The sequence below is a fragment of the Helianthus annuus genome, chromosome 3 (assembly GCF_002127325.2).
Source record: "Helianthus annuus cultivar XRQ/B chromosome 3, HanXRQr2.0-SUNRISE, whole genome shotgun sequence".
Classification (NCBI taxonomy): Eukaryota; Viridiplantae; Streptophyta; class Magnoliopsida; order Asterales; family Asteraceae; genus Helianthus; species Helianthus annuus.
In genome coordinates, this window is record NC_035435.2 from 82,580,911 (window position 1) to 82,652,999 (window position 72,089).

The window sequence follows — 72,089 nt, forward strand, 5'->3', positions numbered from 1 at the left end:
CGAAGGAAATGACTGAAGAAACTCTAAAGGAGATTGCAGATAAAGCACTGATGAGCAAATTAAAAGAGGTAGATTCAGAAATTCAGGAGTCAGTCGATAAAGTGTCAGGTCTAGGAGAGGAATCTGGAGTCTTAGAAGTCAACATGGTCAAGTCGTCTGAGTTGGAGTCAAATCCTGTTGGTAAAATTGTTTGTGAGAATGAGATTATAGTAGAAAAAGTTTCAATCTCTGATACACCGTGTCAACGTTGTTCACAATCATGCACGGAGTGTCTTGAAAAAGACACCATGTATCAGGAACTGAAACGACATGCAGATCTGATGAAGTTTGACTTAGGGCAAGTAAAAGAGGCGTACGATACATTGTCTAGGTCAATAAAAATGATCCAAAAAGAAAGTCTTGAAAACGATAAAGCAACCAAGCTGGCACAATCAACTTTATTTGACAAACAAAGAGAAGTAAACTTTCATTTAGACACAATCGCATCTTTAAGAAAAGAGCTTGAGTTGACTAAAATTGAAAATGATAGAATTGATCAGAAATTGATGAGTTATGTGGCGTCATCATATGTGTTAGAGCAAATAGAACCACAACAACCACATGCTTCACCTGCCTTTAACAGTGTTCCACCCCCAATGGGGAATCATTATACACAGAAATATCCACATGGGGTGGAAGCTGCATTAAACATCAAACTGAAAACACTTGAGAATGATTTACCTGATAACATTGATATCACATTTACTGCGTCTGACACTGACAACGAATCCCAGGTAATCAAAAATGTTATTGATCAGGTGTTGGACGATGATAGTGAGAAATCTGAGAAGGCAAAATCAGTGAAGTCCGGTAGTGATTCTGAGGAGGACGGAAACTTTTTAGATCGTTATTTGACAAAAACGGATAAAAGTGTGGATGATGATTCAATTATGGTGGCTTACACTATGATTGGATCTGACAAACTTTACTCCAACACCGAGTTTCCGCTTCAGAATGTTAAATTTGAGAATGTTCAGAAAGTGTTTAAGCTGATTGAGCTGAGCGTAAATGAGTTAAAGAAAAATGATTTCTTTTCAAAACTAAATAAATCAGTTGGTTCGTCACGTCCTACTAGTCCAGAAAAGGTAGAGGGGCTGGGTAAAAACCAAAACAAGAAAAATCAGTTAAAAAATAAAGGTCTTGGTTTTAAGAAGAAAATGACTAAGAAGTTGGTGAAGCCAAAAGATAGAATTGATGATGTATTTGTTTGTGGTCCGAGCACTGAGACTGAAAAAGAGTATATTTTTAGTCAAAAGGCTGTGGACGATTTCAATGCAGCGCAAAAGCTGAAAGCAGAAACTGTTGGTAGCACATTTGTCGAGTATGACAAACGTGTATGCTATCGCTGCAATGAAGTCGGCCACATGGCGAAGCAGTGTAAGAAAGTGATCGAAAAACCGGTTGTGGTAAAAGCTGTTAACAAACAAGTGGCTGAGAAACCGAAGGTTGAAAAACCTAAGGATAAAAACAAAAATGTGTCAAAACAGACCATTCAAAAACCTCGACCAAAATCACCGGTCGTTGCTAAAGATAAACAAGTGATGGTTTCGCCGATCCGAATTCTCAAACGAGGTGAAAAATTGAAGTCGGAGGATAAGCCAGAATCGATTTTCGAAATTGGCGAGTCTTCTAAGTCCCCAAGACTTCGAAATTTTACCCTAAAGCAAAAACTTTTGAAAATCAGTCATGGATCGCGAAATCTAAACCATCTGGTGAGATTAAAAAGATGGAAAATGTGTTGAAAAATGAGTCACAGTCTGTGAAAGATGATGTTGCTGTATTTGAGTCTGAAATTGATCAGTTTTTGTCAGAATTTCCCAAACTTCATAACAATGTGAAACAAGATAAAAAGGAAATTGAGCCAAATGTTACATTTAACTTTCCGAAAACAACTGAGAAATGCAATGTGGTTTTTGGTATAGTGTCGGAAATTAAAAAGTCGTGGGCATCATTGTTTAACTGATGTGTTTGTGAATTGATTGCAGGAGCTGCCCAAGTCTGTGCTCTCAAGATGGATAATGGACAGCGGAGCGTCGCGACACATGACGGGATCATTAGCACTGTTGTATGATGGTAAAGCGATTAATGGAAGTTACGTTGGATTTGCCGGTAACCAAGGAGGAAGGATTGTTGGTCAGGGAATGCTCACAAACGGCATCATATCTTTTGACAAAGTGAATTATATTGTTGAACTGACGAACAATTTGTTAAGTATTTCGCAAATCTGCGATAAAGACTTTAGCGTACACTTTACAAAAACAGAATGTTTGGTCTTAAAACCAGGGTTTAAAGTCCCTGATGAGTTGGTTCTGTTGCGCGCCCCTAGGGTTAATGATCTTTACATTTTAGACATGAGCGCTGCAACACCAACAACTCCTCAAAAACAATGCTTTGTGACAAAATCTAAAGCAACTGAAAAAGAGTCGGTTATGTGGCACAGAAAGATGGGTCATATACACATTCGTAAAATGAACTTTCTTGTGCACAACGATTTGGTAGAAGGTGTGAATGTTAAAAATTTTCATTTACCTGACGATTGTGTTGCATGTAAGAAAGGTAAACAGGTAAGGAAGTCTCATCCGCTAAAGATGATCAACACAATCCGGTTACCTCTCGAGAGATTGCATATGGATCTCTTTGGGCCGGTCAACGTCAAAAGCATCAGTGGAGACTCTTACTGTTTGGTGGTAACAGATGATTATACAAGATTTTCATGGGTCGTTTGTTTGGAAAAGAAGGATGAAACGTTCGAGGCTTTAATGGTTTTGTTCAAAAAGATGGAAACGGTGTACAAGCTGCCGATCAGAAGAATTCGAAGCGATAATGGAACCGAGTTCAAAAATAACCAAATGTACGAATTCTGCAATGAAAAGGGGATACTTCACGAATTCAGTGCGCCATATACACCACAACAGAACGGCGTGGCTGAACGAAAGAATAGAACCCTGATTGAGACTGCACGTACTATGTTGGCCGATTCAAAGCTTCCGATTTTTTTCTGGAGTGAAGCGGTGTCAGCAGCTTGCTATACGCTGAATAGAGTTCTGACAGTGAAGAAATATAAAAAGACTTGTTTTGAGTTGTTGCATCGCTATAAGCCAAATCTTGAGTTCTTGGAACCTTTTGGCTCTCCGTGTACGTTCATCTATGCTGATGGTAAATTCGGAGCGAAAGCAAATGAAGGATTTTTCGTAGGATACGCCAGCCCATTAAAGAGGGTATTTGTACCGTGTCTGGGGAAGGTGATTCAGGTCCTTCATGTGGATTGTCAGAAGCACACACAGTCGCAACAACTTCCCGGACAAAGATTCCTATTTGATTACGACAAACTCTGGGAATCGTTTCATCTGCCGTCCGAGCCGAGTGAGGAGGAACTTGCTCTTATGTACCTATATCAGCAAAGTCAGTTGCAAGAGCCGGAATCTAGACCGCTAGATGTTCCTACGCCAACTGTGGGCACTCACGATGATGAAGCTGGACCAAGTGGAACAGTTCATATATCACCAGAGGAACCAGAGGAGCCAGCTCCGTCATTTGACGTTTCTGACGACTCAGAGGAGGAACCCGCTCCTACCTTTGACCAGGAACCAAATGAGACATCAGAGGAGGCTGTTGAACAAATTGTTGATCTCGACATTTCAAATCTGGAATCGGAAGTTGTGGTGCCTGATACTGTGATCCCACGAACACTGTCTTATCATCCTTCAGAACAAATTATCGGCGATTTACAGAGTGGTGTCAAAACAAGACATCAGATAGACCAAGCTTTTACATGTTTTTATTCTGATATAGCTGGTATGCAGAAAGAAGTCTCATACAAATGTTTTATTTCGCAGATTGAGCCCAGGACTTACAAAGAAGCATTGACCGAGGACAGCTGGGTGAATGCTATGCAGGAGGAACTGCAACAATTTGAGAAACTGGGCGTCTGGAGACTGGTCGATCTGCCGAAGAACCAGAAGCTGATAAAAACAAAATGGGTGTTTAAATGTAAACGTGATGATAGAGGAGTCGTGGTGAGGAACAAAGCACGTTTAGTGGTCCAGGGCTTCAGCCAGCAGGAGGGTATAGACTATGAAGAGGTTTATGCATCGGTTGCAAGGCTTGAAGCAATCCGCATCTTTCTAGACTTTGCTTCATGGAAAGATTTCAAAGTCTATCAACTCGACGTTAAATCGGCATTCCTGTATGGCAAGATTCGAGAAGAAGTTTATGTGGGGCAACCACTGGGGTTTGCAGATCCGCTAAACAGAGACAAGGTGTATCTGCTGGATAAAGCTTTATACGGTCTCCACCAGGCCCCGAGAGCCTGGTATGAGACGCTATCGACCTACTTGCTGGACAACGGGTTCAGAAGAGGCACAGTAGATAGTACCTTGTTTACGAAAGAAGTAGCTGGCCACTTGCTGATTGTGCAGATCTATGTCGACGATATTATTTTTGGTTCCACCAACGACGAGCTATGCAAAGAGTTTGAAGTTGTGATGAAGAAGAAATTCGAGATGAGTTCTATGGGGGAGATGAAGTTCTTCCTCGGGTTACAAGTTAAACAACTACCCGACGGAATCTTCATTCATCAATCGAAGTATGTAAAGGACGTGCTGGATAAGTTTGACATGACAGAATGCAGTCCTGCATCAACCCCCCTCGCACAAAATCATGGTATCTGTCCGGATGAACAAGGTGTGAAGATGGATGAAACATTATACAGATCGATCATCGGCTCGTTGATGTATCTTATAGCTTCCCGGCCCGACATCATGTATCCGACATGTTTGTGTGCACGATATCAGTCAAACCCGAAGCAATCGCACATGACGATCGTCAAACGCATTCTACGGTATTTGAAGGGATGCCCAAGCATCGGCTTGTGGTACCCTCGCTCGGGTGATTTTACATTATCTGGTTTTGCTGATTCAGATTTCGGTAGTTGTAAGCAGAACGCTAAGTCCACCACTGCTGGGTGCCAGTTCTTCGGAACTCGGCTCGTTACCTGGCAGTGCAAGAAGCAAACTGCAGTCGCGCTCTCAACTTGCGAGGCTGAGTACGTCTCAGCCTCTAGCTGTTGTTCTCAGATTCTCTGGATTCAACAGCAGATGCACGATTTCGGTATGCAATTCTTGGATACACCAATATTTGTGGACAATGAAGCGGCCATCAATGTTACGAAAAATCCGGTTCACCACTCAAAAACGAAACACATAGAAATCCGTCACCATTTTATTCGAGATTGTTACGAAAAGAAACTAATACGGATTGAACATGTAAGCACCGATGATCAGAAAGCTGATTTTTACACGAAACCGTTTGATAAAAAGAGATTTTATTATCTTTTAAAGTTAAATGGGTTAAAAAATCTGCAATCTGGGAGGGTTATCGAGTGTGAAGCCGAATTGGGCGGCGATCTGACTTGAACCGTATCGAGTTGTCAACTTTTGTTTGTACAGTTGTATTTCCTGCTTTTCGTTAAAAACAAAAACACAAAAATATGTTTTGGTTTTAGGGGGAGATATTCGCAGAAAAATACAAAAACATGATAAAATCATAAAAATCCAAAAACATTAAAAAATGCAAAAAGAGCTGTGTAGTATAGGGGAAATGATAGTACATCAGCTAGACGGGCACAGTACGCTAGTAATATGTAATGTAAAAATGCAATTAAGCAGTCTCGCTAAAGATGTGCCGGTAGGTTCTTACAGATTTAGTAGATCGATTTGGGATATAAACTAAATTTAACTTGCGTTTTCGTGGGGAACACCTCCAGGATATATAGGTAACCCCTGAAATCCTGTTTGAAAGGTCCCGTATTCTGAGATACTAGGTCTTTATACTCGGTGATATCTGGGGTATTATCCCGGGACTTCTGCTGTATGGAAATACTGACCTAGTCCCCGGATAATACTTTGCACAAAAAGCTTTGAAACATAAGCTTCACCCTCAGCATGCTGATGAAACAATAAAATTGATAGTCACTGCTGTTGAAATGCAAAAGATCCTCTAAAGGGGACCCACCGAAAAGTCGAGCCGTCATCTCTCTGCTGAACGGAAGTTCTGACCTGAGCTCTCACGGTTTCGCATCTACCCCCAACAGATATCAGCTATGGTATATTCACCTGTAAGACTGAATACTGGGATCCGGATACGGGAGTATATACTGAGGTGGGAACACACTTTGACGTTTAAGTCTCTAAAACATTAAATAACGTATCCCGAACAGATTGAAAATTCTGTGAGAATTTAAAGTGGATCAATATACCGACAATCAACGCGAATTGCTTAAATGTTTAAAATGAAATAAGCTTAACGGTGCTTGTGTTCTGTCGGCAGCTGATATGATCCCTTAACACGCTCGAAAAAATATTGTGTGTATATATTTCAGTTTGTACAGCTTTAAACCCAAAAAGATTTTCTTTTCTCATTTTATTTTCGACAACTGATACTGGGGATTGAAAGTTCAAAGCCCGTATGCAGATCATGTCGGTGTCTGATGAGGGTTGGGTAAGCTGTGATTGCAAACAAAGATCTGGTATGATGTTTGAAAGATAAAAGGTGCAAATGTTTGAAACGTCAAAAGTTCATTAATTTGAACTGTTTCTAACACAAAACGACAAAGTACTTCATAAATCTGATCATCCAGGGCCATTAACTTGGACTTGGAAGATCAATCAGGTGTTCCAAGGTCATTAACTTGGACTTGGTCAACTGGGTGCCAGCATGTGAAATCGAAAAAGTTGAAAAATGATTAAACATTGATTTTTTTTTGAAAAGTTAAGGGTGGATCGCTCTTATGACACATCTATGGACCGCCTTTTTGTCAAATGACCATTGTGGTCCGCTCATATGGACTGTGACGAATAAGCGACCCTGACCCCATATAAAAGGTACTTGGTCCGCTTATTCTGTCATTTCCAAACCGCTTTTACGAAGAGTGTCTCTGAGGCGATCCTAAATTGTTGTTCGTGGTCATCAAGATTCTCATCAATTTGAGCCCTGTTTTTCTTGTATTTTTGATAGATTTCCATCATTTACATCATGGGCAAGGTAAATCCTCTTTTAATTTCAGTTCTAATGTGATAAATCATGTCTGTCGGCTTGTGTGAGTGAACGATTCATATTTTAAGCCTGTGAATGTCATGTTTGTGTGAAATGATTGTTGATTCAGTGTCGTATGATGATACTCGGTGTAGTATTACATGCTAATTGATGAAATTTGATCGTTTGATGAGGGTTGTCGGAACTGAATGTGTTTAGATTTAGATCTAGGGTGTTTTAGGATAGTCTAACAAAATTAAAAGATACTCTTAGGTTCGGAATTTTGTGTAGAATATGTTTGTAGCATCAATTTTAGGATTTAGAAATGTTTTACATGATTTGAGTGTAGGGTCGCTTTTACAGTTAGGATTGTTCAGAACCGCTCATAGATCATATTTGAACCGCTTTTGTGAACAGATGTACTTTGAACCGCTCATAGGTTCCATGTTGAATCGTCCATTCATACAATTCTAGGACCGCCCATTGGAACAAGTTCTGGACCGCTTTTAAGGCATATTAGGGTTGTGTCGCTTATGTGACTAGGGGTGGCTCGCTTTTTGTGTTTTTTTTATAGTTGGACCGCTTTTTAGTCATTCTTGTGGATCGCCTATAGGGTTGTTAAGTCCTTGGATCGCCTTTGTGGTATTATAATGTTTGGATCGCTTTTAATGTTCTGTGATGGATCGCCTTTTTGGTCAAAGTGTTCAAAATGTGAAATTTTGTCTAAGTCCCTGTTTGTTGTTGTTGTGCAGGCATCTACGAATGTGTTATTCGATCCAGTTCACAACAGTTGTGTGGATTTAGATGTGGAGAAATGTCCGTTATTATCTGAATTTAGCAGTATTTTGACTTATATGGATCGCATTCCGGTGAAGAAAGCTATGACTGAACAAAGGCCGTTGTATCGATCGCATATCAGTAGATTTTGGAAAAGTGCAAAGTATGACGGGGAAAACAAGGTGATTTCAGCAGAAGTGGAAGTGAATGGAAAGATAGAGACTATACTAGTGACCGAAGCGTTGGTTCGAGAAGTTATGAATTTCCCTGATGAAGCCAACTACCCAACTAGATTTCCTGAACGAATGGTGAAGGGTTGTATGCTACGTTTGGGATACAGAAGCACGTTGAATACTGGGAACTACTTAAAGTCAAAATTTCAGAAATCATTCAAGTTCTTGATTCACTGTATTTTGACTTCCCTGAGTCACACAAAGGGAAGTTATGACCAGATGAGGGATTATCAAATGAACATGTTAACTGCATTAGTGTTGAACAAGAAATACAACTTCTCGCACATAATTTTTCATTATATGGTGGAGAATCTAGCATCAGATGTTAGAGTCTGGAGATATCCACGCTTTGTTCAAATGATGATTGATCGTGCTTATCCTGGTATTGACAGAAACATTAAGGATGATCTTCTTGTTCAAGCACACATGTCTAATATCTCGTTAAAGAACCTTGTCAAGTATCATCCTCATCATCCAGAGCCGGAGTTAGTGATTGAAAACTTCGGATTGCTTAGAGATGCAAACTATGTGGATCCTGATCCAGAAAATCATCAGAATTGGAGAAATCAAGAAGAAATGAAAGAAGCATTGTATGCTGTGGAGTTGAAGATAATTCAGGGTTTCAAACCAACAAAGAATGAGTGGTATGTGAAGGAGTTTGGACGCAGACGTAGACTTGTAACTCCTGTAGCTGAAGGTGAAGGTTCTTCTTCAAAGCCAAAGAAGAAACAAAAGAACAAGGCTGAAACTGTGTTAGTAGATGAGTCTGAAGAAGAAGTTCCTGAGGTGAACATTGAAAAGGAACAAGAGGCGGCTAGTGTAGCACATATTGAAATTCATACATATTTGTTTACTGATAATGTTGACATTTCACAGGAGAAAGAGAAAGTGGTAGATGATGTTGAAGGCGACGATGTTGATAAAGACACTACTAGTTCTTCTAGTGGGTCTGTTTTTGAAGTAGTTGATGCAAAAGAATGTGAAAGGCGAATGAGAGAGGAGGTAGAAAAGGAGAAGTTACTCAGAAAGAGAAAGAGAGAAGAGAAAGAAGATGCACCTTATGAACCTTCTCCAGAGCATGTTTCAGCATCACAATCTACTCCTAAGAGTAAAAAGAAAGCTGGAGGTCGAAATAAGGCTACTCCAAAGATTAAAGTGTCAAAGCGCCCTCAGAAGATTATGCAAACACAATCTACACCTCCACGTCAACAAACACCTCCACATCAACCAACACCTCCACAATCTCCAATACATCAATCTCCTCCTAGACAACCAACACCACAACAATCACCAAAACAACCTACTCCTCCATCACATTCAACACCACCCAGACAACCTACTCCACAACGACAACCATCTCCTCTGTTTCCACCATCACCACCTCCACATCAAACATATTATTCTTCACAAGATCTTTTTGGCACACCTCCTCTTGCTCAAGCACAACTTGGTTCTTCAAGTAGAGGCCTTGCGATACCGCATGATAATCTGCTAGATGTTGATTTTGATTTTGCAAACAATTCTCAAGTTTTAAAGTTGGAAAAGAGAATTGATGAGGTGATAGCAGAAAACAAAAAGTTGGCGGATGAATACAAAAGGATTGCTGAAAGAGAAAAGTTTCTTGCTGGTAAGGTGCAGAGGTTAGAAGGTGAAAACAAAGTGTTGACACTGAAGATTGAAGTTGATCAGACGAAAATTGACGTTTTGAAAGTTCGAGTGTCTGAATTAGAAGAGGAGAAGAGTCGACGAGAAAGTGAAAACGAGTACTATAAGTTGAAGAATAAAGAGCTTATGGCTGCTAAAGCGTTGCATGAACATAAGTTCTACATGCTGAATAGAGTTGTGGAAAGCATGTTAGAAACAACAGTGGATCAAAAGTATGAAGAGTTGAAGTTAGAGGACCTTCGTGCAGAACGTAAAGCAGAAGTAGAGAGGCAAATGAAAGATAAGGGTAAAGGGATTGAAGGAAGTTCTGTAATGTCTATTGTGCCTTCGATGGTGGTAGATAATCCTGTGCCTATATCTTCAGTTCCTGGTATAGTCGAAGAAGAAATTCAATCGCCAAAGTTAATTGGTGGCGAAGAAGAAGAGGATGATGAAGATGATGATGAGGAAGAGTTTGTTTATTCTGCAAGCAGTCACAGTTCAAAAGGTGATGATGATGATGAAGCTGCAGGAGGTTCAGGTGTTAGAGTAACCGAAGCTTCAAAAGAAAAAGTCGTTGAAGATCTGCTAAACGACACAGTCAATGAAGAAAGTGGGGAAGCTGAGAGAAAGGGGGAGTCTAGTAAGACTCAGATTGTAGAACATCATGAACCATTGTTCTTATGTCTAGATGTGTATAGGGAGATGTTAAAAGATGTAAATCCCGAGAATCCAATTGATCTTGAAGCTGATCTGGAATCTTTTGATATCAATAAACAGAAATATTACAAGTATAACTATGTTGAGGATGCCGATCAGTATGATAGGGTTGAAGTAGAGGATGGTTCGGATAATGAAGATGTTCCTGAAGACACTTCAAAACTTCCGACGTTAATGGAATTCTTTGCTGCTGAAAACAGAGATGAGTTGCGTCAGAAAGTGACTGAAGCGGTGAATGATAATGTGTTCGAGTGTTTGAGAAAAGAAGCTGAACAGAAAGGCCAGTCAAATGTTGAAAAAGAAGGTCAATCGAGTGTTGAAGAGATTGATCGTTCTAAATGGTTCAAAGCCTCTCATGAAAGAAAGTTCAAAAGGCCGTTGAAATACTTCCAGCGAGATCGAAATGTGTCGCTTGGCGATATTATCAGTTGGGGTTTTCTTCCGCAAGTCAATGCCTATGCAGTTCGAAGAGAATATGGTGTCCAATACTTTAAATGTTTATATGACATTATGTCATTACCATGGTGGGATGTCGATGAGTTATCTCAGGTGAGAACGTTGGAGTATCAGGTGAGACAGAATGATAAGGCGATGTGGGGATATATTAAGTACGAGAATCTGAGAGGATATCTGAAATGGAAGCCTCATCATCCAAGACGTATTCAAAGAGTAGATCCAGTGACTGGCGTGACAGAAACTATTCTAAATGTAAAGCCTCCAAGAACCATGACAACAATTCCTATGCCAGAAATGGAGCAAGATTTTTATAAAGGGTTCATTGATTGGGTTTACAACTGTCTGACAACTGAAGCAATCATAACGTATAGAGCTGGTGGTGAACTGAGATATATTCATGTCTATGATCCGATGTGGCTGGTGAATTGTTCGGCAAAAGACATCGAATGCTTGTTTATTCACAAGATTCGTTATAAAGCAGAAGATAAAGATCAAGCTCAACAGTTCCAACGTGTTGTATCACTGTGCTTTCAAAAAGGAATCAATTCCGAAAGCAAGTGGAAATCGTCATGGTGGGAGTTAGATGAAAAGATGAAGAAGAAAGCAAAACGTGAACGTGAACGTGAAAATCGTAGGATGGAAGAAAAAAGAGGAAAGTTTATGAAGAAACAACAGGAAGAAGAGAAGGCAGAGAAGCGAAAGCATGAAAAGATAAGAATTGCTTTGAGCAGGAAGCCTAAAGGGCATGAAGAACAGTACAAAGCTGCTATCTGAAGATCAACTTTCAAGACAAAGACTGCGGCTTCATCCAAGGGGGAGTTTGTTGGTGCATAATGTCTAAAGCCTGCGTCTTTGTAAAGTTAGATTAACGTATATGGTCTAGATAGGTTATTTTGTATTAGTTCAGGGGTTAAATGTGTAAATTTATGATAGTTTGAATGTCGGATCGCTTTTGTGACATGTGTCCACAAAAGCGAACCAGGCTGGATCGCTCATGTGGACATGTCACAAGAGCGGTTCATGTTTCCTATAAATACCCCTGAGTTGTCTTCATTTGTAACGTTGTCTTGGACTCTACGTCGAACTGCTGACCGTGTGGCAATCGTTATCAAGTGAAGAAAAAGTGTTTAAAGTGTGAATTCATCTGTTTCTACTCCTTTCTGTTACGTTTATCTTTGTATCATGCTGAAAATGTGTTTCCGCCACATTTTCAGTAAGCACTAGCTCTGATTGACTCATTCGTGTGGTCAAAACTGATCCTATAAGAACAATGGGTCATCTTGTTTAAAAACCCTTGAAAAACCCCATTCAAATAGATTTCCTGCCCCCTGGGTTCCAATGGCATACGATGTGAATAAACGCTATTAAAACGCCATAAATTATTAAATTTGGTTAACGCCAAAAATCTTAAAAACCAAAAATTAAAACAATATCGGGAAAAGCGGAACTGGAAAAGCAGAAGATGAAAGGACAAAAAAGCCCCTCCGCCCTTCTCTAAGCCGGGTGACACGTGTTGGGCCAGGAAGCGTTCTCACCGTTCTCACACTTTTGAGCGTTTTCTCCCCATCCCGTTAATATATATCTATCTATATATATATATATATATATATATATATATATATATATATAGGAGAAGGATCCGTTAGGAACCACCCTTTGTTGAGAGAACCAATGTGAACACAACCAAAAAATACCTAAAAAATCTAAAAAACACCCAATTTTTTTACTGTTTTTTTAGAAAAATCGCTATATTTCGTCAATATTAAAAAAAATTGAGTAACAGTACCATAAGTAATACACTACTTTTTACATTACCAATATTAGAAATGCATATGTGCATCTATATGTATCAACATGAAATAAGGTGTTTTGGTACACTACTTTGAATACACTTTCTCTTTCATCTATCATACCATCCATAATACACTACCATTACCTCCTACCATCCATAATACAATACCATTACCTCCTACCATCCATAATACAATACCATTACCAATATTTCACTTTATTACATGTACATCAATACCCTTTATACCATCCAAACAACATATTACATCATAAAGTGACAAATATAATCAAACCATTAACCACTAGATATAACTAACAAAAACACATGTATGTGGGTCTGCTTCATCATTTAAAATCACAAACTTTTTGTACCAAAACACGTTATATCATGGTTATACATAATGATGCACATGTGCATTTTGAATATTGGTATTGTAAAAAGTAGTGTATTACGGATGGTATTGTAATTTAAAGTGCAATTGTCTATTACTGATAATGTATTACCGAATTTGTTGAAGTAATGATACATATGCACATGTGCATGGATAATTGTTACTCGAAAAAAAAGTTTCTTTTTTTTTGGTAACGAAATATAGCGATTTTTTTAAAAGAATATTAAAAAAAATTGAGTGCTTTTTTGATTTTTTTTTAGATTTTATTTTGTGTTCACATTGGTTCTCGCGGTTCTCGCAATAAAGGTGGTTCTCGCATGAACCCTACCCTATATATATATATATATATATATATATATATATATATATATATTGGGTCAGGATTTAGAGAAAACGGTGAAAAGTGTGAGAATGGAGAGAACGGTTATGGATCGTCAGATTAAAACAATCTATGGACTAGATGACGCGGTGGCGTTTTCGTAAATAACATAACTTTTATTGCTGTAGCGCGCTTCATTAAGGGTAAAAACATCTTTTGACTTCTCTACACAAAACGCCATCTCATGAACTAAAACGCCATTAAAATTACCACCTTAACCTACAATATCCTCTAAACCAAAACGTTTATTTGAAATTCAGTTTGGTTGTCGGTAAGGTTTCGCTCAATGTAATGGACAAAATCCTTAAGTGAGAATATTGTCCATTTCATTGAGTAAAATCTTATTGACTTTATCCTCAACTTCCATCCAATTTATAACGCCAAAAGATACAAAAACATTATTGATGTTTGTTGTCAATAAAGTTTAGCTGTATGGGATGGACAACATTGTCAGACATCTTTCTTAACTGAGGATTAACAATGTTGTCCATCACCATACAGCAAAACATTATTGATTTAGCATGATCAAATTTAGAGTTTTAAGGTGCTTTTATTTAGTGGCATTCTTTTTTCTCGGTAAAACGCCAAAAAGTTAAAAAATCAAACATCGTTCATTGGAAATTCAAAGATTGTTGGCTGAAGCGTGTAAACTCAATAACATTTTGTTGCATGAGATGGACAAATATTCAAGAAAAAGAGGCTGATTTCAGACTTTGTGCTTCCACACGGCAACAAAAAACTACTTCAAAAAACAAAAATCAAAATAGATCATACGAAAGTCGAAACAGCCAGTGAAGATGCTTCAAAAGAAGAAAGAGACTAGTGACAGTGAAGATTTGGAAGATCAACTGTTTATATATTTATATATTTTTTTTAATTTCCTTTTTCAGTTGATTGTTATATAATAACAACGCCATGTGTAATAAAAACACCACACAGCCAAATGCTTGTCAAAACGCCAACATGCCATAAAACGCCCCAAAAACTACCAAACCATAATAAAATTACTTTGGACAAGTATATTATAAAAAACCCACAAAATAAAAAAAATAAAATAAAAAAAATAAAAACCAAACTTGAAAATGGAACTAGAAACAGTAACTACAAAACCGTAAAACTGAAGAGACGGAAAATTTATTCTATTAGAATTTAAAACGCCAAACTTGAAAGATGGGACGTGTTACAGACTTTAGAGATAAAGCTTATCAAAAACAATAATTACAAACAGTAACTGAAACGACGAATACTTTATTATAATAATGCACTGCCTAACCTACGCGCCAAAAAGACATCCTTATAAAATGATACGTCTCAGCAACTTCCATTTGATCAAACCAAAAAAACAAACGCCAATACTACTAAATACCACTCACTGTAAAACGCCAAAAAATTAAAAAAAATCAAAGATGGCTAATATGCTTTCTTGGATATTCAGTATTATTTGTCACACCCCGACCACGTAAAACAACAAAACGTGGCGGAAACGTCGGGGAGTGTTGTAACAGAATCATTGTTTCACAACCATGGATTAAATAGTTTTGTTTTATTGAATTATTGAATTCAATGTTTTGGTACAATTTATAATAAAACAAATAATTGTTTCTCAGTTTTAAGTCGCTAAGGCACAAGTCCATCCTATATGTAGCGTGCATCAACAATCATCACATAGCAGTACCTGAAACATATATGAAAATATGGTACGTCAGCATAAAAATGCCTGTGAGTAACATAGGATTTTGTGTATTAGATTCATGGCTTTAGATAATATGAGAAAAGGTTTTATGTTTTTCAAAATAGCCATGAATCTAATGTAAAAGTTTTGTTTCTGAAAATGTGTCGTTTTGGAAAACGGGTTTATAGTATAGACAAAAATATACTTTGGTTTTGAAAAGTTTGTACAAATAGTATATCATAGTATACTTTAGTTTTGAAATAGTTAAATGGATAGTATATCAAAATATACTTTAGTAATTAAAATAATAGTTTCGGTAGTATATCTCAAGTATACTTTGGTTTAAGAATAAAAGTATTGGTAGCATATCAAATTATACTTTGGTTTGTAAATAGCATATCAACTATGCTTTGGTTAAAAGTAGCATATCAACTATGCTTTAGATAGTATATCAAAATATACTTTAGTTTAAAATAACAAAGTTGGTAGTATATCAAACTATACTTTGGTAAACAGTAGCATATCAAACTATGCTTTGGTAAATAACAAAGTAGTATGTTAAAACATATGTTGGATTTTGTACTTAGTATATCAAAATATACTTTGGTAGATCACATTTGAGAGCACATCAAACTGTACTTTTGTAGTATATCAACATATACAAAGAGAGTGTGATTTGGTATTCATTCAAGCCTTAGTGTATCAAACTACACTTTGGAGACTATAGAAATACCACGAAGGCAATTTCTATTTGGTTAAAATTTGGTTTCTGACATTCCATACAACAGGAATGGGGTGTCTAGTCCTATAGCGCTATATCATACTACCAATCGGCTAGGTGAATGTATAAAAATGGTACAATCCAACAATTTGTTTATTAAGTTTTGGAAAATTAGTTAGGTAATTGTTTAATTTGTCAAAAGAATATGTATTAAGCATGTGTAATCATATAGTTTAAAATCAGGAAAATAACAGATAGGCATATATGTTTCACCCCAAAACAATTGAAAACAGTAAAAGAGGGGACTATGTACTCACTTGAGATTGCAAGTATCCTTGATTAAGTGTCCTAACAAAGCTCGGGAAATCAAGGAATCAAGTGGCACCTAGTATGGATCACTATGTTAAACAATCGGATCCTAAATCGGAAGATAGGATAGAATGAAGTTCTATAAATCAAATGAGTATTGCAACTCATATGGCATGATTTAATAGACCTAACATTCTGATTTGGAAGTTTACCTAAGTGCTTTTGACCCGTTTCGACCCATTATGGTAGTATAAGCCACTATAATGCGTCGTTTGCGTAAAACTTATGTTCAGATGGTTAACTATGTGCTATGTCAAGTCTTACATGCCCAATTATCCCTAAACATGTTACTAATTCAGATTATATGTCAAAAATATGTTCACATAATCAAAATATGGATTTTAGCTTCAAAAGGGCATTTTGGTCATTTCCTATGGGCATACAAGCTAACTAGCATACGACTAACCAATCCTATGTGATCATAAGGTATAACCTCAGTGGTTATTCCCTATGCAACTATGATCACTAACTAAGCTTGGTCGGATCTTAAAGATCGACCAAATGGGTCGGGTTCGAAAGGCTAAGCGGTTGTTTAGACCGCTTACCTTGCAACCCTAAACAAGCACTAAACTAATAGTGTCGAGTTAAACATGTCAAAACATGTCTAACCTACTGATTTGGTATCAAAACAAAGCGTTTTGATACCCTAAAGTAGTTCCGTTGCAAAATGCGTGTTAAAACGCATTTTAACCGAAACTTTGACTCGACACTACAACTAGTTAACGTGGTAATCAGCGGCTATAATCACGAAGGATTATAACTATCGTGATTACAATCACGTTTCAAAGTTCAATTGAAGTTTGACTTGACCAATTGATGGTCAAAACCGAAAGTCAAACTGTCGGCCAAACGTTTGACTTTCTGCACAAATTAAGGAAAAAGCCAATAAAAGAATGAAAGAAGCTCACTAAGGGTCCTTGCTATCTTTTCAACAAGAAGACAAAGTCCCAATTCAGCTTAGGAGAGCTCCAAAGCAGATGTGAAGGAGAGAAAGAAGGAATGAGCAATGAACAAGTGAATGGAGTGGCCTATTTATACTTGTTGGTGATCAACAAGATCATGACAAGTGGTTTGTTTAGCCATTAAGCAATGAATCACAACCATACAAGTGTAATTGACAGCTATACTTTGCTTGGAGAGGTGCTAACTTGGTCACCACACAAAGGAATTGCAAGAAAGGTCCCTGAATTATCAAACTGATGCTGAAAACAATGTTTCCGCCTAGATATGATGGTCGCGTAGCGCGACCATAAAGCCTTATGGTCGTCGCGCTACGCGACGGTGTAGGCTGAACTTTCAAAGTTTGGCAGAAATGGTCCCTGCACGTGTTTAAAGCCTTTTTCGATGCGTTTAAACCCCTTTAACCTCATTTCAAGGCTCTAAAATGAAGTTAAAGTATAGGGGACTCAAAACATGCTCAAAAATATCTCGGATGTCGGTTCGTTTGATCGTACAATCGCGTTGTTCGGTTAATTACGACGGAAGTCGTAACGAACGCAAAATCGATCCAAATTAAGCGACGAATGGAATTTTTGCATGCCGATCACTAAAATAAAAATATTCTAGTGTGTACAAAAATTTTGGATGTCCAGATGTGTCCAGAACGTAAGATATGCGCGAAAATGCAAACTTATGCCATTTTTGACACTTTTAGTCCCTGTAAGATCATATAAGCATGTTTTCGCACACCGAACCTATCAAAGCTTATTTCTAAGCTATGTTTAGGTTATATATGGTATCTTTAGCTTATGATCAAGTTCCGGACTATTCGTTACCTTACGAATCGGTATAGTTTCGCAGTTTGACGCAAATAGTCCATGCGATCGAATAAACTTGTTTTTGCCATACCAAACCTTCCAAAACTTATTTCTAAGTTATGTAAAGGTCATTTAAAGTATGTTAAGCCTATTTCACTATTCCGGAGTGTTTGTCGCGCTAAACTGATTACGTTTACGCACCAGTGCGCGTATAACTTTCCAGAAAGCGATTTAAAGCTCGGAATTGAACAAGAATTGATATGTGCAAAGGATACACATATTTATACAAATCCCAGGTATGAAACACAATGTTTCATAGGTTTGGCATTTGTTTGGTGTTCGTGGTGACACAGGTGTCACATTATTCTTCGTGAAGTTTCACTGAATGGATTGTTAGGTGAGGGGAGTAACTCAGTAAGATTTTTCTGCATGAGATAGACAAATTTTCAAGAAAAAGATAGACAGTCATATGTCATTTTATGTTCTTTGTTCTTGAAGAAGGCTTAGATGAGGAGAAGAGATCAATAACAATAACACTGAAGAGTGGTATGATTATAAAGAAGAAGATCAAGTTTAAGAACAAAGCGAAAAACCCACCCACACATCATAGATCTATGTCCTCAAACATCCACAAAAAGCCAATTCAACAGACGAGCAGGCAAAATAATCAAACCGATGGGTTTGTTAAGTTTTACATAAAACGCCATATATTTGGTGATAGTTCTTGTAGTATTAAAGAAGAGAGAGACTAATGACAGTGAAGATTCTGAAGAGAGATCCGATTAGGATTTTTAATTTATTTTTTTCGCTTCTATTTTTTTTCCCTGTGGTTGTAATATAATTTTACAATTGTAAAACGCCAACATACCACAAACGTCAAAATGTATATAAAAAATAATAGGACAATGGAACATCTTGTCTAAAACGCCTTGAAAAACGCCATTCAGAGAGCTTTGAAAACGCCATAAACGCCAAAATGTTAATACAATAAAACCATTAAAATGCCATATAATTATTGAATTTGGTTAACGCCAAAAATCTTAAACCACAAAAATAAATCAATATTGTGAAAAGCGGAATTGGAAAAGCGGAAGATAAAATGACAAAAAAGCCCATATGCCCTAAATAGATCGCGCGCCACGTGTTGGTCCAGTATGCGTTCTCACCATTCTCACACTTTTGGGTGTTTTCTCCTGATCCCGTTTATATTTATATATATATATATATATATATATATATATATATATATATATATAGGGAGAGGATCATGAGAGAACTACATCTAAATGAGAAAACTAGAAAACTAACTAAAAAAGTCTAAAAAAAAAGCTAAAAAACATACCAAAATTTTTTTTTTTACAAATTTTTATAAAAAAATCGCTATTTTTTATATATAAAAAATTTTCAAAAAAAATTAATTTTTTGTTGTACTGCACATGAGCATTATATGTGTACTACACATGTGCACTATATCCGTAATAGTGCACATGTGCAATACAACAAAAAATGTTTTTTTTTATTTTTTTGAAAATATTTTTCCATGCATAAAATATAGCGATTTTTTATAAAAAATGTAAAAAATAAAATTTGGGTATCTTTTTTAGGCTTTTTTAGTTAGTTTTTTGGTTTTCTCATATATATATATATATATATATATATATATATATATATATATAAACATTTGTAAAAAAAATTCGAAAAAAAAAGTTTTTGAGCACCACAAGTGTGTGTTTACGGGTACCGTAAATTTTCCGGTAGGATTTACGGTACCCGTATACACAAACTTGTGGTGCTCAAAACTACACACACGACATTTTTTTTTAAATTTTTAAAAATGTGTTTATAATACACGCATTTACGTTTATGAAAAAAATATTTGATCCACCTCGCCCCGTACGGTGTAGTTCTCACGGTTCTTACAACTCGAGGTGGTTCTCATTTTAGCGGTCCCCTATATATATATATATATATATATATATATATATATATATATATATATATATATATATATATATATATATATATATATATATGATTAGGTTTAAGAGTGAACAACTTTTTAAGAATGAACTGAGTGAACTAATTTGGCCCTTGATCATTTTTTTAGATTAAAATGATAAGATTGACATAACCAAGTATTTTTAATTAAAATCACTTAATTTTCTCATTTTTCTCCCTCTCTCTCTCATTTATGAAAATCAATTATTAAATATTAAGTTATCAAAATAAAGTGTAAGTTAAATAGTAATTTGTTTATTTTTCATGTTCGTATAACTATAAAATGAAATAAAAATAAATAATTGCCAAGAACCAATTCAACTAACTCACTTATATATAGATCATGGAAAATTTTTTTGCAACATTATTGGAGATGAAAAAATATATATATTTGTTTTAAAAAATAACTTCTTAGTAAATAAAATTAGAATGATAAAATGTTATACGAAAGGATAATCGAATATAAGTACGATGGGAAATAAACATAAATGCAAAAATACCAGATGTTACATATATACACATATGCATATTACGAATTTACATACATGTGACTTGTTTCGTTTTCATTGATTTCATAATTTTTATATGAATCTACTCGTGTACATGCATAATATACTATAGGTTGTTAATATACACATATGTAACCATTTCTGAATATAATACACATATGTATAAAAGTCAGTACACATGTGAATAAACTAACAACTATGTATCTTGTATAAACTGATAGTTAACGAGAATGTACATATGTGTGTAAACCAACAGTTGTGTATCTTGTATAAACTGATACTAACGAGATTGTACACATGCGTATACACTAATAGCTATGTATCTTGTATAAAAGGAAACTAACGAGATTTCAGGGATTTTGATTAGATTGTTTAGTAAATGCATTTTGCAAATAAAGAAAATATCCTTATGCCAATTATTTTAAAAAGAATTTATAACATTATAATTACAATCTTGGCAGTGTTTAAAAATCTCTAGATGATGTAATACAATGGTCTAGATTAGTTCACACGGTTCACTCTCAACCTAGTGTCCATTCTAGAACCCTACCCTATATATATATATATATATATATATATATATATATATATATAGGGGATGGTTCAAATGAAAACCACTTTTATTGTGAAAACTCGAAAACTAACTAAAAAAGCCTAAAAAAACGTAAAAAACATACAATTTTTTTTTTTTACAATTTTTTTTTTTTTACAATTTTTTTTAGAAAAATCGCTACTTTTTATATATAGAAAAAAAACTTCAAAAAAAAAAATTTTTTTTTTTTGGTTGTACTGCACATGTGCACTAATACGGAAAGCCTAAACCACTTAACCCACCCCCCACCGACACCCCCCAAAAACCTAAACCCCCCACCCCCCTCCCCCCAAAAACCTAAATTCACCCTCCCACCAAAAGCCTAACCCCCCCCCCCCAAAAAAAAAAAAAACCTAAACCCCCCACCCCCCACCCTCCCGAAAACCTAAAACTAAACCCTAAACATAAACCCGAAAAAAACCTAACCCCCCCACCCCCACCCCCCAAAAACCTAACCCCCCCCCCCACACCCAAAAACCTAATCCTAATCCTAAACCTCCAAAAAAACTAACCCTAAAAGCTAAACTAGAATCAAAAAACTAATTTTAAGCATGTAATGCACATTGTAGTACATGTTATATTACACATGTGCACTACTATAATAATAGTATTGAAAACAAGACGACACCATAAATCTTTTTTTATGTCATAAAAAATATGCTCGAATATACTTAAATGAAAGATAAGAAAATTTGTGATCTTATGGTGCCATTTTTGTTTTAAAATGATAACGTATGGAGAAATGGGAAATGTTTGAAAAGTTATATATTTTTTGTTCCAATTTTACCCATCCTTCATTAAAAGTCTTCCCCCCCTCATTTTTAGTGGGTTTTAGTTAGTTTTCTAGTTTTCACAATAACTAGTGGTTTTCATTTGAACCTTCCCCTATATATATATATATATATATATATATATATATATATATATATATATAGGGGAAGGTTCATTTGAGAAGAAAATTTAATTGAGAAGAAAAAGAATAAAGGGTAAAATTGTAAAACATTAAATACTTTTTCATTTATCTCATTTATTATCATCTTTGACTACTTAATTAGTCATTAAAACTATCATCCTTCACACTAATGTTTTTTTACTACACACATCAAAAGTTACCCTACACCTTTCGAAATTTACCCTACACAAGTTGAAATTTATCCTACACAACCCGTAATTTATCATATACACGTTGTAATTTATCCTACACTCTAAATTATTTTATTTTATTTTTTTGAAAAAATATATATATTGAACATAAGTTACAAATTTTAATATAGTTAGCTATTAAAGAGGAATATTACTAATTAATGAACTTTGTAGGTTTACCATATTACCCTTATAGTAACATTAAATACTTGTATTAAATGAAGTAAAATGAAACATTCTTATTGGTTGAAATTTCTTCTTTTTTATCCTTATAAAAAGTTTCTTCTCATTTAACTCTCCACTATATATATATATATATATATATATATATATATATATATATATATATATATATATATATAAAGGTTTTAAAAAGATAAATATATATAAAGCGTTATGGATCAAAATCGTAAAAAAAAATCATTTACGTAATCTGACCAAAATACCCGTGAGTTAACTGAGATTTATGGATAGAGTTAGTGGGTTGGACCAAAATGGTAGAAAATAGGAAACGTCATGGACTCAGAGGAGAAAAAAACTATTTGGATTAAAGTGGCATCTTGGGCCAAACCTCATAAACTAAAATGGAAATTTACTCGTTATTATAAGTATATAAAAAAGATTGATATAGAGGGTGGTGGTTAATGATTGGTATTTTCATGGTTCATCTTTATCAATTTATGATTTTTTTTATTTATATATGCTTATGTGTAAATTAGTATTTCTTCATTTGTATAATAAGGTAACAAAAAGATTATGTGCTGAATCGTAGAGGAAACTTTTTGTTTTATATAGAATACTAATAGTAAAGGAATAGGTAACAAGTTTAACTGTGGGAATGATTCTGCTGTTTGTGGCTGGAATAACTGGTTGCCCATGAAAATAAATTGTTTCGCGTGGAGACTCATCCAACACAGGTTACCGGTTAAGCAAAATTTATTGACGAGAGGTGTACATTTAGATTCAGATGGCTGTGGGTTGTGCGATCTGGAGGGAGAGTCGGTGCAGCATGTGTTTCTAGACTGTACGGTCGCCAAGTCCATTTGGAGAGCGGTTTCCGTTTGGTGTGGCTGGGATCTTACGGGTTGGGATAGCCTTGCTTGTTTGTTAGATGCCGCTGAGGAGACAGGCGAGAAGACGAAAAGGAAGTGCCTTTTGGCTATTATTTATGTGACGTGTTGGTTCATTGGAAGGCAAGGAACGAGAGAACTTTCAAAAATTTAAGGAGACGGATGGAACTTGTGCGGGAAGAGATCATTTACAGCCTGTTTAGTTGGATTGTGAACAGAACCAAGCATTCCACGCTTTCTTGGGATGATTGGGTCAGAAGTCCCTTGCCTTGTTTTTAGTTTTTCTTCCTGTTGTTTTTTCACTTGTTCTGTATTGTTGCCAGCTTCTAGTTACTTGCTAGTATGCTTGGTTTTTTAAATATTCTTGCTGTGCCTTCCAAAAAAAAAGGTAACAAGTTTAACGAAATCAAAGTAGAAAAATTTAATGTCATGATGAGGTTTGGTACAAGTAATAGTCACGGTAGCTCTATAAATAGCCAACCTGATTAGTCTTCTGAATCATGCAGAAACACACACTCTCTATACATTTCTATTTGGTAATAAGATGGAGACAAAAATGGTTGTGGAGAAGGCGGATAAAACGCTATTTGAGGGTGATAGTGGTGGATTATACGCTTGGTCAAACTCAAAAACACCATTGTTAAGTGACTTAAAAGTGGGTGCTGGAAAACTTCTTCTCCACCCTTTTGGCTTTTTTCTTCCTCACTATGGCGATTCCAACAAAATTTGCTTCGTTCTCGAAGGTACTTTTACTTCAAGGCATACATGAATAAGGTTATTATGATTTGTAAAGCTAGCTGCAACATACCTGGATTTTGCTAGGATAACAACAACCATACCTAGTATAATTCCACCCATAGTCAGGCTATTGGTAGGGTATGGGCATAGTTAGATGTAGGCAAATCTCACCTCTACCCCAAAAGATAAAGAGGCTGCTTCTAGTGAAAATCTAGCTCTAAAGCATAATAGAGACAAATCTCACCTCTACCCCAAAAGATATACATAACTGCCCAACTACCGCACATCAAAGAAAACATAATAGAGACAAATAACATACAATGTGGATACGTAAAACAATGATAACAAGCCAAGGCCACATAACGAACCTACAGAGCTAAGCTCCTAAGCCAAGATCCTAAGACAAAGTACCACCATCCTTCTAATAATCCTTAACCTTAATAATAAATCATAAACCCTCGTTAATAATCATATATATATATATATATATATATATATATATATATATATATATATATAGGGTAAGGTTATTGTAAAAAAGACCAAAAGTGTGAGAAAGGTAAGAAAGGATCTCAGCCATTAGATCTAAATTAATTGAAAAGGGTAAACAAGTAATTTTATCATTAATTCAATTAATTAAAAACTTCCCATAACCGCCACCTTAATTATAGGAAGTATATAACACCATTCAGTAAGTATATAACACCATTCAGCAAGTATATAACACCATTCAGCATTCAGAAAGTATATAACACCATTAAGTAAGTATATAACACCATTCAACAAGTACATAACACCATTCAGTAAGTATATAACACCATTCAGCAAGTATATAACACCATTCAGCAAGTATATAAACCACTCAAGAAGTATATAACACCATTCAGCAAGTATATAACACCATTCATTGACTAAACATCTGATCGAAACATATTTTTTTTCTCTATATAAGTATAGCAATATGGTACTCATATTAAAGATAAAAAAACGCTCGTTATTATGGTGTAATTTTTTTTTTAAAAAAAAAGTTACGAATAAAAAGTTATTGACATTTAAAAAAGACGGGGGAAAGTTACATGTGCATTACCTAATTTCTAGTGGGTTTAAAAGACTATATTGCCCCTAGATATTTCAAATCAGTCCAAATTAATGAAAATATTTTGCATTTTGGTCCCTATTGATCTCAACCATTAGATCAAAAGATCTAATGGCTGAGATTCTTTCTTACCCTTCTCACACTTTAGGCCTTTTTTACAGGATCCTCAACCTATATATATATATATATATATATATATATATATATATATATATATATATATATATATATATAGGGGAACGATGTATAGAAAACCCACTTTAATTTAGAAAACCCGGGAAACTCAAAGCTTCCGATGTTTTTTTTTCTTGAAAAAATTTACACATGTTATATACATGTTTTTAAGGGTTTCTGGCAAAAAAAATCAAAAAAGCGCCGAGTAGATATTTAAAAAAAAAATAAACAAGTTTTGGTGTAACACATGTTACATTCATCTGACATATTTGTAACATGTGTTACACCAAAACTTATTTATTTTTTTAAAAAATATCTACTCGGCGCTTTTTTGATTTTTTTTGCCCAAAACCCTTAAAAACATGTATATAACATGTGTAAATTTTTTCAAGAAAAAAAAACATCGGGAGGTTTAAGTTTCCCGGGTTTTCTAAATTAAAATGGGTTTTCTATAGATACTTACATTATATATATATATGGAGAGGATCATGAGAAAACTACATATAAATGAGAAAACTAGAAAACTAACTAAAAAAACCTAAAAAACATACCAATTTTTTTTAGAATTTTTTATAAAAAAATCGCTAGTTTTTATATATAAAAAAATGTTCAAAATTTTTTTTTTGTACTGCACATGTGCATTATATGTGTACTACACATGTGCACTACATCCGTAATAGTGTACATGTGCAGTAAAACAAATTTTTTTTAAATATTTTTTTCCATGCATAAAAACTAGCGATTTTTTTATAAAAATTAAAAAAAATTGGTTTGTTTTTTTAGGTTTTTGTAGTTAGTTTTTTGGTTTCTCATTTAAACTAGTTTTCTCATGATCCATCCCCTAATATATATATATATATATATATATATATATATATATATATATATATATATATATATATATATATATATATATATATATAGAGAGAGAGAGAGAGAGAGAGAGAGAGAATTAGGATAACGTACAAGAGCCCTTATCCTACATTACGTACGTGATCATCTCAACCGTCAGATCTTCATCTCACATTTAAATCGCATGTTGGTTTTTTTAACAATTTCGCATGTTGGTTATTTAAAATGCGATTTCTTCAAAATTACCACATGCGAAATTGTTTCAAAAAACCAACATGCGATTTCATCAAAATTATCATATGCGAAATTGTTATAAAAAAACCAACATGCGATTTTATCCATGCTATTTTATAACATGCGTTTATGAATTTTTTTACAAATGTGTTTATAATACACGCATCTACGTTTATCAAAAAAAATTTTGGTCTAACTCGCCCCGTACGGTGTAGTTCTCATGGTTCTTACAACTGGAGGTGGTTTTCATTTTAGCGGTCCCCTATATATATGTGTGTATATATATATATATATATATATATATATATATATATAGGGTAAGTTTCATGCGGGAACCACCTTTATTGCGAGAACCAATGTGAACACAACCAAAAATAACTAAAAAAACCTAACCCACACCCCCCAGCTAAATGCTAAAAACTAAACACTCCTAAAAAACCTAAAAAAATCCTAACCCCCCCCCCACCCGCACACCCCAAAAACCTTAACCCCCTCCCCCCCCCCCCCCCCCCCCCCCCCAACCCCAAGCTAAAATGCTAAAAACTAAACCTCCAAAAAACCTAAAAAAATCAAAAAAATACACAATTTTTTTTTTAATATTTTTTACATTAAAATCGCTACTTTTAGTAGCCAATTTTTTTAAAAAAATATATATATTTTAAAAAAAAAATTTGGCTACTAAAAGGAGCGATTTTTTTTGATAAAAATTATTAATCTTTTTATGTTTTTTAGCTATTTTTAGGTATTTTTGGTTGTGTTCACATTGGTTCTCGCAATAAAGGGTGGTTCCTAACGGATCCTTATCCTATATATATATATATATATATATATAGGATGGTTCAAATTAAAACCACTTTTATTGCGAAAACTGGAAAATTAACTAAAAAAGCCTAAAAGACACACCAATTTTTTTTTCAATTTTTTTTATAAAAACTCGCAGGTTTTTTTGTGTAAAAATTATTTGTTTTCAAAAAAAAAAATTTTTTTTTTGTATTACACATGTGTAGTATTACACATGTGGACTACAATTTTTTTTTTTGAATTTTTTTATATACTAAAAGTGGCGAAAATTGGTATGCAAAAAATAAAAAAATAAAAAAAAAATTTGGTATGTTTTTTGGCTTTTTTTAGTTAGTTTTCGAGTTTTCGCGTTAAATAGTGGTTTTCATTTAAACCTTCCCCTATATATATATATATATATATATATATATATATATATATATATATAGTGTGAGGTTTATTGGGGAACACTAAAAAAGTGGGGAACAGTGGGGAACCGACTCAAACGAACTCCGATTGGACTCATTCCAGTGGCGTTGGAACCGGCTCGTCGAACCCTAACTAGGATCTCTTAACCCTAAACCGTAAATCATAACCCCTAAACCCTAAATATATTAGGGTTTGGCTTTTAGGGTTTAGCTTTTGGGTTTAGATTTAGGGTTTAGGGTTTAGCTTTAGGGAATAGAGTTCAGCTTTAGGGTTTAGCTTTAGGCTAGCCTTTAGGGTTTAGCTTTTAGGGTTTATAGTTTATATTTTACGGTTTAGCTTAGGTTTTAGCCTTATTTTTTAGCTTTAGGGTTTAGAGTTTAGGAGTTAGGATTTAGGGCTAAGAGATCTTAGTTAGGGTTCGACGAGCCGGTTCCAAAGCCGCTGGAATGAGTCCAATCGGAGTTCGTTTGAGTCGGTTCTCCGCTTTGTTCCCAACTTTTTTAGTGTTCCCCAATGAGCATTCCCCTATATATATATATATATATATATATATATATATATATATATTATATGGCAGAGAGTTCCTGAGAAAACTCCTTTTATTACGTAAACTCCTAAAAAACATTAAAACACACCAATTTTTTTAAACATTTTTAGTTGTTATCTAGCATTTTTAAAATAAAAAAAAAAACTATTTCTTTAGCAAAAAAAATAAAATTTGTATTACACATGTGTAACACTACGAAAAATCTAAATCCACCGCGCCCACTCCCAAGAAACCTAATACCCACACCCTCAAAAAACGTTACCCCCCCCCCACCCCACCCCGTGTTGCAGGGCGATGGCCTAATAATTCTCAACCAATTAAAAAAAACTACTATAATTTTGCTAGGGAAAAAAAAAAACAAAAACGATGATAAGATCGTAATTTTGGGCTCAGGGCAAAACTCTAATTTTGTAGGACTAATGAGCTAGTGTTAGGCAACTCCTTAACACGAAAAAAAATTAAATCGAGTAAACCAATTAAAACAAAAAAACCTTTATAGTTTTGGTAAAAAAAACTAAAATGATGGGAAAAACGTTATTTTTTACTGAGGACCAAATCATAACTTTAATTCGGGGATAAACTGTTAACTAAATGGACCAACGGGGGAGTGCCAGGAAGTTGCCGGCACGACTGTAAGTTTACACTGGGGGCAAACTTGTAATGTCACTAGGAAAACAAACAAAAACGATAGAGAAAATGTAAATTTAAGTTGAGTGTAAAATCGTAACTTGGCTGTGAGAAAAAAAACTAATGGCAAAACTATAAATTTATACGGGGCAAAATCGTAATTTTGAACCGAGAGAAAAATTGGAATTTTTAGCTGGGAACGAAAGTGTAAATTTATTTTTAAGTGGGGGTAAAAACATAACTTTGAACTGATGGGAAAATCGTGTTTTTAAGGGAAAAAAACTAATGGCAAAACTGTAAATTGAAATGGGGCAAAATCGTAATTTTTAACTGAGGGCAAAATTGAAATATTTAGCTGGGAGCATAAGCGTAAATTTATTTTTAAGCGAGGGCGAAAACAGAATTTTTAACTGATGACAAAATCGTAATTTTAAAGAGGGATAAAATCGTAAATTTGTTAGACCAATAGTATAGTGTCAACCAGCTGCCTGGCACTATTATCCCTGCCGCCCAATTAGCACAATGAAAGCCCACAACTATTACCGTGTTGGCGGCCGACACTTAGTTTTGTTGTTGGGGAAATTTGTGTCAACTTCGATTCCCGAACAACCCTCCTCATCAGGCTTCTTAATTCCCATTCCTCCTTTTTGTTTTTTCCCAATTTAATTTTCCTTTTTTTCTATTGTTTTGTTGTTTTGTTTTTGCAATTATTTTCCCATTCAACGTTATGTTTTCATTTTAGGTTAAAACTAAAAACTTCTATTATTTACATGTTTTTGTTTTGTTTATTATTAGTTTAATAAAACAATATTTGCAATGTTTTTTTTCCTTTTATTATACAAAAACTAATAAATCTAATACGTTTTGAGCATGTTATGACTATATTTTTTGTGTATCGAAACAAAGTTTCCACTCGGTGCAACACGAAGGTTTGATCCACTAGTTTGTATACAATTTTAAATTTTTTATGTATATTTTGAAAAAGTTATATTTTATCTACCCATTTTTTCATTTATTCTTATGTTTTCTAGTATATAAATATGTACTAATTCAAATATATTTATATTTCTATATAAAACTGAATAATTGACTTTATATTATACGGGCCCCTTTTTTCTACTCGCACAGGGCCAAAATTTTTTTGAAGATTTTCGGAGACGGCCCTGCGTGTATATTTGCTTCTACTACAACTAGTCGTCACTAACAGTCCACATTTCTTGTTGGCAATAGTAGTATATACATTATGAGTCATTCAAAATGGTTGTATAGGTACCGTTACTGTTGGGTTGGTGACGCCCAATAGTCCAGAAGAAAAGGTTTTGTTGATAAAAAAAGGGGATGCAGTTCCAGTTTCAATGGGAGTGGTTTCATGGTGGTTTAACGGTGGCGACAGCGATGCAGTCATTTTATTATTGGGTGACAGCAGCAAATCCCTAGTCCCTGGCCAATTCACATACTACTTTGGGGTCGGACCTCTGGGACTTCTTGCTGGATTTCAATCCGATTATGTTGGTAAAACCTTTGGTCTGGACCAAAAGGAATCAGAAAATATTGTAAACAGCCAACAAGGTGACGTGCTTGTTCAACTTGATCAAGGAATCAAATTTCCAGCACCAAGTAATCACACCAAGGGTAAGTTATATGCCAACGTTGAAGATCCATCAGGTGCGGCGGTTGTTGTAAAAGGTGGGGGGTATATCAATTACTTGACTGAAAAGAAGTTGCCAATGCTTAGTGAGATTGGTCTAAGTGCAAAGTTTTTGAAGCTGGAGGGCAATGCTATGTCAGCACTAGATTATGTAGCTGATGGATCAGTGGCGATATGTTATATCGCTAAAGGAAGTGGTCGGGTTAAGGTTGTGGGTAGTGAAGGAAAGCCTGCATTAAGGTGATTTGTTCATTGTTCCTCCGTTCTTTGCTACTTCGGGTATTGCAGATGATTGTGGAGCAGAACTTTTCGCTGTGGTAACTTCTTCAAAGTGAGTCATATATATAAAACAAATGGAATATTCGACTAATAAATTGAGTTTTATTTGTCTAATTTGTTATTTTACCTATTTGACAGACCTGTTTTAGGACAACTAGCTGGACATACATCACTATGGAACGCATTGTCTCCGGTGGTTTTACAGGCGGCTTTAAATGTTACTCCAGAAACCGAACAAATTTTCAAGTCGAAGAATTCGGAAAGCATCATAATTGTCCCTCCAAGTACATAAGTTTTCAGGGGCGCGAACAACTGCTAAATAAAACCTTCCTTGTAGTTGTGTTTTTTTTATGTTGTGAATGTTCAATAAGTTGGGAAGGTGGTGCTTTCGTAACTTCAATGTTTACATAACTTGTTTGTAAACATTTCAAATAAAACCTACTACATGTCATATAACTTCTAGTTTGTTTTTGTCTCATGATAAAATGAGTTCGGTTGGCAATAATATATTTCTTGTTTTAGTTTAGGCTAATTAAATAAATATGAATCAAAACCATTTAATTAAATAAATACTATTTTTTATAAAGTTGATCAGTTTTTTTTTCCAAAACTTCCCACATTAACAACCTTACATCATGGTTTTTGCGCTCACTGTTATACCGACTTGATACTAATAATGCCCTCGAGTTGTGAATGTTAATGAATACCAAAGGAAAAACAATTCCAATAACGAGAATCAAACGATTATTACTGAATCAAAACGATTGCGGAATTAGAGAAACAGAAACAAAACTGAAAGAAGATTACAATTTAAATCTAAAACCCCTAATCAGCTGATTAACAACCCCTGGAGTTTAGGGACTTATATAATTCTATCTTAACTTCACAACTATTGCGGAATGACCAACAAGCCCTGTACTATAACCAACATCATATATTGACAATTCCAAAACGTGTTGAGTTTATTAATTTTGGCTTTATATTCAATAATATCCACCATACAGTGATAATTGAGTTCAACCCAACACCAATGATCATACACATAATTCAAAGTTTGGTCCAGGAAGAGATTTGGTCAACATATCCGCTGGTTAACTTGTCCTATCTCTAGGGATGAAATTAAAAGGGTGGTTGACTAAGTCGACAAGGTAGTGCTTTGCTTTCATAACTTCTATGATACTAATATGTAATTTATTTTGTCAAAATTTATGGACCCCAAAATAATAGTATTCTTGAAATGAGTTAATTAGTTAGTTCGTCTAGGAACATGTATAGTAGTAACTCGTCTCATGTATAGTATTCTTGAATGAGGTGTAATAGGTTTATGTGTAAATATGTGTCTACGTTTGTATAGGACTAAGCGTAGTGAAATAAATAAAAATACAAACTAAGCGTAGTGAAATAAATAAAAAGCGAAAAAAGTTAATGTTAGGCAGTGGGGCAATAATTAAACTGCAATACTACACAATAATTAGATGTAGTGGTTTAACTACATATATAATTACTTTTTTATTCTTTTTTATAAAAAAGTGGATGATTGGATTATGATTCATTGGAAAATAATAATACCCCACACCAGATTGGCTTCACACTTGTTATTCTAGTGGCATCACCTACCTTTGGTGTCCATTATTGGCTAGTTGTAATGGTGTTTGGCGCCTGGTTGATGTTACGTGGAGGCTTTAATGCATCCACCACGCACTGTCTAACAAGGTAACATAAAGGTTTCACCCTAAAGTCTGAACCATACAGGGAAACCATCTACAAAACGTAAAAGAACATGTAAATATTTTAACAAAATCCAAGCAGAAAAATTTAATGTCACAATGATGTTTGGTATAAGTAATAGTCACTATAATTATCTAAATAGACAAACACACTCTCTCTACATTTGTTTTAGGTAGTAAGAGATGGAGACAAAAATGGTTCAAGAGAAGGCGGATCAAACGATATTTGAGGGTGATTGTCACACCCCGATATTGCCACGTATTAGCGGTGGGCCCGGTGAGGAGCATCGTGACGTAGTTGATATCATCATAGTCAAACAACACAAATTTAAATGCACAGCGGAAGCAAAAAGATAGATTTATTTCAACCGAATAAAATTGTAATATTAAGTATCACAAACAGTTGAAACTGCACTTAGCCTTTTTGGAAAATACGTCAGTTTACACTGGTAAATACAACTTAACTGACTCATTTTGAAAAGAGTTTGAAAATTGATTTGAATGCACTTCGGCAAAAATATCTTTTATAACTTGGGACAATTATTTGTATATAATCTTGTATACAGTTTTACTTATTTGTCGTTCATCAGGGCCGGTTTGTAGGGCCGGTCTAGATTAACTGACACGCCACAGGTATAATACCCATAAGGCTGATTCCTCTAAGTGGACTACCAGTTTTTACATAAGCAGCGGTCAGGTGTACGCCTACACCCCGTTCTTAGGTCGTGGCCATTTCTTTGAATGATGCCAAGGATATCCGGGACATGCTCATTTAACCCCCAAAGGCCATTCACCAAATAATACATATTAAACGGGTCATGTAAATACATTAATCACAATCCGATTTAAATGACTACACACACCCGACCAAGTGGTACTTTTATAGTACCGTATCCCAAGCCCGTATAGGGAAAATAAGTTAAGAGTATTTACCTGAGCAAAGTATAAATCAAATACAGCAAGTGCACGTAGCTTTTACTGGGCTCCTAATCTGGAACGAAGGTTTTTAATAACCTATTAGAATCCTAACGGGTCTTTAATTAAGCTTAGACTTAGACCGGTTAGTTTTCAAAAGGAAGACACTGTTCAAACGCATGATAAAGCGAAGACCGGTTTAGAATGTGGTTTTGACCCGACAAGCTTGTATGCTTGTTTAATAAGGGTAACTTAAACACATTATGAATTTTGAGGTACAAACGGTATGGTTTGACCCGTTTTGGCTAATATATGCAAACTAGTTACATACGCCAATCCGAACGCAAAAAGTGCGTAACGGGTAACCAAATGAGTCATATACAAGTTTCCTAAGTTAATATGCCTTAAATATGTTGTGACATCAGTAAGATATCTTCTATTATGCCCAAAACAAATTTTAAACTCAAACTATGCCTCGTAGGGGCATTTTGGTCATTTTAAAGATGATAAAAGAGTTTAAATATCAACTGAGTTACAGGTCTGATATAAGTAGTAAAAATACTTAATTTAATAAGTTATAACAGTAGGGTATTATATATATGTGAAATTTATCAATTATAACCAAACTATGCACCGTAGGGCCATTTTGGTAATTTCACATAAGCCAAAAAGGTCAAAACTGGAAATCTGAGTTTGAAACTTTTGCTTCTGTTAAAATGTAAAAATTTATTGAAATTATCAGTAAGCATCAAACCTTATATGTTTAAAATAGTTTTAATACATACTATGCGTTAAAAACGCTTAAAAGGCGATTTGGAGCCATTTCCGGGTTTTTAAAGGAAAGCTGATACTTTTATTATTCCAAAAGGCTCAAAATACTTTTTTTTATCATATTAGATCAGTAAAAAAAAGGTTTGGGGTCAAAAGGATTTGTAAAACTTATTTTATAGCCCAAAAGGGCAAAACCGGCAATTACCGAAACACGCTTAGAATTCTAAGTTATGCTCAACCTAAAAATAAATAAAAATCTTCAAAAATCCCAAAATATTATATTACATCAGTGGGTAATAAGTTTGGTATGAAAAATTGGGTTTAGATAGGCTATATGCTAATTATGCGGTTTAATTACTAAAAAGCTTTTTAATTACGCTAATGAGCATAACTCCTAATCTAGACCTCAAACTGATGTCAAATTTTAGGGACAAGTTTATAAATCAGTAGTGAAGGTTTCTATTCTTTCACTTTTTCAAAAATCACATTTTAAGGTGAGAAGGGCATAATAGTCAACATTTAAGCATTTAAGGGAATCATGCATAAGAATCGGATAACTAATGAACCAAGTTGTATAATCTCAGAGGGTTATAATTATAGGTAACTTGGTCCTAATAAAGCTCTTAGGCATTCCTAAATCATGCTCAAACGGGTCAGAACTGAAAGTCAAAGCAAAAGTCAAACTATGTGACTTTCGGTCCCGAACCGAGCCTAAACTGAAAATTGTCGGGTTGAACATGTTTAGACATGTTCTTACATTAATTATCAAGTTATATTAATGATAAAACAAATTGCATAGCTTCTACATTGCTAATTATGCATTAATTTGAAAATAAGCTTCCTGTTGACTTTTTATAATCAAGTTTGACCCGACAATTGACCTACTTAGAGTGGGAATCAGAGAATACCCTTTTAAGGGCTTATTGCCCACATAATTACCAACTCATAGGTACATTCAAATTGAAATTAGACTGGACAAATTAAGATTAATGACAAAGTCAAATCTTAATTACGACGGTTTGACTTATTGGTTTAAAAACTAATTAAAAGAACTAAACAAGGATTAGAACTCTTACTTGCTATCTTTTCTACACTTCTTAATCTTCTCCCAAGTCAGCTACTTCCAGAATTGAGTGTTTGAAATGTTGCAAGTGAATGAGCAAATGAACAACTCAACTCATGGCCTTTACATAGGTGTTTTGATGCAAGTAGATCATGCCAAGCAAGTCTATAGATGTTATGGGATCATTCCAAGTGTCCCTAGGTCCTTTAAAACCATCAAACAAGCTCCAAGTATCAAAAACCAAGCTTCTAAGTCGGTTAAACCGGCTGTACAGGCAGCTGGCATGTTTTTTCTGCATCTGGGCACCTTAGGCGGCCCGCGTAAGAGTCCATAGGGACCTTACGCGCCCCGTGTGAAGGTCCAGTCCGATCAACAAGTTTCCCATATTTGCAATTTTGGTCCCTGGTCCTTCCAAACTTGATTTTAACTTGTTTTCTTGCACTTCTAACCCCCAAACTTGACTTTTAAGGACCCCAAGTTATAAACCAATTTTGTTAAGTCCCTGGTTATTCATACGATCACCGAAAAGTCTTAAATTTCAACGTTGATGCTTTTAACCCCTTGTATACGAATATTGTCATAACTTTCTCATACTTTATCGAAATCTTGTGAAATTTTTATCACACATTCTCGTGAGCATATTTAATCATTACAAAGCTTCGGGTTTGCTAAAAGGTCACTCAGAGGTATACTTTAAACATTTTGACACATTTAACCCCTGTAGTTTGTAATTTCTCACTTTCTTCCACAATTAGCTTCGTATGATCCATGACAATTCGTTTAAGGGTATAAACATCATGTAGGGTTATTGAAAGATATATTTATTCACTGTTGACACATTGAATCCTTTTAAGCACATAGATTCCTTGTTTGTCAACTTTAGTCCCTCAAAATCAATCCTTTACACGTTTTAAGTCCATAACACGTGTTGATATATTATTGGACATGAATTTTCGAGGTGTTACAGTGATAGTGGGGAATTATACGCTTGGTCAAATTCAAAAACACCACTGCTAAGTGACTTAAAAGTGGGTGCTAGAAAACTTATTCTCCACCCTCTTGGCTTTGGTCTTCCTCACTATGCCGATTCCAACAAAGTACTTTTTTTTCATGGCACACATGAACAAGGTTATTGTGATTTATGAATATACCTGGATTTCGGTAGGATATATCAAGCAAAATTGCAGAATATAATAATATACTCAAAAGAAACCTAACTGTACTAACTTAATTGAACCACCACTATATTAGGGTCGGCTCAATAGTTTTTTACGAGCAGATTATAATATCAAGATTCTTTTTGTTTAAAAACACATTAAATATACTAGGAGTTCCTAAACCTTATATTCATGTATTGATAATCTGCTTTTTTTCAAAATACTGGTCAAGATCAGCCCTTCTATTATGGTATAAGTTGAATCTAATATCTGAATTAGTATGAATGGATAACACCAAAATTCATCACTTCTATTAAACTAGATTCGATACAATTATGGACTACTTGCTTTTCTCGCATAGAAGATTCTAGTAATCTCATCTCCAATTGCGGCTAAGGTAAACCTATAACAACTCTCATTAGAATTAATACTTAGTATGATAATTAGTCAATGAGAAAATCTTAACTGAGACACCCAAGTAATTCTGCATAAACCCTAAAATTCTCGGAACAATCGGAATCAGGATCAGGGCCCCTAAAACTCAAGGGGGGTAAACCCTAGTGAACAATTATCTACAATAATTGCTGTCAAATTCGAAATGTAAAAATCTGTCAACTCAGCAAGCCTAGTCTCGAACCGAGCTAGCCTATAAATAGACTGCTTCCCTTACGAACCGTAAGGGATAAGGCTTACGGTCCGTAAGCATGTCCCAAAAATTAGTATAAATAGCCGACATTGGGACTTGAATTCTCTCTTTGAAACGACGTAAATTCGCTTTACGTAGAACGAGTTATAGCAGAAACAGTACAATCAACACACACGATTCACGAAGTGCTGACGCAATCAGGGTATTAACTCAATCGCTATTACGATTCAACGTCCAATCGATTGTAACTATCCAACGATTGTTTAAGTGCCGCTCAAATTGAGTTTATACTTTGTTATTCATAGTGATTTCGACTTGAATGTTTAAGTGCTGTTCGAATTCGGACTATACTCTGTCATTCGTTGTGAATCCGTTGAATTGTTAAGTATTGCACTTTGTTAATCGTTGTGAGGGTTTAATCTCGTGAATTGACGTAACTGTTGTATTAGTTACTAACCCCGTTTGTGTGTTGTGAATTAAATTAGGTTAATCAAAGGCTAATCAGTAGGCTTATACTCTGCTCGTAAAATCCGCAATGTGAGTCATTCTCTTTTTATCAACTGTTTTACAAAACTCCAAACTATTTTCCAAAGTTATAATTACAGGGATTAAGTCTTTGTAATCACCAAATTACAGCCGGTATGTGGGGTTTTGTATACATTACTTGTTTCCCGTCACACTTGGACAAACGGGTGGCCAAGGGGTGATCTGACCACAGTCACAGACACCAATGGACAAATGGACTAGCCAATGGATGGTTGAGTGACAAATACTGTGGGTAGTTGGATTGATATCAGAAACATTGTGATCGCTCTTAATACTGTGAATTATAACAAATGAGTCGTTTTAGTAAAACTGAATGATTCACTCAGTATTTCCCCGCTGACAAAACCTTTTTCAAACATGTTTCAGGTGATCTATTGTGAGCTAAGAAAAGTGCCGTGAAGCACTACCAGCTTAGAAAAGTGGCTCAATGTAAATAAATAAAGAAACATGTTTTGAGAATAAAGATTTCCCTGTGAAATCACCTTATTGTAAATTAAAGGGTTTTATCCCTAAATTATGTAAACGAGCAGTTTGAAATATTGAAAGATCCTGTTTTAAAAAGACTTCCACTGTCGCCTAAATTAAATACCACGGGATTTCTGTCCCGCGGCTCCTGAAACGGGTCAAACCGGATCAGGGTCGTGACAGAAAAAGGTGGTATCAGAGCCACGGTTTTAAGCTTACTGATTTAAGCTCACTATTTTAAGCTTATTAATGATTTAAGCCTACTGAAAAATATTTAGGAAAATTCTAATTGCCATTCTGTGAATATATGCTTATTAACTGATTAATTGTTAAATTACAGTATGGGAAAACAAAAGATTTCCGCTATCTACCACAAATTAGATAGTACACCTACAGAAAAAGGAACCTCTTCCTCCGAATATCCAGCAAATCTAGAAGAAGGAATTTTTGTCCGTAAGGCAAATTATGAAAATCCTCTTACCCTAGAGAAAAGAAATTCGATTATTAGGAAGGGTCAGGAGAAAAAGAAACCCCAAGTCAAGAAAGTGAGGTTTAATCCAGAAATCCAGGAATTAGGCAATAATCTACCAGGGGAAGACAAATTAGATGAAAAATGGGCAAATCTGTATATGCTAGCTACTGTAGCAGAAAATGCAAATCTTTAAATTACTAACATCCTAAATCTAGTAATAGCACTTCCCACTACCCAGTAAATAAATAAATAAATCCGAGTGTGTTCTCTTTCCTGTTATCCTTTGTATAAATTAGTGTACAATAAAACTTCAATGTTTATTTGTTAAACTTTGTTCCAAAGTTTTAACTTAGCATTTTTGTGCATTTTGCATATATGCTACACAGCATGAGTGAGCTATCTGAAGCATTTCAGAATCTCAACCTCTATCCAGTGCCAATTGAAGTCTCCCACAACTTCACTGGTTACATTGCTGACTTGGAGGAACCCATTGAATTCAAAGCTCCACCTCCAGAGAAAGCAAAACCTAAAAAGAGAAGGCGATATGTAGGATGGAGGAAAGTGCGTAGGAGAAAACCCACAACTAGGAGACTCCCTAAAATAGAAAATCCTGTGAGCAAAGGGAAAGAAATAGAGACCGGTGAGAGTTCCAAACAAGCAGAGATAGAAATAAGGGAGGATAGTAGGCAAAAGGGAATAGAGATCGGGAAGAGCTCTAAACAACCTGAGGAAATCACATTCCAAGACGAAATAGACCGTCTACTGGCAAATTGTGATGTCATAGAACCTGTCAACAATAATCTTTACTCTTACCCTGCCACAGCCCAACTCCCAATAAACTTAGAACCATCTATTCCAGACCCACTAATCCACACACGACCTTTAGGCCAAATGGAAGAATGGTGGACAAATGACTGGCAATTCCAAAATATGATAAACAGTCCTTATACTTTTCTCCCACAATTTGATCCAGAACCTATCCCCAATCCGCCAATGAGCTATGAAAACTTAGCCGAACTTCATCAGTTTGGTGAAGAACTGATAGGTACAGGAAACAGAATCCGGGAAATGGGGGAACAAATCTCCTGGAAGTACGACGAAAGGGAGCGTCGCTACTAAACTGCCAGTTGATCAAAAAATAGTGGGGTTGGAAAGTCTGTTTATATCATAACCATAATAGTAAAATCTAACTCTGTAAAATGGGAAATAAAACATTGTAAGATAAACAGGGTGTATGGAAGCATATATAATCTATAAAACAAAATAGAAGTCGAGACATCGACAATTTTGGTTATAGATATGTGTTGTAAGAATTTATGTGTTTATGTGTGCTTATTTTGTTATCAATAATTAGATACTAATAATTCATATCAATACTAATTAGCAGATGGAAAACGCTAATAATGAACAAGTTAATGAAGTGAATCAATCTGAGCAAAATCAGGAAAATCAATATATGACTAGGCAAGATATCGAGAACATTGTTGCTCAAGGGATAGCCAATGCTATTCCAGAAATTATGGCTGCTGCTCAAAAACCTGCTGAACCACAACAATTAATTCCTAGTAAACGTACTTCGGAAGATAACGATAGCAACAACATAAATGGAGGCGACAATCATGACAATTATGACCCACGACAGGCCCCACTCCCTAAGAAAATGAAAGCTGCAACGCCTGGTTGCACTTACAAAGAATTTCTTGCCTGTAAACCAACAGAATTTGCGGGTAATGAAGGGGCAACTGCAACACTGCGTTGGTTAGAGAAAACCGAAGCAATAATTGCAATAAGTAAATGTGCTGAAGAAGATCAAGTGATGTATGCGTCAAATCTGTTCAAAGAAGGGGCACTAGAATGGTGGAACACAGTGCTACAAGCAAAAGGAAGAAGGGTGGCCTATGCGATGAACTGGGAAGAATTTAAGAGTCATGTAGAAAGAAAATTCTGTCCCGAATACGAAAAAGGAACAAATGGCCAACAAGTTCCTGAGTCATCGTATGATAGGCGTAGACTGTCGAGGATATACTTCGACATTCTTCGAATATGCGAGAGTGGTACCTACCCTGGCTTCACCAGAACCGGTACTCATTTCCCGTTATATTTGGGGATTAATCGGAGAAATCCGTAACATCGTTAAGGCTGCGAGACCACGCACTATTGACGATGCAGTAGAGTTAGCTAATACCTTAACAGATGAACTGGTACGCACAAGAGAAGAAGATCGAAAGAAGGAATTGGCTCAGAAAATTACCCAAGGATTTCGTGTGGGTAATACTAAGAAAAGAGGAACAGGGCAATCCTCATCACCTCCTTTCTGCAGAAATTGCAAGAAGAAACACTATGGAAATTGCAATATGATCTGCAACTTTTGCAAGGCAAGAGGACATCGTGAAGAAGACTGCAGAAGGAAAACAAGAATCTATTATAACTGCAGAGAAACGGGACATTTCCAATCTGAATGTCCTAAGTTAGCCACACCAGCAGACAATAAAGCTAAAACTACCGACGGAACTACCAAGAAAAATGCACGAGCATTTCAACTAACCACTCAAGAAGCCGAACTCATTCCAGATGTAATAACGGGTACGTTCTTAGTGCATAACGTGTATGCAAAAGTATTATTTGACTCTGGTGTAAACCAAAGTTTTATTAATACTTCATTTTGCCAAGCTCTTAAGTTACCATTAACCACCCTTAGGCAGATCTTTACTGTCGAGACGGCAGATGGAAGTTCTGTTAACATAGAGAAGGTTTTGCGAAACGGAAGGATAGAACTTTTAGGCCATAAGTTTTCTGCAAACCTGTTACCTATGAAATTAGCTGGATTCGATGTAGTGTTAGGAATGGATTGGTTAATAGCCAACCATGCTCGAATCCTTTGTGATAAGAATTCCGTAGAAATTTGTACCCCCACAGGGGAAGTAATTTTAATTACAGGAAATAGACCTCGAAAGCCACTGAAATTCATTTCAGTAATGAAATTGGCTGGTTATTCAAGGAAACAAAAAATGGTATATATGATTTCTGTAATTATTAACACTAAAAGTAAGGGACTCCAGGACATCCCTATAGTTTCAGAATACCCCGACGTCTTTCCAGAAGAATTACCTGGGGTACCACCCGATAGGGAAGTAGAATTTAGAATTCATCTAATTCCGGGTACTACACCAATAGCCAAGGCACCATATCGATTAGCACCTACCGAAATGCTAGAGTTGAAAAAGCAGTTAGATGAATTACTAAGCAAAGGATTTATACAACCGAGTTCATCCCCTTGGGGAGCACCAGTGTTGTTTGTGAAAAAGAAAGACGGATCAATGAGAATGTGTATCGATTATAGGGAGCTGAATAAGGTTACAATTAAGAATCGATACCCATTACCTAGGATTGACGATCTTTTTGATCAACTTTAAGGCGCTAGGTATTTCTCGAAAATAGACTTAAGATCTGGATATCACCAGCTGAAAGTACAAGAGGAAGACATACCTAAAACTGCTTTCAGAACTAGGTATGGACATTATGAGTTTACAGTCATGCCCTTTGGACTAACAAATGCCCCAGCAGCATTTATGGACATGATGAATCGGATCTGTAAACCATATTTGGATAAATTTGTGATCGTTTTCATTGACGATATACTTTTTTATTCTAAAAGTCAAGAAGAACATTGTAAGCATCTACATGCACTCTTAAAATTGTTAAGAAAGGAAAAGCTTTATGCCAAATTCTCGAAGTGTGAATTCTGGCTGCAGGAAGTACAATTTTTAGGGCACATGGTGAATCACGAAGGAATTTACGTAGATCCTGCAAAAATAGAAGCAATCACCAATTGGAAGGTTCCACAAACAGCTATGGAAGTTAGAAGTTTTCTAGGCTTAGCTGGATACTATAGACGATTTATTAAAAATTTCTCTAAGATAGCTGTACCTTTGACTAAGCTAACCTGTAAGGCAGTTAAGTTTGAATGGGGACCTAGACAAGAAGAAGCTTTTAAGATTTTAAAGCACCGGTTGACGAATGCTCCAATTTTAGCTTTACCCGAAGGAACAGAAGATTTTGAAGTATATTGTGATGCTTCAAAATTAGGATTCGGATGTGTATTAATGCAACGCAAGAGGGTAATTGCGTATGCCTCTAGGCAGTTGAAGAAGCACGAAGAAAATTATACGACTCATGACCTAGAGTTAGGAGCCATAATTTTTGCCCTTAAAATCTGGAGACATTATCTGTATGGAAGTAAGTTTACTATTTATACAGATCATAAAAGTTTAAGGTACATATTTGGGCAAAAAGAGTTAAATATGAGGCAAAGAAGATGGATGGAAATCTTAAGCGATTACGACTGTGATATTCAATATCACGAAGGAAAGGCGAACGTAGTCGCAGATGCCTTAAGTCGTAAGTATCATGAAAAGCAAAAGCGAATCCGTGCTCTTAGATTAAATCTACAATTAGATTTAATGGAACAATTGAAGAAAATTCAGGAAACGGCAATCAAGGACGATTCCGAAGGAATGAAAGGTTACCTAAAGGAACTAGAACAAGGAAAGGATGGAATTTGGAGATTCCACAAGAAACGAATCTGGGTACCTAAACAGGGAGTATTAAGAAATAAGATTCTAGAAGAAGCTCATAAATCTAGATATACCGTACATCCAGGAAACAATAAGATGTACCAAGATTTAAGAAATAATTTCTGGTGGATAGGAATGAAAAAGGACATAGCTGAATACGTAACTAAGTGTCTTACTTGTTCACAAGTTAAGGCAGAACACAAGAAACCTTCAGGACTACTACAATAGTTAGAAATGCCTGTATGGAAATGGGAACTTATAACAATGGATTTTGTTACTAAGTTACTCAAAACCAGAAAAGGTAATGATGCAATTTGGGTAATTGTGGATCGATTAACCAAATCAGCTTATTTTCTACCAATGAAGGAAACCTTTAGCATGGAAAAGCTAGCCAAGTTGTACGTAGATGAAGTAGTATCTTTACATGGAGTCCCACTCTCCATTGTATCAGATAGGTATAGTCGTTTCACTTCCCATTTCTGGACAAGTTTCCAAGAAGCAATGGGAACCCGACTAAATTTAAGTACTGCGTATCATCCTCAAACCGACGGACAAAGTGAAAGGACGATCCAAACCTTGGAAGACATGCTCCGAGCATGTGTAATTGACTTTGGTGGTAATTGGGATAACCATTAACCCTTAATTGAATTCTCCTATAATAATAGTTATCATTCAAGCATCGAAGCTGCTCCATTCGAAGCACTGTATGGACGCAAGTGCAGAACCCCAGTTTGTTGGGCAGAAATAGGAGAAAGTCAATTATCAGGTCCAAAAATCGTACAAGAAACCACTGATAAGATAACACAAATCAAGGAAAGACTGAAGACGGCTAGAGATCGCCAGAAAAGCTACGCAGACAATCGCCGCAAGCCACTAGAGTTTCAGGTAGGAGACAAAGTACTCTTGAAAGTTTCTCCTTGGAAAGGAGTAGTACGATTTGGTAAGAAAGGAAAACTGAGTCCAAGATATGTTGGACCATTTCCAGTGATCCAACGAATAGGACCAGTAGCTTATCGTTTACAACTACCAGAAGAATTAGCTGGAGTACATGATGTGTTTCATGTATCCGATCTCAAGAAATGTTTATCCGACGAATCCCTGGTAGTACCTCTTCCAGATATAGAGGTAAATGAAAAGCTGAAATTTGTAGAGAAACCCCTACAAATTGAAGACCGAAAAGTCAAGTTTCTCAAACACAAGCGACTAGTACTAGTAAAAGTCAAATGGGATTCAAGGAGAGGACCAGAATACACTTGGGAGCTGGAATCAGAGATGAAGCGAAAATACCCTCATCTATTTTAGTAAATCTCAAGGACGAGATTTTCTTAAGGTGAAGAGGATATAACAACTCTCATTAAAATTAATACGTAGTATGATAATTAGTCAATGAGAAAATCTTAATTGAGACACCCAAGTGATTCTGCATAAACCCTAAAATTCTCGAAACAATTGGAATCAGGATCAGGGCCCCTAAAACTCAAGGGGGGTAAACCATAGTGAACAATTATCTACAATAATTGCTGTCAAATTCGAAATGTAAAAATCTGTCAACTCAGCAAGGCTAGTCCCGAACCGAGCTAGCCTATAAATAGACTGCTTCCCTTACGGACCGTAAGGGATAAGGCTTACGGTCCGTAAGCATGTCCCAAAAATTAGTATAAATAGCCGACATTGGACTTGAATTCTGTCTTTGAAACGACGTAAATTCGCTTTACGTAGAACGAGTTATAGCAGAAACAGTACAATCAACACACACGATTCACGAAGTGCTGCCGCAATCAGGGTATTAACTCAATCGCTATTACGATTCAACGTCCAATCGATTGTAACTATCCAACGATTGTTTAAGTGCCGCTCAAATTGAGTTTATACTTTGTTATTCATAGTGATTTCGACTTGAATGTTTGAGTGCTGTTCGAATTCGGACTATACTCTGTCATTCGTTGTGAATCCGTTGAATTGTTAAGTATTGCACTTTGTTAATCGTTGTAAGGGTTTAGTCTCGTGAATTGACGTAACTGCTGTATTAGTTACTAACCCCGTTTGTGTGTTGTGAATTAAATTAGGTTAATCAAAGGCTAATCAGTAGGCTTATACTCTGCTCGTAAAATCCGTAATGTGAGTCATTCTCTTTTTATCAACTGTTTTACAAAACTCCAAACTATTTTCCAAAGTTATAATTACAGGGATTAAGTCTTTGTAATCACCAAATTACAGCCGGTATGTGGGGTTTTGTATACATTACTTGTTTCCAGTCACACTTGGACAAACGGGTGGTCAAGGGGTGATCTGACCATAGTCACAGACACCATTGGACAAATGGGCTAGCCAATGGATGGTTGAGGGACAAATACTGTGGGTAGTTGGATTGATATCAGAAACATTGTGATCGCTCTTAATACTATGAATTATAACAAATGAGTCGTTTTAGTAAAACTGAATGATTCACTCAGTATTTCCCCGCTGACAAAACCTTTTTCAAACATGTTTCAGGTGATCTGTTGTGAGCTAAGAAAAGTGCCGTGAAGCACTACCAGCTTAGAAAAGTGGCTCAATGTAAATAAATAAAGAAACATGTTTTGAGAATAAAGATTTCCCTGTGAAATCACCTTATTGTAAATTAAAGGGTTTTATCCCTAAATTATGTAAACGAGCAGTTTGAAATATTGAAAGATCCTGTTTTAAAAAGACTTCCGCTGTCGCCTAAATTAAATACCACGGGATTTCTGTCCCGCGGCTCCTGAAACGGGTCAAACCGGGTCAGGGCCGTGACAAAACCCTAGCCCTAATCTCTGTCTCGTCTATGGCACTGACCTCGTTATTTAGTTTATATTGTTTCAAAGTTTGATTTTGGATATGTTGAGTTATAAATCCGAAGTTGTGCATATGATCTAGGGTTTTGTGGTCATTTGGTTTATCCTTCTATACTCAATTGGCGGAAAGGGCTTAGTGTATATTATTGCTGATGTCTGAGCTTTATGATATGTCGTCTTTTGTATTCAGTTGTTACTGTTGTTGTCAAGCTTATCTTTAATGTTTGTTAGTAAATCTAAGTTGTGGTCACGTATAACTGTTGATGTTCAAGCGTGGTATTTGACCAGTTTTTAGTTGTTGATCACTTGCTTATTATTAGATCATTATATGGTGGGATTGCAAATAAGTTTACATTTTGAACTATTAGCAGTGAAACCCTAGATTATGAGAATAGACCTTCATAGAAAGTTTTGACAGACTAACCATGACTCCACTCTATGATTTGGACATTTGCGTATGATCTCTTTATACCGGTCCCATGCTTTAATGACTTATTCCCCATGTTGTTGAAGAAAAGTGAGGATTGTGTTTCTGGGCTTGTTGATTTTAGTTGCTAAAAAATGTTTCTTTAAGAACTTATCAACTAACATGTCCTAGGTGGTTATGGAACTACCTTCTTGGGTGAGAAGACAACTTCAGGCTTTCTCAACAAGTGAAAATGGAAACAGGCATAGTTTAATCGCATCTGGCGAAAGACCATTGATTTTCAATGTCACAACATTGCAAAAACATGTTAACGTGCGCGTTTGGATCCTCATCTTCTAGTCCAGAGATTTGACAGCTTGTATAAATAAAAGTTATAACTTGAAGTGAGATTGCGAATATCTTTGAATGAGTAGCAGGAAAAATGATACTAGATTGAACAGTGTTGGAAGGTCGAATATGATGTGAAATCAAAAGTTCAACATCTGATTCCGCCATGATAGCTAATGCTTCGAGTTCCCCCACTTCTTGGTGTTTTGGCTCTTTCTGAATCTGTGCTGGCGCTACCTTATCCTTCTTCTTCTTCTTTGGCTTCTTGGGAAACGATCTTTCGGGTGCAGAAAGCGGCTCTATTACTCTACCAGATCCTATTATAGGCATAAACAAGTATTTTCCTATGTAAACTAAGAAAGTAAATAACAAACACAACAAATAAATGACTACAATACTAAAGCAAAGTCTTTCTTAATAGTACCGTGACCTTGGCAAAGGCGCCAACTTGACGTGCTTAGATAATAATAAATAAATTGACACAGAACACAGGCAAGTTTTAAGGATAAACACACTAATACTAACTACACACAATCTAGGTAAGCATACCTATCAGTATACAATATAGCCTAGGTAAGTACCCCAAGTATCCATACGTGGACACTAAAATGTAATAATACTGAACCTATTACTTTGTATGCAATTTATCAACTACAGAAAATCAATACTTAAGATCTAACAATTTAAATAACTAAGAATTACTACCAAGAGTTGAGAATGTATAACCATTTTTGACTTGAATCAACGACAATTACTTAGATTGATGATAGACGATTATGCTAAACCACTCCAAGACCTAACTTACCTATGTCGTGTGCTAAAATAGATAGATAGAGCCAATTACGGTTAATCTTATCAAACTAGGGTTATGGCTATAGACACACCTTTAGACCTAATTAAAAAGACTAGTGATAGTATGAATTCTTATGATTTAACCTTTCTAGCCTAGTGCTCAAGGCGGTTAGCGAACCGAGAGAACTAAAACTACCAAGGCGAGGCATTTAGAAAACCTAATTAGTTTCTACATCCTTAGTAATATGTTACCGATTAAAGTGTCAAGCCCTAGGCTAATCGACGTTAATATACCATAGAGATAGTAAATATTGAATCAAACATGCGTAACCTAATAGAAAGACCAATTTCACCACACAACTAACATCATAACCAATTTCAACGTACACACATATGCATCATAAGAATCTGACCATACTACACTACTAAAATCATACAAGCAGGAAATCAGTCATCAGTCATAAACAAAACATCGTATCATCACATCTGGACAATTATATCTAAGTTTAGCCAAACATGATAAAAAAATCAACATTAAAATCAAATTTATCATAATTACAGAAAGTTCAAAAACTAGAAAACTGTAAAGAATAACCCGTGGAATAAGTCTACTGCTCCCCCGTGCCTTTAATCTTCAGTCTTGTCCTCTTTTCTCTTTCAGTATTGTTTCTTCTCTTCTTCACAGCCTTTTTTTAGCAAGTTCTTTGAATTCCAGCCTAAGTAGTTAATGCGGTAAAATATCGGAATATCGGTCAAGGACCGATATTTGAGATTTCGGTTATCGCGGTAGGATATCGGTAATTTAATATCATACTAAATTTATATATATAGCAATTTAACACTAACAATTGTAACAAGTAAGAACTGATTAACACTTAAAACACTAACAGCCAACAATTAAGACTTAAAACACTAATAGTAGCAATAAGAAGAAAAATGAACGGTAGAAATAAGAAGAATGGTACTGATATCGGGAAAATCGGTGATTTATCGATCAAATATCGGTCCAATATCTGTCAAATATCGGACAATATCGCTGATATTATCAATACGATATTCTAACCAATATTTTGTACCGTTATCTCGGTAGGGGACCGATAACCGATATATCACTTATATATCGGGATATTAACTACATAGATTCCAGCCTCTCTGGGTTTATAATCGTATCCTTTTTATATTACGGACTAAACGCTAGCTTTGACTTGCTTACGAGTTGTAAACATGGACTAGGCCCACGGCTCGTAACTATATAACTGAAATCAACTCTGGCTCACTTTTTCAACTGTAATGTGGTCAGTTGGCAGCGCATACGATTCATAACTCATGGGTCGGGCACGGTTTGTAAACATGTTATTCTCCTGATCCATCTTCTACTTTTCACCCATTGTTCCAATTATGCCCTTGTATGTCCAAAACACCCACTTTTCTGTATTTACCTGCAAATCTCAACACAACGTTAATTCATACATATTCTTATCAGATTTGCTACAGTTGCCCCTTAGAAATGGGTCTTTTACATTAGAATATTACGTATCCTACGGCTACATCACACGTCTAGAAGCAATTCAAATATTCCCGGCTTATGCTTCTTACAAGAAGTTTAAGGTCTATCAGGTGGACGTGAAATGTGCATGGTGTAGATGAAGAAGAGGTGTGTGTTGAACAACCCCCTGGGTTCGAATATCCAAATCATCCTGATAAAGTTTAATTACTCAACAAGGCGTTATATGGACTTCAACAAGCTCCTAGGACATGGTATGAAACGTTGTCGACCAATCTTTTGGAGATAATGGGTTTAGGCGTGGATTAATCGACTACACGTTTTTTATTAAAGAGGAAGATGGGGACCTTTTGCAAGTGCAAGTGTTTGTGGATGACATAATCTTTGGACCGACCAATGCGGTGCTTTCGTAACTTCAATGTTTCCATAACTTGTTTGTAAACATTTCAAATAAAACTACTACATGTCATATAACTTCTAGTTTGTTTTGTCCGTTATATTAAATAGTGTGTGGACCAGGTAATAATGGAATCTTTAAAATGAGTTAGCCAACGTAGGTGTTTGTCTCATGATAAAATGAGTTGGGTTGGAAATAATATATTTCTTGTTTTAGTTTAGGCTAATTATATAAATATGAATCAAAACCAATTAGTTAAATAAATATTATTTTTTTATTAAGTTGATCAGTTTTTTTTCCAAAATTTCCCACATCAACAACCTTACATCATGGTTTTTGCGCTCACCGTTATACTGACTTGATAATAATAATGTCCCCGAGTTGTAAATGTTAATGAACACCAAAGGGAAAACAATTCCAATAACGAGAATCAGACGATTATTACGGAATCAAAACGATTGCGGAGTTACAGAAACAGATTACAATTTAAACCTAAAACCCCTAATCAGCTGATTAACAATCCCTGGAGTTTAGGAACTTATATAATTCTATCTTAACTTCACAACTATTGCAGAATGACCAACAAGCCCTGTACTATAACAAACATCATATATTGACAATTCCAAAACGTGTTGAGTTTATTAATTTTGAGTTTATATTCAATAATCTCCACCATAAAGTGATAATTGAGTTCAACCCAACCCCAATGATCATATACATAATTCAAAGTTTGGTCAAGGAAGAGATTTGGTCAACATATCAGCTAGTTAACTTGTCCTATCTCTGGGATGAAATAAAAAGAGCGGTTGAATAAGTCGACAAGGTAGTGCTCTCATAACTTCTTTCTTTGATACTAATACGTGATTTGGTTTGTCAAATTTATAATATAGTAGTGGACTCGAAAATTATGGTATTCTTGAAATGAGTTAATTAGTTAGTTCGTCTAGGTACACGTAAAGTAGTAACTCGTCTCATGAAAAAAAGAGTGTTTCGCAATATTATGTTTAATAAAGTGTCTACTTCTCTTATGTTCATATTTTTGTTCTATAAAAGATCTTAATTAATATCAAAAAATGGGATACAGTTCGAATTTTAACAGAAGTGGTTTCATGGTCATCTAGACCAAAAAGAATCATAAAATCTTGTAAACAACCAACAAAGTAAATTATAGAGAAAAAAAGGTTGAATGAGGTGTAAACATGTTTATGTGTAAATATAATCTAGAACACAAAATAAGCATATAGACAACACATATTCTCATTGAATTATACCATGTACAAACTAGTGCTCCTCACAACATGATATCACTCAAAAGCTAATCATTCATAAAGTACAACAAAATACTGATAAAGATTATGACAATAGTCATGTCCTATTTATACATGTGACTAAATTACCCTAGTTACATCAGCTAACCCCACTGTAATTCTTGATCACCGGTAGTGGCAAAGCTTGAGATTTCCAACCCGGGGTCGAAATCGTATATACCAAAATATTTCTATAAAACCAGGAGGTCAAATGTGACAACCCTAAAAATTTCAGGTATCTGTACGATTTATTTATATTTAATTAATGCTAAATTACTGTGCTTGCTTACAATGGTGGTTAAACTGCTTCTTGAATTCCTGATACATACATATTCATGCATATTCATGCATCATACTGTATCATTGCCACTTCGTTTATTACTGATGCACAAAGGCGCAGTTAGCAGTAGCACAACGAACGAATACCCCAGTAGATATGCTGACATAGCCAGCACCAGGCAGACACTGCCTCTAAGGCCTGTATGAGCCAGGAATAGTTTACTACACTATTAGAGAGTGTAGGGAAATGAGGGTTGTAGAACTGCGTCACTAGGTGATAGTTATAGTGACCGGATGTGCCTAAAACATGTTTTAAACACAAAATTCTGCACTTTAATATAAAATTCAGCATTTAATATAACTAGTAAAGTGCAAAAACATGGGAAAATAATACTAGACACTTTCCAAAGTGTCGGGAATCCTTTGTGTCACTAAAAATAACATTAAGGACACTTTAAATGCTTATTAAGCACTTTAACGGATCAGTATCCAACCGAACAACCGGATTTCACCCGGAACATAAAAATATTGTCATCAACACTATTTTTCTTTTTCTGAGCCAGTTAGGGTCCCCGAGTACCCTAACACCCGTTATAAATTGTAACACACTAGAAATTGGTTTAACCTTCTAATTAATCTTAACTAACTAGTTGAAAACAAACCAAACCCCCCCCCATTCTAACCGAAATCGTCCCATGGGGGACACACCCCACCTAGTTTTGAATATTTTATTCATGGATGTCTAATATCATCAAGACATTATATACATTGGGTAATAGTTGTTGGTGAATTATAAGAAGGCATGAAGGTTAATCTTCTCATTCTCATAAACACTTAATCAAAACTTCAACTCTCTCTCCCTCTTGCACATATCCTCGGCCGAACACCATAGCCAACACCTCACCACTTTCCAATTTCAATCTTACCATTTTACATACAACCAAAGGTGAAGGATCACATATAAGGAGTCTCGGTGCTTACGGATTGTCAAGGACCTCACCACAACGCTATTAACCACCCATTTTTCGTCTAGTTTCTTCCCTAGCCTTGAGCTAGTTGTAAGTGCTTCTAATCACCTTCTTGATCTTGTCTAAAGTGGTTAATAAAAGATTTGTCGGATAAAAATCATAAACACTCAAGAACAAAACTTAAAGTCTACTAAAAATGATGAACATGGTGGTTAATGAGTAAATATTAGTGTAAAACTCTTGGATCTTGTTTTGTTATGATTCTTTTATGTTGTTTGATGCTAGTAGTAGTTCGGATCGTCATCTAACCTGGCTAAGTCATGTTCATGGAACATGAACTAGTGTATGTTAAAGCATGAAAGTGATTAGATGATGAACTCTACTACTTATGAACATGAACTTGTGTAAAAGTGATTTTTCTTATAAAATGAAGTTCTAAACTAGTAGATCTAAAGATCTACAAGTGGTATTTTCGAAGTACCAAGTGTAAAATGAAATCATGTTTAGAAGCTGGATCTTTCTTAAGACAAAGGTGTTTTTGTGAACAAACAAGTGTGTAGACACTTGTGTAACAAAAGGATTTAACAAAGGAATGTTTTTGAGATTTTTGACTAGAAGTTGTATAAATGCATTTTCTTTAAAAATAGGATTTTCAAGAAACCGATTTCATTTATAAAGATAGGAAGATCTACTAAAGATAATGGAAGGTTACTACACACTTTTACATAACCCACAAGTTCAGGTGTTTGCGATTTATGTATATTTTTTAGTAGTTCGATGTTGGAATATTGTTTGTTGATGATTGAGAAAATGGTTGATTGGATTTTGAAAAGAAAATGATACGCTTGTAAGCGTGCCCACCTCCAGTTACAGAGGAAACTCTGGCGAAATTTTTATAGAAATATAAACACTTGGAAATATTTTTGGTAACAAGTGTCTATAACTATATTTTTAACTTGTTTTCAAAATGTAAATTTCGCCACAATTTTATTACAAAACTTCTAAGTGTCGGAGGTGGGATTTTCATAAAAGAAGACTTGTTAAATATATATTTAGTATATATTTTTCATAGTAACACTTGTGAGATTTTTATGAATATTTTGTGAACTACGTAAATATTATTTTTAGAGTAAAAAAATAATATTACTGGAATACACTGAATAATAACGACTCCAAAATAATACTAACGCCTTCACAATAAATATTTAAGTTACACCGGTATTATTATTATTACCACCCGAACTTTAAGTCAAACTTATGTAGTTTCGGAAAAATACTCGTAAGTGTGTATTTTGATAAAAGTATTATTTTGGAAAATGGTATGTAACAAAATATAGTATTTTTGGGAAAAATATTTATATTTTGGAAGTGGAGTATTTTAGACAAATGAAATAAAATATATTTTATTAAGTGAGACTTAATAATATATTTCGAAGTTATACTAACGCACATGTATTAAAGCCCCCAATCCTTGGGAAGGAATATATTTACCAAATAATTACGAAGTGTAATTACGAAATAGTTGCCTAACTATTTCCCAAAGACATTAAACCTTAAGCTAAGGCACGGTCGTCCGTCTAATAGAAGTCAGTACGTGTAGGTCGTCGCACAGCAGGTTGACTGGGAGATTCTAGTTAGAGACTGTAGGATCGTTTTTCGACCCGAACGAGTCGTTCAGAGGAGTTTTGATCAGATACAGGTGCGGAAAACAAGTATCTGACTTAGAAACAGCTAGCAAATCACTTTTAACACCTTGTTGTACTGATATCTGACAAGTTACATCCAAATCTCACACCGGCAGCACCTCGGTATGAAAACGTACAACTGTTACCTGGTTTCGCTTATGTAACCCTTTATATAGGGCTTGAGGTTTCGCTCCAAGAGACATGCCGTATGAGCGAAACCACCAACTGACAAATAAGCGAAACTTCTAGGACCATATAAGCGAAACCTCTATGTTCCTATGAGCGAAACCTTGACCTAGAATACATACAATCTCCTGTTTTCTTGTAACGTGCCCTGATCTAACAATCTAATAATAAGACTCGATACAAGACGAAGTCGACAGATGTAGTGCACCAACAAACTCCCCCTCAGATGTTGACGAGTCGTTCATCGAGTCTTTGACAATGTCGTGTCTTCGCACCTTCAGTCTTGATCAGTCTCTGGGCTTCTTACTCTATCTCTTCATCTCTTTCTCTCTTAGATATTGACATCTTTAAATTCATCACCACCAACATGCACTCTCCCTCAAATATTGACTCATCCTGCATAAAACTCTACCACTAACATAAGTTTTATGATAAACATTTAAGCATAAAGACATCATTTGAAAATATCTCAAACAAATATATCAATTCATTTCTGATGAACCACTTGCAACTATATCGTTTTTCTTTTATAAAAACAAACACATTCTCCCAAACCATCTGTTCATCATGTTTAGCACTTGGAATTTTGAAAATCAGCTTTTCAATATCAGTCGTCGAAAATCTTTTTGAATTTTTCAAAATTTATGCTAAAACACACTAAAATCTTTTTGGATTTTCTGAAAGAAAGTAACTAACACCACTTGTAAAGACAAATACTAACACCAATTGTAAAAATGCAGAAAATAAAATATTTACAAGCAATATTTTTTTTGTGAGTTCGTGTAAGAGGATCATATCAATTAATGAGACATGTCACTAACACCGTTAAGCTTCATTTCATTTTAGCTATAAACAATTCACCTAGATTGTCAGTATACTGATCCACTTAAATTTTCACACAAAGTTCAGTTGATCCAAGATACGATATTAATATATTAAACACTTAAACGTATCTGTGTGTCCCACTACTTGAATATACTCCCGTATCCAGATCCCAATATTCAGTCTTACAGGTGAGTATACCACAAATGATATCTGTAAAGGGGTTATGTGCGAGGGCCGTGAGAGCTCAGGTCGATACTTTCGTATACACAAAGAGATGACGGCTTCGACTTTTTGGTGTGTCCCCTTTAGAGGATCTTTTGATTACAACAGCAACGACTATCAATTTTATTGTTTCATCAGCTTGCCGCTGAGGGCGATGCTATATTTCAAGCATTTGCGAAAAGCATTATCCGAGAACTAGGTCAGTATTTCCGTACAGCAGAAGTCCTGGGATAATACCCCAGATATCACTGAGCATAAAGACCTAGTATTTCAGAATAAGGGACCTTTCAAACAAGATTTCAGGGGTTACCTATATATCCAAGCAGTTTTGTTAACCCACAGAATAAGCAAGTTTGATTTTTATGTTTATATCTCGTCACAATTTACTAAATGTGTAAAAACCTACCGACACATCCACAGTGAGATTGTTTATCACATTTTATCTTTACAATTCTTTAGCATGTTGTGACAGTCCACTGATGTACTATCATTTCCTCTTTTCACAACGAAACTCATTTTTGAATTTTATCATGTTTTTGGCTTTTTCAAATTTTCTAATGTTTTTGGATTTTCTGAAATTTTCTACTCCCCCTAAAATGCAAACACATTTCAAAGGAAATTTGAAAACAACTAAACTCTTGACCCACTTGAAACATAAAATGCAACACAAACTGTACAAAACTTGACAACCGATATCAAATCACATCAAATCGCCATACATTTGGCATAAACAATCAGAACTCCCCCTATCAACAAACTATTTTCCCATTTATATTTCAAAACACTTAAGTTTGTTTTAATCAAAATGGTTTTTCCGGAAAATAAGTTTGGATGATTTTACCACTTGTAGGTATATTAATACTAGGTTCGGGGATGTGGTTCATCATCTTGTCTTTCAACTATTTGTAGGAAAATGCAAGTACAAATTAATGTCCTTGATTTACCATATGCAAGTATGCACAATCAAATCTTCTAACCACTTAGTAAACAAACACAAACAAACCTTTTTACCGTTTGTATGATTGACATTACCGAATAAATCCTTAAGAAAGATGTCGATACCTGCTCATCTCTTACCAACCTGGGAGCTCCGGCAAGTCAGGTTTTTAGTCGAAGAAAATATCCACCCAAGCCTGACCAGCCTTGGGTTTAACCGAGTCACCATCACTCGGTTTCTTACCTTTCCTCTTCCTCTCATAAAATTCTTTAACCCCTTTGACTTTTCGGTCAATCATCTTTCCAAAGATATGTTTTACCTTGGGGTTAAAGACCTTCTCAGCATCAAACTCCTGTTTGTCATTATAAAATTGATTAGAAATTTCAACTTTACCAATTTTCTTTTTATAATTTTCAGCCCGAAGTGATGGAAAATCCTCATCATTCACAGTCGGAACTGATTTTTCATTTTTCAAAATAGCTTCACTTTTCGAAACAACTTGTGGCTCATCTGACTTTGTGGAGTCAGATTCATCGCCAGAAGATAGCTCCTCTGATTTTGACCTATCAGAATCATCGCTAGAACTTTCAGCAGCTTTCTTAACAACCCATTTCTGATTGTCAGCGTTAGCTCTCTTCTTGTAAAACTTGTTTGAACATTCACCAATTTCAAATGTAGAAGTTTTAAACAATTTTGTTCTATCAATTGGTGGTTCAAACTCAACTACCTTCTCTTTGAGTTTACGAGATACTCCCTGTTTTGATTGTATTGCCTTAAAACAATCTCTGGCAATATGTCCAACAGTGTTGCATTGGAAACAGGTTCTCGAATCCTTCTTCTGCTCAGCCATCTTCTTCATTTCATCTTGCTTCTTTGCAAGGAACTCATTGTTTGACTGTCTCCAGAAATCTTTCTTTTCTTCTTCGTCTGCTAACGTTCCTGAAACAAATGTCATTTTGGAGTTAAAATCACGAACATATTTTTCATTTTTCTGTTTTTCTGTTGGAATAAAACCTAACCCTTTCTTTTTGAAATTACCGTTATGGTTTGATTTCTTTAGGAAACCAGAACCAGAACTGTAACCCTTTTTCTTATTTAATCTCTGTTGTACTCTTGAGGCGTAATGTTTAGGTTTTTCATTAAGACATAAGTCTTTTATTTCAGAAATATTAATTTCTGTGAGTTTGAAAACCTTGTTTATTAATTCTGTTTTAACACCTCTTATTGGAAATTCCCCATCAAAATATAATTTGTCAGAATCATTCAAAGTATAAGCAACTTTAAACGATTCATCATCCAAATTAGATTTTGATAACAGGAATTCTCTATCATACACTATTTTATCCTGTTTTTCTGTTTGACCCGGAGTGCTTGACTCGGATTTTGACTCTGACGCGGACTCCGACTTTGACTCTTCTGTTTCATCATTTTCTAACACATGATCCACCACTATCTTCATCAATTAAGACTGTTGATCAGTGTCAGACGATGTATAAACGACATCAATACTTTCTGGTAGATTGACTGACGACTCCGAATCCCATTGAAAGTTTGTTGCCTTTTTTACTCTTTCATCATTTGGATTTCTAGCCGAATATCCATTTTCCAAAGGGGGTGGACACTTGTTGTAACTGACACCTTGTTTCTTACCAGATGTCGTCTCTACAGTGCCTTTCTTCTTTTTGGTCTTTTTCATATGAGTCTTTTCTTCAATCTTTTCTTCTGAGACTTTCTTTTCTTCAGTTACATCATTGTCCTCAAATGCCTTTAAGCTTTCAGCGGTCGGATAAATCCTGTCAATAACATAAGACGAATATGAGTAACTTTTCAATAACCGGTTAACTCTTTCAGTTTCAATTCTTTGAAGTTCAAGCTTCTGTTCGAGTTCACCACACTTCTCAATATAGTTGTTTACAATTTTTTGCTTGATCATAAACGCTCCCTGAAGTGTTTTCATTGTTGTAGCCTGCTCTTCACTTGTGTCATTGTACATATTCATTGCCCTGTTCAACACATCATATGATTCTTTCAATCTGTTCATATTGTGGATCAATAAACTGTTCTGTTTCTTTACAGCTTCACAGTTTTCACAAGTTATTGGACTCTTCTTTGCAATGGCTTCTTCATTAATCTCGAACTTTGGAATTTCTTTCACTTTTCTTCTCACTACCGGTACTGTCTCATCATCGCTGCTAACCGGTGTCTTTACCTTTTTCTTTTTCTTCTTTGCCTTCTCATCCTCACTATCACTTTCTGCCATCATCTTTAGGTGTTTTGCCATCTGTTTAGCATAGTACTCAGTATCATCATCACTTTCTTCTTCAACTCTGGCAACAAAAGCTGTGTAAGCTGTAGCTTGATCTGGAATGTAGTTATCCCAAGAGAAATTCTCCCAGCTAAAACCTTCAGGTAATTTCTCATCATTTTGATCAATCAAACAAGCTTTTCCATCAGCTGAGACATATTTATCCCAGTTAAATGACTTCTTTTCATCCTGATTAACTACACAAGCTCTTTTTCCAGTATCTTCAATGCTTCTTCCATGTGCAGTTTGTGCTTGATGTTGATGTTGTTGAGATGGTTGTTGAGCAACTTGATGGTAAATGGCTTTACGGTAGTAATCATGTTGTTGTTAAAAAGATTCTGAGCTCCACTTGCTTCACGGTTGGTGCACTCCCTCTTGAAGTGACCTTTCTCCCTACAACGAAAACAAGTGACTTTAGATTTATCAAAACCTAAAGTAGAAACATTAGCCTCACGAAGATCATCTCTCCCCGTAATTTGCTTGAATTTCTCAGCTCTCCTTAACACGCTGGCCAAACACCATTTTATGTCCATCAGTTCCATCTCTTCAGCATCTATCTGGTCATAATCTTCCTTTGTTAGCATTGGATTCCCGATACGACCTGCAACAAAACAACTGTAAGATTCTAAAACCATTCCCAATAAAGACATATGGTTTTTAGCAACTTCCTCAGAGTAATCTTGATCATTTTCAAGATTTAAAACAATGTTGCACTGAAGTTTTCTCCCATTTTTAGTTGCTGAAATGTTTGGATCAAAAGATGGAAATGATGTGAAACTAGTTTTGCTATTTGATCCTGATGATGTACTTCCAGGAGAATTCTTAGCGTTGTAAGCAGTTTCTATTTTTGGAGATAGATTTGTGGACTTCTCATTCACCCCTGCTTTGTAATACAACCCAATATCCTGTTCACCATCGAAATCTTTCATTCTAACAATCTTTCTTTGTTCCATTTCCTGAGCTTCCAACTTCTCAATGAATTTGCTCAAGGTTAACGTGCTAAAACCCTTTTTGTTCCTGAGCATCATCAGATATGTTCCCCAAGTCTCATGTGGTAATGCATCAGCAAGCTTTTCAATTAACTCTTCATTATCTTTGTTGATGCTTAATCTTTTCATGTTCACTAACAAGTTGCAATATCTTTCAATGATTTGTTTTGTACTTTCATTCTTGTCATCAGCACTCATGTCTTTTATCGCAACTTCCTCTTCATCATCATTTAATGGTCTCACATACTTTGTTTCCACACACTCCCATGCATCTAGGTAATTAGCTTGTACCCAGTTCTCAAAACGACCTTCCCAACCTTTGTACTCTTCAATGTTCATTAATTTGGGAGGCTTTTGCATTGTTCCCGTTTCGTTTTCGAGCACTGTATTCTGTGCAATAGTGATCGGGGTTACCGGAGTAGCGAATGCATTGTAAAATTCCTCGTCTATTTTTCAGATTTTAACAATTTTCCCACAACAGTCCTTAAAAGCGAAATCAGAATGTTGAGGTGATCACAAAAGCGAAACTACTAGGTGTTCACAAGAGCGAAACAACTGAAGTTGTTCACAAAAGCGAAACTACTTGGTCAAATGAGCGAAACCTCTGCTATTATGACACAAAAGCGAAATATGACTGTCCAAACGAGCGAAACCCCTGAATTTGTGTAACTATGAGCGAAACTAACACGGTCACAAAAGCGAAACCTCTGAATGTCCGTAAGAGCGAAACCTATTCGGAACCAAATTTAGTCCGTTTTTAATTCGAATTTTAACGCCAAACTCTCAGGGATTTATCTATGTCCAATTATACACAATCTGTGAAATTTTAAACTGATTTTGACCGGTAAAATTTTCTGGACAGAAGAAAGAAAGTGTGGAAGTAAGAAATTTTGATGAATTCCAGCTATTCTCTGCAGAACTCCTCCTCCTGAAGCTCTGATACCACTTGTAGGATCGTTTTCGACCCGAACGAGTCGTTCAGAGGAGTTTTGATCAGATACAGGTGCGGAAAACAAGTATCTAACTTAGAAACCGCTAGCAAATCACTTTTAACACCTTGTTGTATTGATATCTGACAAATTACATCCAAATCTCACACCGGCAGCACCTCGGTATGAAAACGTACAATTGTTACCTGGTTTCGCTTATGTAACCCTTTATATAGGGCTTGAGGTTTCGCTCCAAGAGACATGCCGTATGAGCGAAACCACCAACTGACAAATAAGCGAAACTTCTAGGACCATATAAGCGAAACCTCTATGTTCCTATGAGCGAAACCTTGACCTAGAATACATACAATCTCCTGTTTTCTTGTATAACGTGCCCTGATCTAACAATCTAATACTAAGACTCGATACAAGACGAAGTCGACAGATGTAGTGCACCAACAGAGACGCACTTCGGTGAGTTCATGTCCCCCTTTTTCTCTTAACTGTTTTCAGTTTTCTAAACTGCGGGGGTGAAATACGTGTTACTATGATTACGAGTACTTTTACACATGGTATGATTAGCGTAAGGAGGGTTACTACTTAGATCATGTGAGTGGGTAGGCGGGAACTGAAGGCCATTAATCCTCAGTATAGGACCGAGGGACAACAGCGGTAGATCTATCTGGGTGTAGCGAGCCCAGCCCCAGTCCCATCAAAACGGACCTCGGGGTGACTTTGTACCCAACGCAAAAATCTGCTAGGTTTGAGTCTTCCTACTGCACATCACACATATCAATGGCCTTGCAAACCATTGGTGATCTCTTTTTCCTTATTTGCTACATACCAAGGATTCTTTTTATACTTACAAAGGTTTTACATACTCACTTTACATGAACTCGCTCAACATTTTTGTTGATTTTTCCAACTTACACGTATTTCAGGGAATTAAAGGATCTGGCAAGGTATGCTATGTTTTCACGCTGCGTAAGAGAAGTGAGGTCATCCAAGTTTAGGGGTTGTGGCTCTTGCCTGGACGAGTCACAGTTCTTAAACTGCGTCTGTTTTATGTTTGTGGTTATGTCTTCTAAACGATGTTTTTATTTTGTTATTTCGTTGCATGTGTCAACATTTTTAAACTATGTTGTGGTATTCTGTTTTTAAGACTTTAATCAATGGATGATCTGCATGGTTTTACATTCATATAGCTAGTTGTGATTAAGCTATGGTATTAAGAAGTCACACCAAATAAACCCACGCTTCCGCAAAACCAGGGTGTGGCAGCTTGGTATCAGAGCTCTGATCATAGCGAACTAGGATTCCTTCTCGAGTCTAGACTATGATCACTAGGGCTCTCACGAAAACAATTTTTACATTGCATCCACTAAGTCCAGATCCTAAGTACAAAATATTTTTACAAACAAAAGTTGAGCACATTTTATTTGTTAGCTATGGCTCAGTCTGGGAGGCTGAGGTAGTGGTCTAGTGGGACTAGGAGGCTCAGTCTGGGAGGCTGAGGGAGTTATCTAGTGGGACTAGGAGGCTCAGTCTGGGAGGCTGAGGGAGTTGTCTAGTGGGACTAGGGAGTCAGTCTCGGAGGCTGGGGGAATTGTCTAGTAGGACTAGGGAGTCAGTCTGAGAGGCTGGGAGAATTGTCTAGTGGGACTAGGGAGTCAATCTGGGAGGCTGGGAGAGTTGACTAGTGGGACTAGGGAGTCAGTCTGGAAGGCTGGGAGGCTAGTGGGACTAGGAGGACTATTTGATTGATTATTGTTGATTAACGTGCATATATGACTATACGATCGATTATTTGTGCATATGCGTGTTTGTATTACAGACGACATGCCTTCATCCGGCACTGGAGAGTCGGACACCACAGACCCCATGCCCATAGTATCAGACGACATAGTCTCATCAGAGCACGAGGTGTATACCTCAGATACTACCAGCACGGACGATGATGAATTCCAGCCATTTGCGCTGCCCGATGTCGTGGCTGAGCCCGCTGATGGCCCTATTACTGGGGAGTTGCCGCTCGCGGTGATCCCTGCCCCCGTACCCCTTGCCGCTTACTCTAATGTCGATAAGCCCCATGACGTAATCCCCGACGACAACGTCGACTTGTTTAATGAGGACCCACTCGAGGATGACTTGGAGGGCGAGGCCCTTATTGCTGCTGGTGATCTCCTACTTCTCGCTGATGCGCCTACGGAGGAGGCACCCATCCATTCACCTATCCCAGACTCCTTTGGGTCTGTGGCATCTGCACCTTCACATGCGCAGGGAAGTGCAGCATCATTCGCACGACACGGACCCTGATATGGCATCATCCGTTGCACCTGCACCTGCCCCTAGCTTTGAGTTTGGTAATGACGTTGATGACGATTCGGATCCTGTTTTCCCACCGGGCTTTGATCCCGATCATGACACTGAGTTTATTCATTTAGATCAGCCCATGGAGGATCCCGTAGCCCCTGTTGACCCTATGTTTGCTGATCCCGCTGATTTCGAGATGGAGTTTGATGATCTGGAGCCTGCTAGGGCCCCTGAGCCAGTTGATGCTCCTATCCTCGCCTTAGAGCATGACCTTGATCATGCCGATGCACCAGCTATTGCTCCCTTGGTTGATGACGTACCTGTCAATGATCATCCTATTGTTGCTCCACTGTTGGAGGATGATCATGATGTTGATGCTCATATTGATGCCCCTCACATTACTGACATTCCTGCTGATCTGTTGTCGCCCCTCTTCCTGACCCTGTGCGTGTGCAGTTCGATCATGAACCTTTTGCGACCCATGTTGGTCCTCGACACGCGCACACTCGAAATGGGTGGATAGACGATGACAATGGTTACCCACCTTTCGAGTTTCCTGTGACACCCCCTGTGGCTCCTGTTCCAGCCCCTGTTTCAGTTCCTATGGATGCACCTTTGTTCCCACACTCACGGCTGATGCTCACCACACCGTTACACGACCCAGAGCCTGCACTCGAGCCAGCTTCTACACCATTTGGGTCAGCTTGATGTTGCGCCTGCTGAACCTACACCTTTACGTGGTCACGATCCTGTTTCTTTTTGGTCTGCCAGACATTGCACCCCTTATAGCTACCTGCATCGGGCAATCTCCTCATTTGTTGAGATGTTTGTTTTTACACCTGCAACCACTGACATCGCTCCATTCCCTTGAGAAGACCGACGCCCATTGCGCCATCATGCCTATCACTTTCTTTCAAGACATGCCCGCACCCCGAAGAGATGCTCTAGGACGGCACCCGCATAACGATCCTTTTGTTATAACAGCATTTTCTATGGGCTGCACCGCTTGCTACATTCACCTCTACAACGCTCGATAAGCCAATTTGATGGTTCCTATAAACACACTATGCTAACTTTAGACCCTTATCATCCCTCACATTATGGAGGCCACACACGAAATGAGTTGCTCCTGTAACATCAACTGCAGTTTGAGGATATGAGTCGTGGAATGTTGAAGCTTGAGCTGACACCACAATGGTCAACTTCAATTGCAAAACATTACATAACCAAAACCATGATTTAGGCGCCCACATCACAAGACAGCATATTGTCTGAAAAGTCTATACAAGACACCCCATCCTCCACCCTGTCTATTGCCAGCATACTTCGATCCGCCACATACATCAAGTTTTCGTTTGTGCTCTCGACCGTTGCCATTACACCATACACGGGATTTTGATGCTCATTCCTTTACTGCCAAGCGGCAGATCGGCCAATCGTTTCGACGCATACACAAGCTCGAGGAGATTTCCACTCAGGGTAACAATTTACTTTTCTTTCCTCCTCCACCTCAGTCACCAGTAAGGTTGATTTTTGGACTATGCGGATTGCATTACCTTCGGGTAAAGACACTAATGATGAGCCGAGACGGTGAAGATCTTTGAGGACCACGTCTGACTACGTAATTTAGATATGCTGATATACTTGTTGGGCATGGGCAGGGTGACCCGGTGACCCTGATAATGTGATACATTTTGTAAGGCAAAGAAATTGTGGCCGGAAAACGATGGGAGCCAATTATCAATAAACATGTGACAATACTTTGTGGCCAATACCCGACGAAAGCTCAATCGCTATGTCCTTGTTAAGTACGACCAGGGACGCTTATGTGTGTACTAAAATTTTTAATACTACGTTCTTACTTGCTATACTCTCATTAAACGAAACCCCCAAATTACGTACGGATGTTATGATTTTGATGCAATGTGCTTACCCGTTTAATGAAAACCTAATCAAAAGACGTGTTACCAATATAACGGGACTGTGCTATGACTGAGAAACACGTGTTTGTTTGTTATACTTTCGGTAAACATGATTCCAATTACTTGCTTGTAGAATTGCGTGATGTGTAATATGATGATTTAAATACGTACAAATGCATGTGATTCCAAACAACTATTTACATTCCCTGAATAGAAGAGACCTAACTAACCTGAACTTCTTCCTAGAAGATGTCGCATCAAGAGATCACTCGACTGACCGAGGCAGAATGGTTAGCGCACGCCTCACGAGTCAGAGCTCGGCACGAGGTTCTTCGCTACAAACACAGCGAAGGTCCCTCAAGGAGAAACCTACCTAACGGTAATGTTTAAGTCATCCAAGACACATTACGACACGTTTGGAAAATCCCCAAAGTGCCTTGCTAATACCTATTGTGATGATGAATTCTTGAATACAGGTTGTACCTACCAGCATTTTCTAGAATGCAAACCCCTGAACTTTGGTGGCACAGGAGGTACCATAGCTTTTGTAAAATGGCCTGAGAATGTGGACGCCGTTGTGCGAACGAGTGGTTGTACGCCGGAGCAACAAGTCCCAGACGTTTCCGGAGTGCTGCAAGATGGGGCCCTGTTATGGTGGGACCTTAAGGTTCGAGAATTGGGCGAGGCTGTAGCATATGCAATGTCATGGAGCGAGCTGAAGGAAATAATGCGTAAGGAGTGTTGTTCTCAGATAGATATCCAAAGGCTGGAATTAGAATTCTGGAAACTACAGAAGGAAGATCCAGATGTGGTGGAGCACGTGCGAAGGCTTTAGATTTGTCGCGAGTCGTTCCATACCTGGTGGAACCCGAATTGAAGAGAATGGAGCAATCCATTTGGGAACTGACAACTCAAGCCTTGAGCCTGATGATGGTATCAAGGCCACCAACACCCATGATTGCTCATGTGATAAGCCTGGAGCTCACTAAGGAAGCACTTAGATTGGTAAAACTTTCAATCCCGGACGAGAAGAAGGAAACTCCAGTGGAGACATCTGGGAAGAACAAAAGAAAGCTCAGTGAATTTCAAGGAGGTGATCGGGCAAATAACAAGAATAAGGCCAAAAAGGGAAAGATGTACATGGGTAAACTACCTAAGTGCAAAGAATGCCAGCGCCATCATACTGGGCAATGCTGTAATAGGAAGTGTGACAACTGTGGCAAAGTGGGACACAACAGGGAAACGTGTTGGCAGAAGACGAAAAATGGAAAGGAAGGTAAGGGATATTATAATTGCGGTGGTATGGGGCAACTTGGGAAAGATTGCCCAAGGGAGATTAACCAAGACCATGAAGGAGCATCCAACACCGGAACTAGTGAAGCATGCCAGGATCCGGAAATGGTCACTGGTACGTTCTTTATCAACCCAAAATTTTTGCATCCATGTTATTTGATACCAGTGCGGACCATAGCCTCGCATCTCATGAATTTAGGGATATACTTAGTTTAGTAGAGGGTAAGTTGGACGAACCACTCTTGATAAGACTGGTTAATAAACGACCTCGACGTAGTAACTAGGATGGACCCACGGTCGAGCAACCAAGCGGAGATCGTTATCCGCACCCCGATGTCGAACGGCGAAGCAATCGTGACTCATGAAGCAGGATACACCTCTATAAACTGCAAATTGCTTGAAGGCACGAAGGATGTTGCGTGAAGAATATGTTGTTTCTTGGCCCATGTCGGGGACAGGAGGAGCTGAAGAACTAAAGCACGAAGATATTCCTATGACAAGGAAATATCCTAAGGTCTTCCCCGAGGATTTGCCAGAATTTTCCCCTCCACGGCTAATCCAGTTTCGCATGAGATTAATTCCAGGCGTCGCACCTGCAGTCAATACCCCTCAACGACTTACACCTTCGGGGATGCAAGGATTGACAGTGAAGTTTCAGAAGTTGATAGAGAAGGAAGATAACAGACCAAAATCCCCTGTTGGGTAACCCCATTTCTGCTCATCAAAAAGAAGGATGATGATTTTCAAGTAAAAATCAACTACCAGGAGCCGAACGAGCTAACCCATCAGAGTCAGTGACTCTTGCTAAGGATTAACGAACCTCTTACATAACTGACTGTGAGGACACAACCACTATTACCCGACTGGTCAACGATCGAGCATCACTAGCAGTGAAAGCAGGAAGAAAGTATACCAGGATGAAATTGTGGGACAATGACTTGTGCTTAGACATAAACAAAATGGTGCTTCCTACACAATATATAAACCAGATCCACATGGGATACGGAATCCGGAGAAACTAGAAGACTTACATCTAGGACCTATGGGAACTTAGGACCAAACCCGTAAGGGTTTTACTTAGGAACCATATCTGTCAACTCAATCAAACATCATTAACTTGACAAACTTGTCATTACAGTTGACGAAACCGAAAGTACTTAAATTTTATTCCGTTGAAGTCTTCACTTACACTTCTAACGAGTAGATATTTGCATTTCTACTCCCCTCAAGGTAGTTGCATCACGTTGTTTTCCTTCGCTGAGAGCGAACACACGTTTGCTTCGTATACTTGGTCACTTCTCCCTTTTGGTAGACACGCATCGCTTCATCACATGAAAACTTATATATAACCCATGCACCATTTGCTACGCATGCGGTTTCATTTCAAATAAACGCTTTATTAAAGTTCAGAAATTATGTTGCCAAATCTAAATACTGGTCTGTGATTCGAATGACATACATTCTTGTCATTGTTGACTCTCTTGTTATCAAGTCAACACACTTTCTTGAAACCATTTTCTTTCAAGTTACATGCTCGCTATCATGCCAAGATTCCCTTGTTGATATGTACGTTTATTGTTTGGTTACGTTGAAACCAAGTTCAACTGCTTGAACTTATCCAGTTCACCTGTTTGATTTGAGACGCCATATGATGTATTGAGAGCATCATATTCTAATACTTTGGCACAGATCCTTTTGTTTCGAATCGTAGTAGACTTGTCTGGTCTATGACTCCACTAAATCGTTGATTGATTTCGATACCTTGCAGTGATACTTTCACAAAATTGAAGCTTGCGCTAATTGGGTTACTCATTTCATACACGGATTTAAATGCCTATTTATTTGATGACAATCCATTTTGATATCCCCGATCGAAGCAACCTTAACACAATTGTGTGTTGAGGCAATGGTACATATATTCATTTCATAAGCACAAAGTACCTCCTAACGATCCTTTCGTTATCAATCAAATGCCTTGCAGTACTTAGTTTCATCTTCCGGCTTGTTTCGGTACACCTTTATCTGGTCTCAAACTCGGTGAATTTGTTCAGTCACCGCTATTATGGAATCATGTCGTTGCGATACCTTGTGGTGTCATTACAAATTTGTAGCTTGTGCTAATCGTGGTCAACCGTTTCACGCAAAAATACATAAACTTTTGTTGACTTGTCATTTAAACATTCCTGATGCAACTACAAATCAAGGCTAGAATACACCAGATTCGTTTGTATTCATTCGGCGTATTCTCGCAATTCAAAATGTTCAAAACACTGAACCTTACCACTCGTCTACTCGGGAGTTGACAGATCATTTTACTATTTCATTTGAGTTGATGATTTTTGAATTCATATAGCGGGTGCTATATTTCGTCAAAACTCGCTTGGATACTGCGATCGATCGTTTGAGGATCTTATTAGTCGAAACTCCTCTCTTGTGGACCCCCCTACTAGCTGGATTACACTAGGCTATACATCAAGTACGTCTTGTACTTCTGACATCAACTGCTATGAGCACCCACCTTTTTAACCCTAGGGTACGGGTTGTTATATATTCTTGGACTCACCAAATGTGAGTAAGGTTTGATTCGGTTTGATGATTATCTACCTCGATGTTATTTATATATATACATGTGTGACGTAACCATAAGGAGTTAAGGTAGTACAAATTTCGGGGACGCAATTTCTTTAACGGGGGAGAATGTGACAACCCTAAAAATTCCAGGTATCCGTACGATTTATTTATATTTAATTAATGTTAAATTACTGTGCTTGCTTACAATGGTGGTTAAACTGCCTCTTGAATTCCTGATACATACATATTCATGCATCATACTGTATCACTATCACTTCATTTATTACTGATGCACAAAGGCGCAGTTAGCACAATGAACGAATACCCCAGTAGATATGCTGACATAGCCAGCACTAGGCAAACACTGCCTATAAGGCATGTATGAGCCAGGAATAGTTTACTACACTATTAGAGAGTGTAGGGAAATGAGGGTTGTAGAACTGCGTCACTAGGTGATAGTTATAGTGATCGGATGTGCCTAAAACATGTTTTAAACACAAAATTCTGCACTTTAATATAAAATTCAGCATTTAATATTACTAGTAAAGTGCAAAAACATGGGAAAATAATACTAGACACTTTCCAAAGTGTCGGGAATCCTTTGTGTCACTAAAAATAACATTAAGGACACTTTAAATGCTTATTAAGCACTTTAACGGATCAGTATCCAACCGAACAACCGGATTTCACCCGAAACATAAAAACATTGTCATCAACACTGTTTTTCTTTTTCTGAGCCAGTTAGGGTCCCCGAGTACCCTAACACCCGTTATAAATTGTAACACACTAGAAATTGGTTTAACCTTCTAATTAATCTTAACTAGCTATTAACTAACTAGTTGAAAACAAACCAAACCCCCCCCCCCCCATTCTAACCGAAATCGTCCCATGGGGGACACACCCCACCTAGTTTTGAATATTTTATTCATGGATGTCTAATATCATCAAGACATTATATACATATGGTAATAGTTGTTGGCGAATTATAAGAAGGCATGAAGGTTAATCTTCTCATTCTCACAAACACTTAATCAAAACTTGAACTCTCTCTCCCTCTTGCACATATCCTCGGCCGAACACCATAGCCAACACCTCAGCACTTTCCAATTTCAATCTTACCATTTTACATACAACCAAAGGTGAAGGATCACATATAAGGAGTCTCGGTGCTTACGGATTGCCAAGGACCTCACCACAACGCTATTAACCACCCATTTTTCCTCTAGTTTCTTCCCTAGCCTTGAGCTAGTTGTAAGTGCTTCTAATCACCTTCTTGATCTTGTCTAAAGTGGTTAATAAAAGATTTGTCGGATAAAAATCATAAACACTCAAGAACAAAACTTAAAGTCTACTAAAAATGATGAACATGGTGGTTAATGAGTAAATATTAGTGTAAAACTCTTGGATCTTGTTTTGTTATGATTCTTTTATGTTGTTTGATGCTAGTAGTAGTTCGGATCGTCATCTAACCCGGCTAAGTCATGTTCATGGAACATGAACTAGTGTATGTTAAAGCATGAAAGCGATTAGATGATGAACTCTACTACTTATGAATATGAACTTGTGTAAAAGTGATTTTTCTTATAAAATGAAGTTCTAAACTAGTAGATCTAAAGATCTACAAGTGGTATTTTCGAAGAACCAAGTGTAAAATGAAATCATGTTTAGAAGCCGGATCTTTCTTAAGACAAAGGTGTTTTTGTGAACAAACAAGTGTGTAGACACTTGTGTAACAAAAGGATTTAACAAAGGAATGTTTTTGAGATTTTTGACTAGAAGTTGTATAAATGCATTTTCTTTAAAAATAGGATTTTCAAGAAACCGATTTCATTTATAAAGATAGGAAGATCTACTAAAGATAATGGAAGGTTAATACACACTTTTACATAACCCACAAGTTCATGTGTTTGCGGTTTATGTATATTTTTGACTAGTTCGATGTTGGAATATTGTTTGTTGATGATTGAGAAAATGGTTAATTGGATTTTGAAAAGAAAATGATACGCTTGTAAGCGTGGCCACCTCCAGTTACAGAGGAAACTCTGGCGAAATTTTTACAGAAATATAAACACCTGGAAATATTTTTGGTAACAAGTGTCTATAACTATATTTTTAACTTGTTTTCAAAATGTATATTTCGCCACAATTTTATTACAAAACTTCTAAGTGTCGGAGGTGGGATTTTCATAAAAGAAGACTTGTTAAATATATATTTAGTATATATTTTTCATAGTTACACTTGTGAGATTTTTATGAATATTTTGTGAACTACGTAAATATTATTTTTAGAGTAAAAAAATAATATTACTTGAATACACTGAATAATAACGGCTCCAAAATAATACTAACGCCTTCACAATAAATATTTAAGTTACACCGGTATTATTATTATTACCACCCGAAATTTAAATGTAACTTATGTAGTTTCAGAAAAATACTCGTAAGTGTGTATTTTGATAAAAGTATTATTTTGGAAAATGATATGTAATAAAATATAGTATTTTTGGGAAAATATTTATATTTTGGAAGTGGAGTATTTTAGACAAATGAAATAAAATATATTTTATTAAGTGAGACTTAATAATATATTTCGAAGTTATACGAACGCACATGTATTAAAGCCCCCATCCTTGGGAAGGAATATATTTACCAAATAATTACGAAGTGTAATTACGAAATAGTTGCCTAACTATTTCCCAAAGACATTAAACGTTAAGCTAAGGCACGGCCGTCCGTCTAATAGAAGTCAGTACGTGTAGGTCGTCGCACAGCAGGTTGACTGGGAGATTTTAGTTAGAGACGCACTTCGGTGAGTTCATGTCCCCCTTTTTCTCTTAACTGTTTTCAGTTTTCTAAACTGCGGGGGTGAAATACGTGTTACTATGATTACGAGTACTTTTACACATGGTATGATTAGCGTAAGGAGGGTTACTACTTAGATCATGTGAGTGGGTAGGCGGGAACTGAAAGCCATTAATCCTCAGTATAGGACCGAGGGACAGTAGCGGTAGATCTATCTGGGTGTAGCGAGCCCAGCCCCATCAGAACGGACCTCGGGGTGACTTTGTACCCAACGCAAAAATCTGCTAGGTTTGAGTCTTCCTACTACACATCACACATATCAATGGCCTTGCAAACCATTGGTGATCTCTTTTTCCTTATTTGCTACATACCAAGGATTCTTTTTATACTTACAAAGGTTTTACATACTCACTTTACATGAACTCGCTCAACATTTCTGTTGATTTTTCCAACTTACACGTATTTCAGGGAATTAAAGGATCTGGCAAGGTATGCTATGTTTTCACGTTGCGTAAGAGAAGTGAGGTCATCCAACTTTAGGGGTTGTGGCTCTTGCCTCAGTTCTTAAACTGCGTCTGTTTTATGTTTATGGTTATGTCTTCTAAACGATGTTTTTATTTTGTTATTTCGTTGCATGTGTCAACATTTTTAAACTATGTTGTGGTATTCTGTTTTTAAGACTTTAATCAATGGATGATCTGCATGGTTTTACTTTCATATAGCTAGTTGTGATTAAGCTATGGTATTAAGAAGTCACACCAAATAAACCCACGCTTCCGCAAAACCAGGGTGTGATATCAAAAACGTATATATCAGAAAATTTCTATACAAAAACTACATACTCTCCACTACTGAACGAAAAGTTCGGGGGGTCGGCCGCCCCCTCCCGCCCCTATTATCCTACGCCCATGATCAACGGAGTGATTCACAGCGGAAGTATTATCATATCAGGGATTCATTGTCTGATCTTGATTGATCAATGTATGGTAATCGAAATATGGACAATTCGACAGTTATGGAAATTGTCTTGGTGCCGAGAAAAGTTCCCGGCAATAGCAATATGTACATCAGGAAGAACGGTTATGAAGGGTGGTTGAAATTGGCGGGAATAACCGTCATTTAGAATGACATCAACCAACCGACATACCTATTCGAATATACCGTTATACATACACACACATAAATAATAAATCCTATGTTTAATACATATAATGTACGAATTATGTTTATAATCTCTAATACTCTCCCCTAAACATAATTGT

General features: G+C 36.4%; 1 protein-coding gene and 1 non-coding gene across 2 annotated transcripts; both read left to right on the forward strand.

The window, feature by feature from the left end:
- Positions 1 to 23,807: 23,807 nt before the first annotated feature.
- On the forward strand, positions 23,808 to 31,203 carry LOC110927917 (glutelin type-D 1). The gene is made up of 3 exons (XM_022171241.2): positions 23,808 to 24,037; positions 30,041 to 30,750; positions 30,837 to 31,203. The coding sequence occupies exons 1-2, from the start codon at positions 23,839 to 23,841 to the stop codon at positions 30,661 to 30,663; spliced, it is 822 nt and encodes a 273-aa protein (XP_022026933.1). The 5' UTR covers positions 23,808 to 23,838; the 3' UTR covers positions 30,664 to 30,750; positions 30,837 to 31,203.
- Positions 31,204 to 46,280: 15,077 nt separating this feature from the next.
- Positions 46,281 to 46,387, forward strand: LOC118490989. The gene has a single exon (XR_004890214.1). It is a non-coding gene; the product is annotated as a small nucleolar RNA R71 (small nucleolar RNA).
- The last annotated feature ends 25,702 nt before the right edge of the window (positions 46,388 to 72,089 follow it).

Coding starts and splice junctions, on each gene's coding strand:
- LOC110927917 (XM_022171241.2), top strand. CDS start 23,839: ATGGAGACAAAAATGGTTGTGGAGAAGGCGGATAAAACGCTATTTGAG. Junction 24,038..30,040: donor AATTTGCTTCGTTCTCGAAG/GTACTTTTACTT, acceptor ATGGTTGTATAG/GTACCGTTACTGTTGGGTTG.